At 37.4% G+C, this 68347-nt stretch overlaps 1 protein-coding gene and 1 pseudogene across 2 annotated transcripts; both read right to left on the bottom strand.

The window, feature by feature from the left end:
- Window positions 1–34675: 34675 nt before the first annotated feature.
- Window positions 34676–39662, bottom strand: LOC113288810 (annotated as a pseudogene).
- A 1244-nt stretch (window positions 39663–40906) lies between these two features.
- LOC113288809 (tRNA-dihydrouridine(47) synthase [NAD(P)(+)]-like) lies at window positions 40907–45616 on the bottom strand. Of its 2 annotated transcripts, none has more exons than XM_026537933.1 (10): window positions 45258–45616; window positions 45055–45165; window positions 44735–44971; window positions 44187–44484; window positions 43842–44086; window positions 42554–42826; window positions 42093–42374; window positions 41878–41998; window positions 41473–41642; window positions 40907–41355 (listed from the first exon to the last, which is right to left on the bottom strand). In XM_026537933.1, exons 1-10 carry the CDS (start codon window positions 45537–45539, stop codon window positions 41257–41259), a joined length of 2118 nt encoding a protein of 705 aa, XP_026393718.1. In that variant the 5' UTR covers window positions 45540–45616; the 3' UTR covers window positions 40907–41256. The 2 variants fall into 2 exon arrangements, with proteins under 2 accessions (XP_026393718.1, XP_026393717.1); XM_026537932.1 differs by having other exon boundaries at window positions 43842–44092; window positions 45258–45614.
- Window positions 45617–68347: the final 22731 nt, after the last annotated feature.

The following is a 68347-nucleotide window of genomic DNA, read 5'->3' as shown; positions in this document are numbered from 1 at the left end:
TAATTTTTTGTTTCCTTTTGTATATGTATCAAAAGTGTTACCATGTTAAAAAAAAAAAAGAAGAAAAAAAAATAATAAAAAAAAAAATGATGTATATGTTCAGAAAAATATCAAAAAAAAATAAAAAAAAAATCAAGTATTTATCAATTCCATCCTCTCTTGTTCCAAAAATAAAAGAGAGTAGTCAATGTAAATAAGAGTCATGTAAAGAGTCATCTTTTATGTTTTTGTGTAATAAGCAAGGAAGGGTGTATGCCGTTGATGTACACTGCGAGTAATTGTGAAATACCTCCAACTCATTCACAATTCTCGTAAAGTCCGGACAACTAGCTAGATTTCGACCTCGGTTCTTAGCCTGAGAAACTATCTCTTGGTGATTAGTAGTCATAACGTCCGATCTTTCTTTACACATGTGTAGATACACTTTACACTCTTATCACATGTTTTTATTTGTTATCAGTGCTAGGATTCTGCCTTTGATAGCTAGATTGACATCTCCATTTTGTTGTGAGCTTCTACTGTCTTGCACATGTCACATTTCATGGAATCTGAGCTTATATTTTGTCCTAGAACTTTGGAGGTACGTTCTAAGCAAACCTTCACGAGACTTCAACTCGTCCACTAGGGACACTTAGTGGTTTAAAAGGCTTATTGCATTCGCTAAATGCAATCGAGAGACCAGCGACAGTGGTATAGGTAGGATTTCCTTAGTTTTGTTTTACTTGAGGATAAGTAAAATTCAGGTTTTGGGGTATTTGATGAGTGCCAAATATTGTATATATTTGCACCTTTTTATTGGCATTTAACTCATCATTTGTGCACTAACGCTCCATTTTATCCCATATTATGTGTTTTCGTTGTTTTCAAGAATAAATATTTTTCTTAATTAATTTTGCATTTTTAGGTACTAAATAAAGCTTGGTTAACTCATGGAGCGAAAAGAGCAAAGAAACGGCAAAGACTCCCGCAGAAAGGCAGCGAAGAATGATGTTTGAAAGAGCCGGATCAACTAGAAGTGAGCTTGAAGAGGAAGAATTGTCCTTAAAGAAGATATGGGCTTGGCATACCCAAGGCCCAAAACCCTTACCCAAATCCATTTCCAATATCCACCCATTTCCATGAGAGCCGTCAGATTGGATCCCTCACATCATCCAACGGTCGCCTCATCACCGAGCATCAAATCTTGAAGCTCCTGTCAAACAATATAGTACCTAACTCCAATCTAAGCCGTCAGAATTGTTGTATCACGCATCCAACGGTCGCTGCAAGCCTGTTCCATCTTAGCCGTTCGATTCAATCCAGATGTGATCATCCAACGTATCCTCTTCGCTGGACATCAAATTTGCTAGAACCGCTCAACACTACAACATCTAACACCTATACCCGCAAAACAAACATCCCCTTCCTCAAACCCCATCGAACCCATCTTCCTCCCTCACCCTCTGCAACACCACCACTCCCTGCCACCGCCATTCCCTGTCATAGCCGCCTTCAACAAACTTCCATAACCACCCTACTTCACCAAACAACAAATCCCCTCACTACCCCATCATCCTATGATAACCTATTAGTCTATTTCACCAATTTCACCATCCTTATCACTGTTAGGGTTTGAAATTGGTGAACTAGGTTGATGGGCAGAGGAAGCTAGGTTGAGCGTAGCAGCATGAGGGAGAGGAAGAGGAGCAGCTGCAGTCGGCATGGGAAAGATTTGACCCATCAAATTAGGTAATTGTGTAACCCTAATTCAACTGCCCTGTTTTGAATTTGGGGGAAATGTCTGTAACCCTAATTCTGTAGATTGTAACTATAAATTGAGTGTGTGGGTGTGAGTATAATTCATGCCCGGATTAGCCGGTGCACCAAGCTGTAGTAGTATATTGTGTTCATCATGTTCTAATTACTTTTGCTAGGGTTGAGATGAAACCATTAATTTACTGCTAAGTTTGATTCATGTTTCTGATATTGTTCTTGTTGTGCTTTACTTGTTTAGGATAAATATAATCTGAGCTCTTCATCATTTTACTTTCACAGTGTATGTCATGCATCCATTGTAATTAGAATATTTCTGTGATGAATGTGCTGCAATTCATGCTTCATTGTCTATTATTGATCCCTTGACTAATTGTGCCCTGAAAAGACAGTTAGTGCTTTGGAAAGATACCCTAATTGTGATTAGAATATCCATCTTAGGAAAGGTTTAATTATCTAAGTTATCAAATTGATCTGTGATTAGTTGTACTGTGAGAAGGCAGCTAATACTAGGGATTAGTTAGTTGGCTTAGTTGATATTAATCCATCCATTGAGACCCTGGATAAACGGCAGACTTGCATCTTGTCCGGTGTCCATAAAAAGGGACAAGAACATTATTGAAACTGAACTGACTTAGCTGAGATTATGTGGTGGATTCGACTGCCCTAGTCCCTTTTAATATGCATTCTTGTTTTCTATTTTGTGTTACATAACCAACATCTATCCGTATCGGCAAACAAAACCCCCTATTTGTGTTACTTCTTGTTCTGAAATCAGTTGTGGTGAGACCATAGATTCAACTACACACACCAAGTCCCTGAGGACAAACCCCTTCTTACCTCACTCTCTACAACTGACCCTGTATACTTGCAGGTCTAAGTTGTAGGTTCTTTTAAAACCACACCACCTGTCAGTCTTACATGAGTTACCCCCATCTCTATTATCAAGCGGAGGGCATGTACGACTGCCTCGTATTCGACGATGTTGTTAGTATGCTCTTTGAATTCTAACCTGAGTGCCTGTACGATCCTTTCTCCAGTTGGGGTGGTGATGACAATGCCTATTCCTGCCCCTTCCTTATTTTTGGAACCATCAACGAAGACTTCCCATTGTCTTTGACTCGCGGGTTCGAGGACATCAACTGGATCCTTGCTTTCCTCGTCGGCTTCTGGTATTCCCCTAATCTCTTCATCGTTGTCCAGGGGGAGGTCTGCTAAGAAATCCGCCAATACTTGGGATTTTTGGGAATGTTGAATTTCATGAATGATGTTGAATTGGTACAGGTGGGTGTTCCACTTGGCTATTCTACCTACTTTTCCCGCGCTTTTGAGGACTGCTTCCAGTGGTGCTTTGCATGGGACGCGGATGAAGTGAGTTAGGAAATAGGTTCTCAGCTTTTGAGTAGCTCAAACTAATGCCAGGATGAGTTGTTCGATCTTCGTGTAATTCCTTTCCGCAGAATTGAGGGTCTTGCTGACATAATAGATAGGTTGTTCTATCTTCGTATTGGTTTTGACCAACACTGCACTAACTGCGTCTTCCGTCGCTGCTATGTACAATGCCAAAACCTCATCAGGATCAGGCTTCTGCAGTATTGGAATTGAAGCCAGGTATTCCTTGATTCTTTGGAAGGCTTCTTCGCATTCTGCGGTCCATTCAAACTTACTCCCTTTTTTGAGAATATTGAAAAAATGTTTGCATTTGTCCGAGGATCGGGCAATAAATCTGCCCAAGGCTGCTAAGGACCCATCGATCTTTTGCACTTCTTTTAAATTCTTCGGAGATGGAATTTCCACTATGGCCTGAATCTTCGTGGGCTCTACCTCAATACCTCTTTTTGTTACCAGATATCCGAGGAATTTCCCTGAGGTGACACCAAAGGTGCATTTTTCTGGATTTACTTTCATGTGATGTTTCCTCATTGCTTCGAAAATATCTCTCAGGTTCTGGTGGTGATCTTTGCGCAGCCTACTTTTGACGAGCATGTCGTCAACGTAGATTTCTAGGGTACTACCAATCCATGGCCTGAAGATAGCATCGACCATTCTTTGGTAAGTTTCCCCTGCGTTTCGAAGTCCAAAGAGCATTCTAGTGTAGCAATAAGGTCATGCGGGGTGTAGAATGTTGTGTGTAGTTGATCTTCTTCTGCCGGGGCTACTTGATTGTAACCAGAATATCAGTCCATGAATGACAGCTCTTCATACCCTTCCACTGCTTCAACCAGTTGATTTATGCTCGGTAGGGGATAGCTGTCTTTTGGACATGCCTTGTTGAGGTTAGTAAAGTCGATGCATATCCTAACCCCTCCATTTTTCTTAGGAACGACGACCATGTTGGAGATCCATGTAGGGTATTTGACTTCCTTGATGAAGCCTGCTTCTAGTAGTTTCTGAAGTTCTTTTTCTACTGCCTTGTGATACTCTGGTGCAACTTTTCTTATTTTCTGCCTGAAAGGTGGCGTGCCTGGTTTGATGCGCAGCTCGTGTTGGATTACTTTTGGATCAATCCTCGGCATGTCTCCTAACTTTCAGGCGAATACATCCGCGTATTCTTTAAGTAATTTGGTTAAGGAATCTTCTCTTTCTTCGTCCATTATGGTCCCTACTTTGATCATCTTCGGGTTTTCTTCCGTTCCTATGTTGATTTCTTTTACGGGCTCCACTGGTGTGAACACCGGATTCGGGTCCCCAAGGACTGGGACGTTCTTTAATTGTTATTTGTTATGTTTCTGTCCTTCGTTGGCTGCTGAAGTACTTGCCTCTGTGTTAAGGACATTATCATCTTTTGTCAAGCCCTTCCCTGCGGTTTCCTTGAGGAACAGGTCTATGGCCTTTTCTTTCGCAGCTTCTTTATTTTTGATCCTTCGGGTTTTTCGCTGCTCTTCCTGTTCGTCGTTGATACGATCCTGAGTGGCCTGTCACTCTTTTGCAGAGGCCCGATCTCCCTTGATTTCCATTACTCCCTCGGGTGTAGGGAACCTGAGATATTGGTAGTAAGTTGCTGCCACTCCCTTGAGTTTATGTACTCACTTTCGTCCAACAATGGCGTTATAGAGGGATGGGGAGTCTACCACGCTGAATCGTGTTTCTACTTTCATGGGCCCGGCGTTCACCTGCAACACGATGTCTCCCAATGGCTTTGTGGGCGCTCCGTTGAACCCGTAGATGGTGTAATAAGAGGTCATCATCTGTTCATCATGGAGCTTCATCCGTTTGAAGGCGTCGTAGAATAGAACGTTCACTGAGCTTCCCCCGTCGATGAGGATCTTTTTGAGGTTACATCCGGTCACTGGTAGTGTGAGGACCAAAGGATCGTTATGGTCTTCCATATCTTCTTCGATATCTTCAGTATCGAAGATGATAGGTGCGTCCATCCACTCTTCGTGCTCGTCCACCTCTACGCCATCAATCTTATATAATTCGCAGTGGTCTTCGAATTGCTTCTGTAGCCTCTTTCCTATCTGCGTTGTAAGTGAGGGCCATGCGGCTTCGGAACACGAGATGGTGTTGATTGTGCGGTTTCCCTCTGGAAGTTGTACTTGCTTGGTTCGTTTGGATCTGTCCTCGGTGACTTCCTTTCGTATGTATTGCTTGAGTTCGCCAGCATCAATCAATTTTGGATCATTATTTTGAGGATTTTGCATTTCTCGGTCTAGTGTCCATTGAAGCAATGATACTCACAGTAATCTTTAGACTTCTCGGTCCTTGGGGGAAGTTTTCCCTTAGACCACGACCACTCCAAATTTTCCCTTCCTTTGATCTCTCGCAAAATCCGAGCGTAGCTAGCATTGAGCTTCGTGTAAACCTGATCTTCGAATTTTCGATCGTCTCTTCGACGTTCATCTCTTCGTTCCTTCCTATCTTCGTGCGGTCGTTCCACTGAGTTATTTCTTTTGACCCCGCTGGTTTGTTCTGCGGAATTGGTACGGTGAGACCTCTGCGTTTGTGCCCTCGGGTTCTCACGCTGGATTTCTTCAAGACGAGCATACTTCTCAATAATTATTCGAAGATCTCCTTCTGTCTTAGGTACGCTTCCGTGGATCTCAACAAATAATGGACTCATTCGGTCTAATCCCCACTTGTAGCAGTTGATGCTCGCTACGGGATCCACACTCCCTATGGCTTGGCAGATATTGTGCCATCTGTTGGTGTATTCCCTCGTGTTCTCCTTGTAACCAATTGCCAGAGAAAATTTTTTATCCATTCCGGTGTTGACAGCTTTATTGTACATGTAGGTTCTCAATAATTTCTCTGCGAGTTGATCGTAGGAGTTGATGGAATCAGGTGGCAGGTTGTCAAACCAAGACAAAGCCGATCCCTTCATACTTGATGGGAAATACCTACAGAGGACGGCGTCGTTTTGACTCTATCGGGCTAAGATACGATTATAATACCGGATATGTGTCGCGGGATCACTGGATCCGTCATAGCATTCAAAAGTTGGGACATGGCACTTTAACGGAATGGGGGTATTTGCCAAGCAATGAGTTAGGGGCGTGGAATTAGCCTCTTTCATCACCTCTTCAAGCCTTCCTCCGCCTTTTCTGGCTTTTAACTGCCTGATCTCAGCCATCATCTCATCACGCAGCTCTTCCATTGCGCGGTAATGTCCCACGTTCTCATGCTCAGTTGAGCGTTTCTTTCTTCGAACTTCACTGTCATAATAGTCTAAGTCTTCGGCGGCATATTCCGGATCGGATGCACTGCTTCCCCTAGCGGCGTTTGCTAGGATGATTCTTCGGTCTCGATTAGGCTCTGGTGCCTTAGAATTTGCTTCGTCCAGTTGTTGGCTAGTCTTCGTGCTTTGGGAAATCGTGTCTTTTAAGTCTTGGTTCTCTCTGGCCAGAAGAGCTACGACATCTGCGTAGACCTGCTGGCTCTTTTTCAATTCTTCGAGCTCTACCATCAGTCGGTGGGACTGGTTTGATCCCTGATTGGGAGTCCCGGCTTGTACCCCTACGGCCATAGTTCCACCTTCGTCTACTGTGTGTATTAAAGGTGGTAGAGGATCAGCTTCAATTGTTGTTATCTCCAAGTTTGGTCCCCTCGGTTGAGCTTCCACCCGTGGTACTAAAACCACTGGTATGGTTTGATTCTGACCGTTGGTTGACGGCATTCCGAAGACTGGTGGATGTGCGGGCTGATATGTCATAGATTCTGCCACCCCTTCTCTTTGTTGATTGATTTGGTTTGAAACCAAAGTCTTGTTAGCTTCTGTATCCTGGGGGGCCACAACAGTTGTGTTGTTCTTTGTGGCTGCGTTTCGAAGGCTTGCTGTTTTGAGAGCCGCGGCTGCAATGGAGTTAGTGTTCATAGGCGAGGTGATTTCCTCAGCATCCTGCCTTTGAGTAGTTTTAGCTTTGTCTCCTTTCTGCTTGCTTCGGGTCATGACCGGGGTAATCCTCGGTGTCTCCTCTGATGAGGCTTTGGTTTTTCCTGCCTCTATTATCTTTCCATTTTTAGTCCTTTTCTGCATAGAGGAATAAATAAAGAGAACCAAAGATATCCACGAGGATCGGGTTAGTGCCATTCGTATCCGCAAAAATTTGTGGAATAAAAGGAAATGAGCTGCCCAAGGGCCTTAATAAAAGAGAAACATAAAGACTCCATCGGTCTAGTTTTCGCAATACAAATCCTCTAATAAACAATCATGGACCTTGTTTTCAGACTACTTTTGAAAAGGAAAACTCTTGAAAAGGAAGATCCGTAGCGAGAACTCATGAATCTGGATTATTAAGTCTTAGTTTTAAAAGAAAAACGCCTCACGTGCAAATCTGTGATAGATAGCCGTGGATTTGTCTGCTTTGAAATGGTGTTTGTGAAAATGAAGACCATGAACCCAGAATAAAAAAGGTTTTGAAAGCACGCTGAATCCAGAATAGGGCACAACCATGATGCGCGTTTAAGGTGAAATCACAAGATAAGATAAATCTTTTACCGGGACAAAGTCCCTGTTTCTAGCGCCAGATTGTGAACACATAAATCACGAAGCCATCCATGTGTTCACAAACAATTTTCACGTACATTCTAATTCTAAAATTGTACGTCGTATGTGTAAAGCGGATGATTATATCGATTCATCGACTCAAAGCCTTCGATTTTGTCATTGTCTAGTCGAATATTATCATAAATAATGTTCGTATAAAGGAATAAATAGAGAATCAAGTATAAATGTAAAGCACATGGAGTTCAACGCTGAATGTAAAGTGCTGAAATGTAAATAAGACAAAGATTTACGTGGTTCGGCACTAAGGCCTACATCCACGGGGCTGGTGTTTCACTATGTATTGAATGATTACAAAGATAGTCGAATGACTTTAGAGTATACATAGGTCTGCGGAAGTAGGGGGATTACTTACTCTTCTTATTTCTCTCTCCTATCTTCTCCTATAATTGCTCTAGATTGGTCGACCCCTTCTCTCTTAGTGGAGAGGGGTATTTATAGGGTTGGAACGTGGGTCCCACTTCTGAGGTGCCGTTGTGATCTTATCTTATTGTGCTTTGTTCCCATTACGCAGAGGTCTTCGGCATATGCTGCGGCTTAAGATTGAATACGAAGGGTTATCCTCACCCCTTCCACGAGCTGATTGACACGTGTATATCTCTTTGGTATTTAATGCGGGTAGATAGGTGTTTGCTCGTGTCAGACAAGTGTCTCTTTGTCTGGTCACATCTGTGTCAGTCAAACTTCCTCTCAGCCGTTGATCTGGGATCTTCCTCGGGATTGGGTGTATTAACACCCAAGGGGTATTATCTGGTGCTCCTCTAAGCCATCATACCTCTGTGATCCTCTGTCCCTGACCGTCAGATCTGCTGACCGGTGGCATCTTCTGATGAGATGCTTGTTATCATGTTTTGATATCTTGTTTTGCATGCCTTCCACGTGTCTCTTTCTGTACACGTGATGGATGATGAAAGGTGTACATACAACAATAAATTGTTTTCACTGGAAGTATCATTAATCCCAGTAGTATCGAGATGACTCTGGATTACAAAGAAAGGGAAGCAAACTTCTTTCGTTTTATTTATCTTATTTTCAGATTAAAAACTTTAAAAATTAACATTAATCAATTTTATATTTTAAAAAGCTGACTAGGATATGAACAAATTCTCTTGGTGAATCTCTGGAATAAGAGGTTGGCGAAGAGGATGTCTTCCTCAAAGTATGCCATATCATCTAGAGGTAGGTCAAAGAGGTTAGGGTTGGAGATTCTTTTTTGTAAAAATGGTAGTGTATCCTACGTGGATAAGGATTTTTTTATCTACACAAGATCCATTGGAGAAGCTCTTATAGGTGAGGAAATTACATTGTCCCACACTGTTAATGCAAGCTTCGTTATAGAGCAATCATCCGCAGCTTGATTTTCCAGACTGTCCGCTGCTTGATTTGCTTCTCTGTAGACGTGCCTAATAGTATATTGTTGAATTTGGATAAACCTATACTTGATTTCTGCAATCTGATTAGAAATATACCATGGAACGTCAGCTTCCGAGGTTAGAAATCTCGACAAGTTCTTTGAGTTTGTTTCAAATTGAACTTTTGGTGATCCTCGTTCCGTCGTCGTTCTAGAAGCGATGAGTGTGGCCCAAGTTTCCGCTTTAAGTACAGTGGTGATACCCAGGGATTGTGTTATTGTTAAGATTGTGTCGGCCCCCTCGTTTCGGCATATAATACCAGCTCCGCTATTCCGGCATCTAACCGATTGAATGATGTTGTCAAATTAATACTCTTTAAAAAAAAATGTCCACATAATTGATTTTTTTTTTTAATAATCAAGATAAATACAGAAGCTTACTACATCCTGTGATCGCTACTAAGGGCAGACACAAGTCGGACTGGTGGGACTGACCATGCCATATGACTTACATTTTTTACAACCCACTGGGCAACTTCATGTGCAATTATGTTACAAGTACGACAAGCATACATAAATAAGATAGACTGGAACTCGAATTTAGGATTATATCCTGGTAATGAGATCCGCCAAGAAAATCTTCTTATTAATTTTCTCAATAATCATTGTTTTATCACTCTCTACAATGATCTGATCGAGCTTTTTCTCTTTCGCAACTTTCAGGGAATCTCTAATAACATAGGTTTCTGCTTCTTCTGCCGAACAACATATAAGGTTAGTTGATTCAACATATATGAAACTATGAATTGAATTTCTATTTATAAAACCTTTTTTCTCATTCAGAGAGTTATGAAAACAAGCCATGTCAATATTAAATTTAACCCAATATCTAGGTGGAGACACCCAGGGAGAAATAGTTTGATTCAGATGTATTGCAGAGGTACAAGTGAGGATTGAGTGTTTTTATGCAGTCATCAACATGGATTTCCCCCTTGCAATAATATTCACTAGTTCTTCAAGTTTATCAGTATACACAATTGCATTTCGAATTGTCCAGATTGATCATAGAAGGAAAGCTAATAATGGGAAAAGCTCTGTTCTAATTGAATGATTTTGATAAGGGTGTCATTGCATCCAGTATCTACGTACTTGACTGATTTTGTATTTTGGAATGCTTAAAAGGGTTCATACTCATGTAAGACCTTTGCAGGTGATCCAAGCATGCATAATTGATTCGGTTTCATTCTACACCGTGGGCATGTATAGTCCGAGATATGTGTTAGAGCAATGCTCGGCCGAACTCGCAAGCGTTGCTATCTCGAGCTTGTTTGTCAAGTTTAGTGATCTAATCTATAAGTCTTGATTTCTAGTCTACTTATAGCTAAGTCTCGGATTAGGATAAAAAGTGTAGTTGAGCATTAGACTTCACGGCGTTCATCGATTGAAGAAAAAGAACTACTAAGAGGAGCTTGTGGAACTTCATCAACAAAAGGTATGTGGAGACTTGAACTCATTTATCACTCAAAAGTCTATCTACTCTATCTCCTATTTGAGACAAAAGTCGTATAGCTACATAGACTTCGATTATACACATTTGATATTTCGAGCTGAGTTTAACTCGCTTACATGTTTCTCTAAATATGTGTTAGTAAGCTTTCGCTTTAACCAAGTTCATCTTATATTCTTGACGAAAGTCAAAATATGATCATGTGAAAATCGCCTTGTAACATCTTACATGATTTGTGTGAGACAATCATTTTATGTAGACTCAGAATGTTTCGTATTGATCATTCGATCACTTGAAAATTGCTTTTAAGCTAATAGTTTGTGTGAGGCAGCTATTGTCATATTCTAAGAATGTTTCAATGATTGATATGGGAGTTTAGAACAAATAACCATGATTGGATATAGCACAGTATGCGTACTTGTATGCTAACTGTTGCAAGTTATTCCAAGTCCGGGAACCATAGTATGCATACCCGTATGCGTACTGGTTGGTTAACGAAAGCCGAGAACTTAGTATGCATACGGGTATCCGTAGTGGCGTGAGTTTCAAGTTCCGGAATTTCAACTGAGTTTGGAAGGTATGCGTACCGGTTCGCATACTGGCGAACCCAAACTCGGTTCGGCTACTTAGATATGGGTACCCGTTCGCATACTTGAGTAGGTTATGTTCTAAAATCGGTTTGTTCATGAACTAATACATTTATATAATAAGGAACGCAATCTTTTGCAAATCGGGGCTATAATGTTCATAAATTGATTCGAGTGAATCAAATCGATTTTGCTTCAATTGTGTCTTGTATACTTCTATGAGAACATAAACAATTGAACAACTCTAGAACTAGTTTCATTTGAGTCATTTGAACTAGTTATGGTTAAGATGAATAAGGTTGATATTAAAGTGTTCATATGGCTAACTTCAGTTAACTATTGTTGAGCCAACAAAGGTTTACACGTTTAGGTACGGTTACTCATATCTAAATGAAGTCACTTTTTGTTTGTGTATAACGAGCTAAGTTCAATCTAACAATTTAAAGATAATAGCTTGAGTCTTATCAGGTTTTCATCTAACGGTGAATATTGAATGCTTTGTTACCAAGGTAACATTGATTGCAAACGCTGATTTGAAGACTATATAAGGGAGAACTCTAGCAACTGGGAATCCCAATCCCCACACCTTCTGTGTGATACTAGTTGCGACTAGAGTCGATTCTCGTTTAACCTTAGGTTTTCCAAAACCCAATAGGTTAACGACTTAAAGTCTTCATTGGGATTGTGAAGCCATACCCAACTATTTTCTCTGTAGTTGCGTGTTCTGATCTTGCTGTTTTCTATCGTGATTGAGTACTATCTTCTCTGAGATTTGCACGAGATTTAATCTCCGACAGGCAAGATAAAAAGTAGTCACAAACATCTTCGTCTCATCGTTTTTGATTCCACAATATCTTGTTTCGCTACCATACGATTAATATTATTGTGAGGTGATTGATATTTCTAAGGTGTTCTTCGGGAATATAAGTCTGGTATATCAATTTTTTCATGTTCATCTTGATTTATCAAAAGACGGAATAAAACTCAAGATATATCTGTGGGAGACATATTTATCTATTCAATAGACTTTTCTGTGTGAGACAGATTGGTTTATCAAGTCTTCGACTTTGGTTCATATCAACTCTTAGTTGTGGAAATCAAGTGCGCAGAATCCGACGTGGTTCTATAGGCGTAAGGAACACGACTGTACCTTGATCAGTGTGATATTGGTTAGGGCTCAACTACATTCCAGTCTGAAGTTAACTTGGAGTAGGCTAGTGTCTGTAGCGGCTTAATACAGTATGGTGTTCAAATCTGGACTAGGTCCCAGGGTTTTTTTGCATTTTCGTTTTCCTCGTTAAAAAATTTCTGGTGTTTGTGTTATTTCTTTTCCGCATTTTATTTTCTATATAATTGAAAATATCACAGGTTGTGCGTAAGTTCAATCAATTATGAATCCAATCTTTGGTTGTTGATTAAATTGATTGACACTTGGATATTGGTTTTTGACACCGTTAAAGTTATTTCTTATATTCAATCGGGTTCGCAAATTCCTATTTGTTTGATTACAGATTGAGTTGAGAAATAGAGATATAACTCTTTGATATACTTTTCTTAAGATTGAGTCTGACTGTCTAGTTGATTCTCTTGAAAGTATATTGGAGTTAGTCCATACATATTGCTAAGCGAAATATTGGGTGTGGTTGTTAGACCCCCGCTATTTCAGGCATGGTTGCTCATTGTATACCAATTTTTTGGGGGTTTACCATAATACATATAAAACAGAGTATACCTCTCATTGAACTTGTACACCTCCAAGCAAATTAGCACCCATATTAGCAACATTGTGATCAAGAGCCAAATTATTTCGGAACTTATTTGCTTTCCTCGTAGCAATCACGTAATATTCATTCTTATTTAAAGAGGGAGGATCGTTGATAGCGTCATCAGTTGAAAAGATCTAATGAGCAACTATAACTGCTGGATCGACATATACACACGGTACATATTTAATAAATTCTACTAATATTATGTGGGTATTTTGAGAGACTCATTACCCGATTTAATAAAAAATCTTTCCGACTCCAATCCCCGTCCTCTCTCCCTCATGTAACATGTTTCTTTATTTCACCTTCTTTATCTCCATCTCTATTATCCTCTTGAGTGGCAAAGCAAGAAAGATTGATCATGGAGTTCAAGAATGAAAACAATGAACTAATTTTGAATGGTAAACAAAGTTATAATTATTATCAATAGCTATGGTTAATTTACTTGAACTTGTGAAGTAAAGGGGTTCACCGAGAATTCATGGGATGTGTAACATGTGTTTGTTTTATTTATCTACACGAAGTTCAACTAAATCTTCCATCACTTTAGATTTTCAATACAATGATTTTTTTCTTCTTGTAAACATATATGAAACTTTTGAAACCCTAGATATTATGTAAGCTTCCCAAGTATCTATTGTTGGTCAATATGTTCATTTATTTCAATTACTTCAATAATCGATTAAAGACTTATTTGATTAATAAATATTTCCTTATTTCCATTAATTACAAGTTCTCATTCTTTAATTTATATAGTGTATAAACTTGATTTTTTTCATTTTATTTTGTTTGATAAACTTGATAAAAAAAATATTTCAAAGTATAAAGTTATTTTCATAGATCATCAGTTATTAATGTATTTTTGTAGAAAAATGAGAAATGTTAGTGTTAGGCTTCTAAAAAACAATGCCTCTAGGTATGAAATATAAAGATCTGAGGATAAAAAGATAAAGATAAAAGATTACTTCGAGGGACCTTTACACCAGACTGAGATTTATATGTCATATAGCCACAAGCCCAACATAATAAGAGAATTCCTAACATATAGGTGCACTAATAACTACTTATTCCTAAGCGCTATTGTTTATTCAAAGTATTACTAACAAATAAGACTAGTTCAACTGAAATAATGAAATCAGAGAAATGGTACTTGACTGTATCGTAACAGCTCCCTCCACCTTAAAAAACATCATTGTCCTCAAGGGTTATTTCATTCTTCTTCCCATGTAGCTTCACTTGGTGGTAGACCCTGCCAATGAATTAGGACCTATTGTTTGTTCTTATTAGTGCATCGATCAAGAATTGCTTGAAGCAGAGGCATAATTATCTCATCATCCAACTGGATATGGGTAAGTCAGATTGAAAACTAACGTTAATGCCAATCTTTTTCTTGAGGATATATTGAACATGAAAAACGGGATGACCTCGTGAGCTAACTGAAAACTCGAGCTTGTAAGCAACAACGCCAATACATTATAAAACCTTGAATGGACCATAATATCTTGATGAGAATTTAACTTCCTTCTTCAAAGAAACAGAAAGTAGTTTGTATGGCTGCAACTTTAAATAAACCATACCACCTACAGAAAACCCCCTCTCTGTGTGCGTGGAATCATAAAATTTCTTCATCCTGGATTAAGCTTCCTTGATGATTTTTTTTATTTATCAAATCATCAAATCTCTAGCCATGAACTCTTGTTCTACAAGCTTCACTTTTGTCGTTCCTGAATATATGTCAGAAGAGAAGGTGGTTGGCGACCATAAACTACTCCAAATGGTGGACGACGAATTTTAGTACGCCAGCTTGTGTTATCACATTACTATGCCCATTTTAACCACTTTGTGCACTGTTTGGGTTGAGAACTAGTAAAACAACGCAAATACATTTTCAGTGTGCGATTAACTACTTCAATTTTCCAGTTCGTCTGTGGATGATAGGTTGAACTGAAGTTGAATGCGGTATCATTTAGCTGAAATAATTATTTTCAAAAATCACTTGTGAAGGCTGGGTCTTTATCGCATACAACTGACCATGGCATTCCATGCAAACAAAATATATCATGGAAGAAAACTCTAGATATCCCAACAGTTGGATATGGATGAGATATGGTAGTAAAATGTGCATACTTTGACAACTGATCAACTACAACAAAAATAGTAGTCTTACTTCTCGATGCAGGCAATCCATCAATTAAGTCCATAGATATGTCCTACCATATTTGACAAGGAATAGGCTTAGGTTGCAGAAGTCCAGCAGGTGCTAGTTGCTCCATTTTATGATGTTGACAAGTATCAAAGTTCTTTATAAACTCTATGATCCTTTTCCTCATTCCCGTCCAATGGAAATTTGAGTGAATTCTATGAAAAGTCTTGACGAAACCTTCATGAATACTGCCATGAAACTGATCTACTGTATCCATAATGAGTGGTGAGTTTTCTGCTAAATAAATTTTATAAATGTTATTCACTAGATTCTAAGACCCTGTAGCTTCACCTTCCTGAAATAATTAAATAATATTTTTAGGGAAGGATCTGACCTGGTTTCATCTTTCAAAACCTCGATCCAATTCGGTGGAGGAAAGGATATGGCATATGTTCCTCCTTTTTTTAGTTGACTCATCCTAAAAAGTGCATCAGCAACAATGTTTTCTTTCCCCTTTTTGTATACATTGGAAAAATCATATCTCATTAACCTGTATAACCACTTTTGTTGAGCTGGTGTAGTAATATTTTTGGATCAAGATGCTTTAGACTTTGTTGATCAGTCATTGCAGCGAAATGTCTTCCCATTAGATAAGGTCGTCACTTTTGAACTGCCAACACCAAAGCCAAAATTTCATTTTAATATGTTGACAACAACAATTTTTTTCCTTGTAAAGCATGACTGCAGACATCTATGGGCCTGCCTCGCCTCAAAATAGTTTCATCTCCTGACCCCGAAGCATCACATTCCACAACAAATATTTTTGAGAAGTCCGGAAGCGTTAGAACTGGTGCACATGTCATCGCCTTCTTAAATTGTTTGAGCGGATCTTTATTTAATAGACTCCATTGGAAAAAGTCTTTCTTTAACATCTTTCCAAGGCAACATCAATTTTACCATAATTCTGGAACTTACGGTAATTTTCGGTTAAACCCAAGAACCCTCGTAATACTTTAAGTGATTGCGGCTTCGGCCCTTGTTACTTTGCTTCATTTTTTTTCTAGATCTTATGCTACCCCGACACTTGATATTACATGGACTAGGTATTGAACTTCCTCTTGACCAAATTCATATTTCTCATACTTGACATAATGTTGATGTGATTTTTTTATAGAAATTACAATTTCTAAATTAGTCAAATGCCCATCCATGACTTACTGTATACAGTAAAAACTCCATATATTAATAGGCGTGGGAATTCACAAAATTATTAAATACGAAGTTTATTAATGTAGGAAGGAATACCAAAAAATGATTTTTTTGCTAATTCAAAGTATGTAAATGAAATTGGATAACGTATATGCATATTTGTAATTCCAATACACAAATACATGTATCTATTTATGAACTTATCATACCATTAAGAATTTTTTGATATTTTTTATGGCCAATTCAATGTATATAAAAGAAATTTTGAGACGAATTATAGAGAATGTTTTAGAACCATCAAAGATATCCATTCTTAAATGGAATTGTAAATGCAGTAGCTTCATGATCAGTGGATGTGAAGCCACACAAAATTAAAAATTGCTTTAAATACTACAAAATTCGAACTACTAATGTCGACGAGTCGTCAATTGTAAATGAAATACATGAGGGGAACCAAAGAATAATTAAGGAATTGAGTAATCAAATTGAACAGGTTTACTACACTATTTTAATGATTATGGATGTCTTCCTTAATCATCCAAATGAGCAATAATTCATATATGCTTTAGGCGAAGAAGAAATCATCTATGGAATTAGACAAGAAGTAGAGGGAGATAATCCTGATAATGATAGTACGGAGATACCAAAATTTTCATATCGAAAATATTTAACATGCTCGAAAAGTTGGAAATGTTTTGACTTCAATAAGAATGTTCTCATAGTAATGAGGCCTTAAACATCCACAAATTAAAAGATTCGATAACAATTCAAAAAGTTACATCATTTTTCTGAAACAATTATAGATAAGTTTTTCATCTTATCTTAGATTATGATGCAACGAGATGTATAAGTTTCCAATATAATATGGATTACATTAATATATGGAGTTAAATTTCTTATAATGGGACTAGAAAAATTTATTAATATTAATATGTGGAGGTTATTATTATATATAACTGGCCCAAATTGGGACTATAATTTTTTATTAGTATATAGATTTTATTAATATATGGAGTTTTTATTGTATTAATATGTCATTGAAAAAGACTAAAATAAATGTTCTTAGATAAGCCTTGAATACCTCATTCATAAGTGTTTGGAGTGTTGAACGTGCATTTGTGAGGCCGAAAGGCATCACCAAAAATTCATAATGAATTTCATGAGTTCTAATAACCAATCTTTTCGATGTCATTAGGATGCATCCTCACTTGATGATAACCGGAACGCATATTCAACTTAGTAAGAAATTGAGCCCCATTTAATTCGTCTAAAAGCTTGTTAATCACCGGTATAGGAAATTTATCCTTTAATGTGATTTGATTTAGAGCCATGTAGTCGATACACATACACCAAAAACCATCATGTTTCTTAACTTAGACCACATGTGATGAATGTAGACTATTTCTTAAGCGTATAACACCTGAAGACAACATCTCATGCGCCAATTTTTCTATTTCAGCCTTCTGGAAATAAGGATAACAATACGGCTTCATAGAGACAGGTCCTTGTCTATGGCACGATAGGATTTTATGATCTTGATTATGTTTAGGAGGAAATCCTCGAGGTTCAGCTGGCACCATTTGATGCTTAGCAAGGATCCCTTGTACCCGTGCGTTCAATTAATGTGAATAATTAGTTGGCGCGGCTGTTGATGAATATAATTGCAAAAATAAGCCATCCTTCTTCTTCCTTGCTACATGTTGAATTTTTGCATCATTAACAATGACATTTTCTGTATCGACAAGCCTTGCAGAAGTACCTCATTTCCTTCCACGGTAATTCTCATGTGCAATTTAGAAAAATCACATATGGTAGGACCTAATGTACTCAACCACTGAGTTACCAAGACAACGTCACAACCTTCCAAAGGTAACACATAAAACTCAACTAGCATAGGTACTCCTTGTAAGCTTATTCGGGTTTGAAAACACGTATAGGAACTGATTAGTTTCTCACCGGATGCGACCATCACTTCCAATCAACCATCTGAACCTGGATGCAATCCCACCTTCCTTATTACCCTTTCACTTATGAAGTTGTGAGTAATTCCTTAATCTATAAGCACCTTTAAAGCCTTGTTACCGATACTTCTTTGCACTCACATGGTCTGAGATGCACGAGTTCTAGCAATTACGAACAAAGATACTTCAGGCGTCTCGTCATTTTAGTCGAAAACATCATCAGCTTCGACCTCTATCTCAACATCTCATCACTGTCTAGAATACAAGCTTGAATCATAAATAAATAACTTATTGCAGCGATGACCAGGCCCAAATTTATCATTACACCTGAAGCAAAGTCCTTTTCTTCTTCGCTCATTAAGCTCATTGGTAGTCATTCTCTTCATAAGGGTGTTGACTGAATTTTGGGTGTTAACTGTAGTATCTTGGGTGGTGGAATGACGAGGTACTTGATTAATTTTAGAAGAACTAGGTGCAATCTTTCTGTATGATTCATTTCTAGCCTCATATAGACGTGCTAGTCCTATGGCTAATGCGAACGTGGTAGGTTTGTTCACCTGCACATCTTATGTTAAGAAACAGATCACTTGTAAACATACTAACTTGCTGACTTTGTGGTATTGGTCCAGCCTTAGCCAACAATTTGTCGAACTTGACTCGAAAGTCCTGTATGGTAGTAATCTGGCTTATATTTGATAACTCCCTAACGAAATCCATGTACTGATTGGGGAAAAATATTGTATACAAATTTTCCTAATATTCATCCCAAGAATTCTAAATCATCTCTTGTTTCAATAATTGGTACCACAACTGTGCATTTTCTTCGAGATAGAAACCTACCAAAGGAACTTGATATACTAATGGATTTTCATGAAGTTTAAACCATTGTTCCGCCTTACAAATATAGATTGTTGGATCTTCTCCAATTACAAAACGAGGAAAATCTAGTTTCACGCGTGCAGGTTTAAGAGATCCAGACACAAAAGTTTACCTTTACCATTTGGTCGAGCACATGGCGTGCGTTATTCATTTGTAGCACCCTCGGCAATATGATTAGCTTGTAGTTACACAAACTTTTGAATTTTTCGATCAACACCATCAACTTATTTGCAATTAATTTTTTTTCCTTTTCCCATAGAAGCCTCGTATGATATATCACGCTCCTTTGATGATGATTTCTTAGATTCATCACCTAGAAACATGCCTGGCTTTGTTATATCAAATGTTAAGTTTCTAAGAAACAATGCTTGTAGGTATAAAATATAAAGATATGAGAATAAAAAGAGAAAGATAAAAGAGTACTTCGAGGGACTCTTACCTCCAATAAACACAGAGTGTTTCAATATGATTTTATTGATGATTCAATTGACACCAAACAAAGACTTATATATTATACAACCACAGTCACAGTCCCAACAAAATAGAAGAATTCCTTACATATATGTACACTACTAACTACTTACTCCTAAGCACTACCGTTTATTCAAAACATTACTAACAAACACGACTAGTTCAACTGAAATAATGCAATCATAGAAACAATACTTGATTGTAAGAAAGGAAATTTATTAAGAATAAAGAATATACATAGAATAGAAGTAGAAACTCCCAAAATGTAAATGTTAATTACAAAACGAGTTGTACTTAAGCCCCCTAATGACAATGCTAATTACAGTAATTGTAAAAAACTACCAAAATAACGACACCAAAATAGATTGGTCCTCTAATTTTAAAAACATGCGAATGCAAAAATCCAAGCCCAACGCGGATCGTTGGAAAAACCCAGATACAAAACCTTGTTTGAATCCCTAACCTCAAAAGAGATAGTTGAATGACCAGCACAAAACTGCCGTCATTTTCACCACCACTGACTGGCAGCAACAGTCGTCCAACATTCTTTAGCAACTAAAAACCACCTTAACCCATGGTAATGTGGTTGTTGTTGTGGTAGTAGATTCCAATAGATATTGAAGTATAACCTTGGTGGATATCTTTGTTGATAACCTAAATCCAAACCCTGGTGGTAGTTAAGAATCTTCTTAATGAGTATGTCTATCAGGAAAACTCATCTTGATTTCTACAATCACCTCTTCTTACGCAGGTAGCTAGGAGAAGATCCTTTGAAAAATGACACCACCCATCATCTTCAAGCTTTAGTAGCAAGAGATTCAACCCAAAACCAAAAGAAAAAAACACAAGAGATTCAAAACGCTAGATATCTTTACAACCCTTAACTAAAAATCAAAACGGTACTTGATTGTATCATAACAGTTAAGACATAAAGAAAATGTGAGAATCTCGTAGGAAAGAGTAGAAACAGAATGAGCAGTAGTCTCGCAGAAAAGAAAGAAGTTAAAAAAAGAATATGAGTTGCAGGTCACTGATAATACCCAAACTAAATAGAGGCGTTAAAAAAGAGGTTTAAAAAAAAAGGCGTTATTTTTATAAAGGTGGTAGGCTGATGCTCATCAAGAGTATGCTCTGTAGCCTCCGAATTTATTATTTGTCATTATTCCAAATAGCTGCTTCAGTGGAGAAGCAAATGGAAAAAAGATTATGAGATGTTTCTTATGAGGTTCTTGTACTTCTGTTAAAAATAAAAGTTGGGTTGGTTGGAAGACTACTAGATTACCTAAAGTGAGAGGAGGTGTTGGCATAAAAACACTGAGATTGCTTAATGAATATTTATATACTAAATGGATTTGGAGATATGAAAATAAGAAGAAAGTTCTAAGGAGGTCAACTATTAACCAGAAATTTGGTGGTAATCCAGATGCTTTACTTCCGAATGACCCTTCAAAACCAATTGGTAAAAGCTTATGGGCAGGTATTCTCAAATCTAAAGATATGATACAACATAATTCTACTTTCCAAATTCAAAGTGGTAATAGGGTTTGTTTTGGATGGATCAATGGATGGGTGACTTTCCTCTTTCAAAGATGTTTCCTTCTCTATATATATTTTCTAGAAACAATCATGATGCCATGATTATTTTCACTAATAACATTGTTGCTTGGGTTTTGAACTTTACTAGAAATCTGAAAGAGGATGAGATGGGAATGGTTGCTGAGCTACTTCATCTTATAAACAACCCAATGCCGCTTTTTATGGGTGATGATCCTCTTTCTTGGAATGCTGGTAATTCTTTCATTGTGAGGTCATCTTATAATGCCATTGAATTTGAAAGTTTTCTTAGATTTCCTTACAAAAATGTTTGGAATCATATGGTGTCTCAAAAAGTTACATTTTTCACTTGGACCTTGTGTCACATGACTGCTCCAACTTTAGATAAATTAAGGAATTTAATTGTCATTATCAGTTACATTTTATGTAAAAAAGCTGTTGAATCCAATTGACATCTTTTATGGCATTTTTTTCTATCTAGTTTCAGATTAGTTTGCAATCTGGTGGACAGTTTGGAATGAGAGAAATAGAAATCTTTTCCAGAATATATATAAATCTCACAAGCTTATGGTGGATGAAGTAAAATGCCTTTTGTACAAGTGGTCTTTAATTAGGCTCTAATATTTTTGGATCCTTAGTTTTTGACATGGTTTTGTACAATTGGGATGCTGTATTAGGAATTGATTAGAGTTGATTGTTGCTTCCTTAGAGCGACTGCAATGGTACGACTAAACTCAAAGATCAAAGACTAAAAAAAAAGACTAAATATGAGTTTAATTTGTATTGTGACGTTATGGGGAGAAGACCAAATTTGGTCGCGCGTAAAACAGTTTTACGCATGAAGACGGGCGGAAGTATTAGTTACGTTTCATTTCTGGGCGGAATTATAAATTACGTTTCAAACGGGCGTAAATATAAATCACGTTTGTTATCAAGCGTAAATAAAAATTACGTTTGGTAAGGGGCGGAATCTTAAATTCCGCCCGTTGATCAGACGGATTCCAAATGACCGCTCGAAGAAACGTAAATATAAATTCCGTCCGAGTTAAACACGGTCACACAGCACGTGAGAGATCAGACGGGCGGAATTTTTGTGTCCGCGTGATGAGTTGTACGGACGGACTTTTTCTGTCCGCGTGATGAATTTGTCAGGCGTAAAAAATTATTACGCCTGAGACGGGCGTAACCAAAATTTCCGTTTCATTAGGGTTTAGGGTTATGGCGTACTATCCTGTCCGTCCGATCAAATCGGGCGTAATCTTAATGAACCGCACCTTCCACCAATACTGCCTCTCCTTCCCAACCACAACCCATCTCTTCTACACGAGGCTTCTTCTTCTCAGTTCATTTTCTTCCACAGTTCATATTCTTACACAGTTCATATTCTTGTTTGCTTCACGGCTCCTCTTCAGTTCATATTCTTCTTCTCCATTCCCATCTACCAACCGTACAGATACCCTAAAAACTCCACAAAAACCCTAAAAACTCCATTATAAGGTATGTATTTTCTACTTTCTTTATTCAATTTGTGTAATAATAATATCATGTATTGTATTTTTTGTTCGAATTTATTTCAATTTGTGTAATAATATGCGCAGGTAATGTATTTTTTGTTCGAATTTATTTAGGGTTTTTACGTTGAAAATTGAATCATACTTTATTACTAATTGGATATTCATATTGGGTTAATCAAATCTTATTAAAATTGGGTTAATCGTAATTTAATTTAATTTTTTGTTTTATTTAATAGTTATAAATATTAATAATTGGATAATTATTTTTTATTAATTTAGTTACGTGATTTAATCGGAAATCTGGTGTCCGCCCCAGACAGGCGGAAATTTGGTGTCCGCCTGGCAACGTGCGGAATTCTTCTGTCCGTCTCATCAGGCGTAAATTTATGTTACGCCCGCAACAAACGTAAATTTAAATTCCTCCCCACCAACATACGTAAATTTGGTTTACGCCCGTTAACAAGCGTAAATTTATGTTACGCCCAGCATCAAACGTACTTTAAGTTTACGCCCGACTATATCAGAATTTGGGATTTGGTCGCGACCATATTTGGTCTGGAATTTGATCTTTGGTCCAAATTTGATCTTTACTCCGTCCCACTGTGTTAGGATCTCATCCCATAAATTTGGTTATACTCGCCCACTGTGGATGCTCTTAGAGCGACTGCAATGGTACGACTAAACTCAAAGATCAAAGACTAAAAAAAAAGACTAAATATGAGTTTAATTTGTATTGTGACGTTACGGGGAGAAGACCAAATTTGGTCGCGCGTAAAACAGTTTTACGCATGAAGACGGGCGGAAGTATTAGTTACGTTTCATTTCTGGGCGGAATTATAAATTACGTTTCAAACGGGCGTAAATATAAATCACGTTTGTTATCAAGCGTAAATAAAAATTACGTTTGGTAAGGGGCGGAATCTTAAATTCCGCCCGTTGATCAGACGGATTCCAAATGACCGCTCGAAGAAACGTAAATATAAATTCCGTCCGAGTTAAACACGGTCACACAGCACGTGTGAGATCAGACGGGCGGAATTTTTGTGTCCGCGTGATGAGTTGCACGGACGGACTTTTTCTGTCCGCGTGATGAATTTGTTAGGCGTAAAAAATTATTACGCCTGAGACGGGCGTAACCAAAATTTCCGTTTCATTAGGGTTTAGGGTTATGGAGTAATCTCCTGTCCGTCCGATCAAATCGGGCGTAATCTTAATGAACCGCACCTTCCACCAATACTGCCTCTCCTTCCCAACCACAACCCATCTCTTCTACACGAGGCTTCTTCTTCTCATTTCATTTTCTTCCACAGTTCACAGTTCATATTCTTGTTTGCTTCACGGCTCCTCTTCGGTTCATATTCTTCTTCTCCATTCCCATCTACCAACCGTACAGATACCCTAAAAACTCCACAAAAACCCTAAAAACTCCATTATAAGGTATGTATTTTCTACTTTCTTGCTGTGTAATAATTATTCCCATCAATTCCTCTTGGCTGTTGGATTTCTCTCGCCCGGTTTTCTTCAATCGTTTAGCTGCTTTTTTTCCCATCTGACGAAGGTATGTATTCTCTATGTCTCCTTTATCTGTGTCGTTACCGGACTCGACTTGAGTGCCATCTTCCTCGGTATTCACGCTACTATCCAAATCGTGCGTCGTATCAAAAACAAAAGTCGATCGACGATTATATTTTATATTTTCTATGGCAATTGGGTAGCACTCTTCGTGCCTAAATTTTCTTCCATGATTGCATTCCTTAAACCGTTTGTTTACTTCTTCGAGCTGTTAATGTTTTTAAAAACAATTAGGTTCATGGGCATCTCAATATTAGAAAATAATTGTTTCAAAACAAAGAGAATACTCACGGTCATTTCCGGACCCCATCCCGTATGATATTCACCTTCCACTTCCGCATGTTTTGCCGAAAACAACGCTACTTCTTTACTTATTCCCTGAAATCGTTTTTGCCAGGAACTCCAAGACCGCTCTGGTTTATCCGGTAAATGAGCTTCAATATCATCCTTGATACGAGTCCACAACGCAATCTCTGATTGATCGGCTCCAACGCCGGGATCTTGAGATATAGATAAATGAATTTTACACATCGTGACATCTTCGATTGTCGTAAAATTTGGACCTCTTGCTATTCGTGGTGTTGACATTAAAAACGATTCGATGAAAATTTTCAAAATGATTTGAAATATGGAAAACTATTTTTTCTTCCTGATACTATTTTTTTCTTGAAGAATACAAATGAATGATATGAAAATGTGAAAGGAATTCATCTGGTATATTTGGGTATAAAATAAACCCGTTATTAACATTCAATTTCAAACGTTCGAAAGATATAAATATCTTACCAACGGTCAAAAATCTGCTACGCAATCCAACGCCAACGTTCGAAAAATTTATCATTCTAACGTTCGAAAATTTCATTTCATGTTTCATAATTTTTGTCAGGCGTAAAAAAAAAGTCCGTTTGGGAGGGGCGGAATTTTCGTGTCCGCCCCAGACAGGCGGAAATTTCGTGTCCGCCCTAGACAGGCGGAAATCTGGTGTCCGCCCCAGACAGGCGTAAATCTGGTGTCCGCCTGGCAACGTGCGGAATTTTTCTGTCCGTCTCATCAGGCGTAAATTTATGTTACGCCCGCAACAAACGTAAATTTAAATTCCGTCCCACCAACATACGTAAATTTGGTTTACGCCCGTTAACAAGCGTAAATTTATGTTACGCCCAGCATCAAACGTACTTTAAGTTTACGCCCGACTATATCAGAATTTGGGATTTGGTCGCGACCATATTTGGTCTGGAATTTGATCTTTGGTCCAAATTTGATCTTTACTCCGTCCCACTGTGTTAGGATCTCATCCCATAAATTTGGTTATACTCGCCCACTGTGGATGCTCTTAGTTTTTGTTTCTGTACGGATTTAATTATGTTGGCCTATTTTTTTTTGTTTTTGGCTACTTCTAATGTAGCATCCCTGTAACTTCCTTTTCATGTTAGCCACTGCTTTGTGGCCTTTGCCTACTGTTTCCACCTTTAATATATTTTCATTTTCTGAGTAAAAAAAAAGACTTAAATTGGTTAAATCTAGATGTTGATGGTGGTTTTAGTTCAGGGATAAAAGTATAAAAATTTCATATTTGTATGCCTGTTTTATGCAAAGAACTAGAGTTGTTAAGAAGTCGATGAGTGTTTATACCTCTCTGCTTACATATGTACTGTGTAATTCAGTATTTATGAAATTTATTAGAATAATATCGGTGCATGTTGTAACAATCCAAAATATTCTATGAATTTTATTTTAAGCTCCTGGTCGCATTATTCATTAGTGCAGATCCCGCTGAGTATCTATCCTCTGCTATGTTCCCGGCTTAACTCTTAACATTGACATGATATGAAAATTAATGCTCACTCTCAGCTGAGTAGCATGAATTTCCCGAAGTGTCAAGATTAAGATGCGCATGAAAATACTCATTCGGAGGCACGCCGAGCTGCGCTGCTCTCCAGGATAAAAGTTAGTGATTTTGTATCAACGTGCAAAATTCACCAAAAAATTGATTAATTTTGTATCAATTCACGAAATTCAATTTTTGACCTAATTTTGCCAATTTACAAAAATTAGGTCTTTTTGCCTCAAAATGGAGCCTGCACGATGTCTCGATCCCTGTTGGTCGAGACTAAACCTAGGCAAGTTAGGAAACCGGCCCTTGAGCTAGTAGAAATACAATCCTACCAAAAATTGGAAAACCAGGAAGAAAAAGGGAATCCGTGACCAATTTTAGCAGTAGCAAAAGAGGCACGCCCACGCCACTTAGCCGGTCGGTTTTCCCTGGCTGGCGCTTTCTGAAAAAGCGTGGGTCTAACAACCACACCCAATATTTCATTCGACAATCTGAATGGACTAACTCCAATAAGCTTTCAAGAAAATCAACTAGACAGTCAGACTCAATCTTTATAAAAGTACATCAAAGAGTTATATCTCAATTTCTCAATTCAATACGCAATCAAACAAATAGGAATTTGCGATCCCGATTGAATAAGAGAAATAACTTGGATGGTATCACAAACCAATATCCAAGTGTCAATCAATTCAATCAACAACCCCAAATGTCGTATTCAAGAACTGATTGAACTTAATGCACAACCTGTGATATTTCTATCATATAACAAAATATAATGCGGAAAAGAAATAATACATACACCAGAAATTTTGTTAACGAGGAAACCGCAAATGCAGAAAAACCCCGAGACCTAGTCCAGCTTTGAACATCACACTGTATTAAACCGCTACAAACACTAGCCTACTACCAATGAACTTCGGACTGGAATGTACTTGAACCCTAACCAATCTCACACTGATCAAGGTATAGTTGCGCTCCTTACGTCTCTGAACCCCAGTGGGATTCTACGCACTTGATTCCCTTAGCTGATCTCACCCACAACTAAGAGTTGCTACGACCTAAAGTCGAAGACTTGGTAAACCAATCTGTCTCACACAGAAAAGTCTATTGATATAAATAAATCTATCTCTCACAGAACTACCTATGAGTTTTGTTCCGTCTTATGATAAATCAAGGTGCACAGGAACCAATTGATAAACCAGACTTATATTCCCGAAGAACAGCCAAGTATTATCAATCACCTCACAATATCTTAATCGTGCGAAAGCGAAACAAGATATTGTGGAATCACAAATGACGAGATGAAGATGTTTGTGACTTCTTTTAATCTTACCTATCGGAGATAAATCTCAAGAAAATCTTAGAAAAGATAATGCTCAACCACGATAGTATAAGTAAGACCAGAACACACAACTACAGAGAAAATAGTTGGGACTGGCTTCACAATCCCAATGAAGTCTTTAAGTTGTTAACCCACAAGGTTTTGGAATAAACCTAAGGTTAAAGGAGAATCGACTCTAGTCGCAACCAGTATCACACATGAGGTGTGGGGATTAGGTTTCCCAGTTGCTAGAGTTCTCTCTTATATAGTCTTCAAATCAGGGTTTGATAGATTTGAAACAAAGCAATCAATATTCACCATTAGATGAAACCTGATCTAAGAGCCAAGCTAAGTTTGCTTGAAAGAAAAGCAATATCTCTCCACCATTAGATGGTCTTAGCTTGTTATACACAAATTAAATGTACCTTCATTTAGATATGAATAACCGTACCTAAACGTGTACACTAGGTTGGCTCAATAATAGTTAACCTAAGTTATCTGTATGAACAATTTCATATCAACCTTATTCATCTTAACCACAACTAGTTCAAATGACTCAAATGAAACTAGTTATAGACTTGTTCAATTGTTTATATTCTCATATAAGTATACAAGACACAACTGAAACAAAATCGGTTTGGTTCACTCGAATCAATTCATGAACATTATACCCACGGTTTGCAAAAGATTGCATTCCTTATTATATAAATGTATTAGTTCATGACAAAACCGATTCTAGAACTTAACCCACTCAAGTATGCAAACGGGTACACATAATTAAGTAACCGAACTTGGATTGTATCCGACAATACACGAACGGGTACGCATATTATCACACATCTCAGTTGAATTCAGTACGGGTACGCATACAATAGTTCTCGGACTTCAACTGAGTTCGCCAGTACACGTACGGGTACGTATACCAAGGCTCCCAGACTTACCTCACCTCGCCAGTACGCATACGGGTATGCATACTATACCGGTCTTGGATCAACATATATGTAAGTACGCATACTATGTCTATAATCCAATTATGGTTAAGTGTTCTAAACTCTATTTAAATCACTGAAACATTCTTAGAGGATGACAATAGTTGTTTTCACAAACTATTAGCAGCAAAGCTATTTACAAGTGATTGACATAATCAATATGAAACATTCTGGGTCTACATCAAATGAGATGTTCCAAGGAAATTTTCATACGATCATCTTTTGACTTTCTTCAAGAATATACGATGAACTTGGTTAAAGCAAAAGCTTACCAACATATATTTCGATAAATATCTAAGCGAGTTAATCTCGGCTCGAAATATCAAATGTGTATAATCGAATACTTTATATCTATACGACTTTTGTCTCAATATAGGAGATAGAGTAGAAATAGACTTTCCGAGTGATAGATGAGTTTAAGTCTCCACATACCTTTTGTTGATGAAGTTCCACAAACTCTCCTTAGTTGTTATTTTTTTTCAATTGATGAACGCCGTAAAGTCTAAAGCTCAACTACATAATCTATCCTAGTCCGAAACATAGCTATAAGTAGAATAGAAATCAAGACTTATAGTTTTGATCACTATACAAAGGTTTTCCCAATCAGAATTTAGGTTTTGAAGCCTAGATTCTTTTTCACAGGTATTCCCTTCAAATACGGTCTCTAAGATATCCCAAGCATCTTTAGACTTCGTGCAAGTAGTCACATGATGCTGGAGATACGGGGTAATAGCATGGATGATAGCATTTAACCCGTCAGAATTTTGTTTTGCAGCAAGAACTTCTAAAGGATCATACTCATTAATATCCTTTGGAGTAGTTACACCATTCACCGTAACTAAGGGAGGATCGTAGCCACTAACAACCCGAACCCATGATTGAAAATCACGCGCTTGAAGAAAGGCACGCATAACAATTTTGCACCACAAGTAATTTGAGCCATCGAAGACTGGTGGTACGTTTATAGAGATAACACTTCTGTCCATAGAGTCATATTGTTGCAAACACAGACTTATGATGTCTTAAACGTGTTTTCCTGCTCCGATACCAATTGAAAAGGCGGGGGTCTAACTACTACACCCAATATTTCGTCGGCAATCTATATGGACCAACTCCAATATACTTTCAAGGGAATCAACTAGACAGTCAGACTCAATCTTTAGAAAAGTATATCAAAGAGTTATATCTCAATTCAATACGCAATCAAACAAATAGGAATTTTCTAGCCTGATTGAATAAGAGAAATAACTTGGACGGTATCACAAACCAATATCCAAGTGTCAATCAATTCAATCAACAACCCAAAGGCTGGACTCAAGAAATGATTGAATTTAACGCACAACTTGTGATATTTCTATTATATAATAAAATATAATGCGGAAAAGAAATAACACATACACCAAAAAAATTGTTAACGAGGAAACCGCAAATGTAGAAAAACCCCGGGACCTAGTCTAGCTTTGAACACCACATTGTATTAAGCTGCTACAGACACTAGCCTACTACCAATGAACTTCGGCTGGAATGTAGTTGAGCCCTAACCAATCTCACACTGATCAAAGTAAAATTGCGCTCCTTACGTCTCTAAACCCCAGCAGGATTCTACGCACTTGATTCCCTTAGCTGATCTCACTCACGACTAAGAATTGCTACGACCCAAAGTCGAAGACTTGATAAACCAATCTGTCTCACACAGAAAAGTCTATTGATATAGATAAATCTGTCGCCCACAGAGATACCCATGAGTTTTGTTCCGTCTTATAATAAATCAAGGTGCACATGAACCAATTGGTAAACCGGACTTATATTTCCGAAGAACAGCCAAATATTATCAATCACCTCACAATAATCTTAATCGTATGGAAGCGAAAAAAGATATCGTGGAATCACAAACGATGAGACGAAGATGTTTATGACTTATTTTAATCTTACTTATTGGAGATAAATCTCAAGAAAATCTTAGAAAAGATAATACTCAATCACGATAGTATAAGTAAGATCAGAACACGCAACTACAGAGAAAATAGTTGGCTCTGGCTTCACAATCCCAATGAAGTATTTAAGTCATTAACCTACGGGGTTTTGAAATAAACCTAAGTTTAAAGGAGAGTCGATTCTATTCGCAACTAGTATCACACATGAGGTGTGGGGATTAGGTTTCCCAGTTGCTAGAGTTATCCTTTATATAGTCTTCAGAACAGGGTTTGATAGCTTTGAAAAAAAGCAATCAATATTCACCGTTAGATGAAACCTGATCTAAGAGACAAGCTAAGTTTACTTGAACACAAAGCAATATTTCTCCACCGTTAGATAGTCTTAGCTTGTTACACACAAATGAAATGTACCTTCATTCAGATATGGATAACCGTACCTAAACGTGTACACTAGGTTGGCTCAACAATAGTTAACCGAAGTTAGCCATATGAACAATTCCATATCAACCTTATTCATCTTAAACACAACTAGTTCAAATGACTCAAATAAAACTAGTTATAGAGTTGTTCAATTGTTTATATTATCATAAAAGTATATAAGACACAATTTAAGCAAAATTGGTTTGATTCACTCGAATCAATTCATGAACATTATAGCCACGGTTTGCAAAAGATTGCATTCCTTATTATATAAATGTATTAGTTCATGGCATAACCGATTCTAAAACTTAACCCACTCAAGTATGCAAACGGGTACGCATACTTAAGTAGCCGGACTTGGACTGTGTCTGACAGTACGCGAACGGGTACGCATACTATCACACATCCAAAACATCAGTTGAATTCAGTACGCGTACGGGTACGCATATAATAATTCCCGGACTTCAACTGAGTTCGCCAGTACACATACCAAGGCTCCCGAACTTTACCTAACCTCTCCAGTACGCGTACGGGTATGCATACTGTACCGGTCTTGGATCAACATATATGCAAGTACGCATATTATGTCTACAGTCCAATTATGGTTAAGTGTTCTAAACTCTATTTCAATCACTGAAACATTCTTAGAGGATGACAATAGTTGTTTTCACAAACTATTAGCATCAAAGCTATTTTCAAGTGATTGATATAATCAATATGAAACATTGCGATTCTACATCAAATGAGATGTTCCAAGGCGATTTTCATATGATCATCTTTTGACATTCGTCAATAATATAAGATGAACTTGGTTAAAGCGAAAGCTTACCAACACATATTTCGAGAAATATGTAAAAGCGAGTTAAACTCAGCTCGAAATATCAAATGTGTATAACCGAATACTTTATAGCTATACGACTTTTGTCTTAATATATGAGATAGAGTTGAAATAGACTTTCTGAGTGATAGATGAGTTTCGGTCTCCACATACCTTTTGTGGATGAAGTTCCACAAGCTCTCGCTCCTTAGTAGTTCTTCGTCTTCAATTGATGAACGCCGTGAAGTCTCCACATACCTATAGTTTTCATCACTAAACTTGAAAAACAAGCTTGAGATAGCAACGCTTGCGAGTTTGAACAAGCAGTGCTCTAACACTTTCCATCACTGAACGTCCTTGCTCCAATTTGTTCTTCGCCGACCCCTCTTTCCAACCAACCAATCACATCGCTCATAGCCTACCGGCTTCACTCCAAATCGTTGGTCAAAGTAGGCTAGTTGAGCAGCTTTTTATAAAGGAAATTGAATTTGGACTGTCCATGGTAGTCTAAAACGATCACGGCCGTACGACTTGGCCGGTCTATTTGGCAAGCCTGGCCCCTTCCTGGCGCGACCAAACAAGTTCCATGATGTTCATGGACGGGCCCTTTATTATCTCAGCCAATCAGAACTCTCCTAACCCGCAGGAAGTGTTCACAATTACTAAGCCAAGGCAAGCCAGTCGAGCGGCCTCGAAAGGGTCTTAATTAGGTCAAGACTGTCCATGACAGTCTTAAATTGATCACAACTGCTCAACTTAGCCGGCTGAATTAGATGGTTTAGATTCAATCCTGGGCGACCAATGAGGTGTCATTATGCTCACCGACGACCCATCTTTGGCCTTGACTAATCACGTATCTCCTAGCCCGCAAGTACCGCTCTGAATCATGGGCCAAAGTATAGGCCGATCACGTTGCTTCTAAAATTTTAAATAAATTTAACGAAACCAACAACTGCCGCAAATCATCGCAACCTCTCAAGTTAACCGGCTGATTTGACCGCCCTATATTTAATTTGAGCTAATCAATGAGGTGCTATGATGACTATGTTCGTCCCTCTCCTATGAGGACCGGTCACCCCGTGCTCAACCTACACCAAATAGATCCTGGAAGCTAGTCAAAGATATCCGGTCATGCTCCTTATAAGATCGTGAAATCCGCGACTGGTCTGGGCATACTAGAACAAGATACTTTACATGCATCGATTATGCTGAAGATGCTTGCTTAATAACGATGCTTTACATGCATCGATTACAGACGATATTTTCTAAATATCGATTTTACAAATATTACCTAAAAGCACCATATGTTATTTTCTGAGCGCCGGCTCACAACAAATCTTATTCATACGGCTTGACTTACTCAAGGGCCTCATCCAGGTAAATTAAATTATATGAGTAAGCTTTTACCTGGGATCCTTAGTAATATAAATCATGTGAGTCATGACTAAGTCCTATTTCCTACAAATACTCGAGACATCAAACATGTCACAACTGGGGGATGTACATCAGGGTATTGATCTGGCGGTTTACAGCGTGCGGCGTGCAACAAAACACGGTTTTCATCACTCACCCATGATCTCCACTACTTCACAACTCCCATTTCCAACGAGATCAGTATGTTCGACTATGACTTGTATAAATAGATTTTCAATCTATTTCAACCAGAACATCAATTATCAACGCAAGTATTCAGAAACCATCCAGGATTCATAGCTTACACTTTGCAAGCAAATTCTACATTCTGATACAAGTCATAAAACTACACTTCACATAATTCATCATTCTGATCTCAACACTTTCTATGCTTCCCTCCATAAGATCAACCGTTCCCCTTCATTTTGTGACCAAAGCAAGACTGGAACGACCATTTCTTGGTTTAGGCCAGGATTGTACAGATTGATCTCTCGAATCTAAAGTACTCATGTGCAGTACATTTGTTTAGGGTTTAGATTTGATTCTCACCGGGATACCCAATTTACCATTTTCTCCAGGATCGATTCTTACTCTACTACACTAAAACAGTTAAATATCACAATCCAATGGCCTTAAAACTTTGGTAGATAGTGTGAAAATGAGGACCGTCAACGGATCCGTCCTCTTCTTTGAAAGAAAGAAAATCGATTTTAAAATCATACATCTTAGAGCAAACTCAATCGAATTTGTCCACTGCCAATTTAAATATGACAAATTAGATGATGAGGGAGATACGTTGACACTTCTGTTCTCACACTATCTCGCACTAGACATATTTTTTGTCAATAAAAACCAAATGGTATCGGACTTAAAGTTAATATTTTGGGGATATGTTCCTTTTGCAAAACTCTATATACCTACCAAAGACGAGTGCACTCCGAGACGCATAACACTACCATCTAATATTTTGAAAATTAGTCGTTGAAGATCAACGATTTTTAACCATTAAAATTAATAGATGCTGAGGTTTGGTATTTCGGAATACACTCATTTTTTTGTAGGAACGTAGAGCTTCACAAGAGGAGCATATCCTCGAAATATTAGCTTCAAATCCGTAAATGTTTGATTTTTATTCACAATAAATATTTCTAAAGTGTGAGATAATGTGAGAATAAACATGCCTAAGGATCCTTCCTCGTTATGATTGATTAAATATGTTTAGATGAATATGAGAACAACTGTGGTGAACGATGGACTATCTAATGAGTGGAGCCATCAAGTTTTTTTCCGCATAGATTTTGAAGATAAAAGATCATTGAAACTTGCATTCTACTGATGAGTCACTTAATCAGGCTCAAGTTTTTGACCATAAACAAAAAATAACTGGATGAAAATAACTGTATGCCTTTACATAGCTCTGACCGGCTTGTAGCATTATGGGCACATCAAATGATTTTCAAGTCAGTTTACCTGCCATGGCATCATGTTGCTCAACAGGCGTGGTTACTGATTACTGAGTAGTGTGCACAATAAAATATCATATCACTGTCCTGTCCTGTCCCAATCTGTCACTACACACTTTCCTACCGGAGTTGCTAGCTGCTCACTGTTTCCAAGTTAAAACTGAAACAAGCCAAAATTCATTAGAAAAAGTTAAGATTTCATTGATAATGGAAGACATAATATTCTGGAATTAATTGAAGTTTTGAAAACAAAATTACAACTGCTACCAGAGTTCCCCAGCCCCAACCCATGATTGAAACATTCTCAGATAATCAGGTTAGATTTAAGATGACCTAAGATTATCTTGTTAAAGAGAATGCTTCACAGCACCAAAACATAACAAATTGGAGAGGCAAGGAAATTAAACCCTGCTTAATAAATGAAGCCAAAGACTAATATAATAGTACAATTTGTTATTGTTTTTTGCTTCTCTTTTTAGGTTAAAATCCAAAGAAGATGGAAAATTTTGGGCTGGGCAGGAGAGGAGTAGGAGCCCTCATGACTTTCTTGGCCTGCCTCTCTTTCCACCAGTTCCTCCCCCGCACAGCTGGGTGCTTTTCTTTTCTGCAGAAGGAGGCCGTCCACGCCCACGTCCGGTGCCTTTTCCAGCCACGGGCTTCTTTGCACCATTACCTCTTCCTCCTCTACCACCACCACGTTTCTTTTCTTCTACATGACCATTCTCATCATCATCTGATTCATTTTCGCTGCCACCATCATCACTCTCATCATCTTCATTTTCAGAATCTGACGAATCTTTAGACTTCTTCCTTTTATTGGATGAAACTTTAGCACCACCTTTCTTTGGTGCAGGACTTTTAGCCTTGGGTTCTGCAGTCCCTGGAGAGGGAAAGAATCAACATTAACACAAAACATGACAAAAACAGCATGACTCAATAGAATGTAAAGACTTGCAACAAACCTAAACTAAACTTACCTTCTTCAGAAGCTTTGCCATCATAAACATCAAGCTGCAGTCAGGAAAGAAAATTTAGTTACTCGCATCGGCTGTATATTTGATTTGTTATAAGGATCAACAATGCTTACCTGATCAAGCTTATCACCAACATTTGTTCTATCAACAATCACCATTGAATAAGCTGAACCACAGGCGACACTATAAAAGTAATTATACAGCCAGATCAAGGATTAGTCTTTTTTATTTGCTGGATACATCTTAAAATTTATGCAGCACATATAACACAAACAAAGAACAAAGAGCTGCCAAATTCATACCTCATTACATGCATGCCCTCAAGGCTATCAACTTTTTTGGGATTTGCTGAAGACCTACAATACAATGAGCAAACAAATCAACTATGTTAAACCACGACATCAAGAAAAGTGTAATTTTATGATGTCACCAGCCAACAGGAACATACAGAGAGTACTGAAAACCAAAACTTACTTTGGTCCCTTAGGACCGTATCCAAGCTCTCCGTTCTGAGAATGACCCCAACTTATACACGACTGATCAGCACCAACAAAATTGTGCGTGGCGCCTGAATCCATGCAACGGATATTCCAGCCGCTGATAGTGAGAAGACATGAAAATGCAGCTAATTATAGAGCTGGTGAATACATATACATGATTTATGTTGCGGCTTTTTAACATCATACGAAAACAATCAGCAAGAATAATCCTAGAATTAGTGAAACCAATTAGAAAGAAAAATTCAGTTGTAACAGCCAACAGAGGCAACCAGCTAGGCGTGTATACATATAAATATACACCAATTTTTAAAAACTAGGTTACAACTAAGTACCAAGTAACAATTAGAGTTTAAAGTTTAAACACTCTCGGAAAAAACAAGTAAGTCCTATCATCAAACCTTAAATCCATAAGAGGCTTCGCATACATCCAATCATCACCTGTACTCTTAATTTTTCCCCACATGTACATTTGCCCTCCACCTGGTAAACGCTCAACTCATTAATACGGCCTATACAAAAAATACACACTTTTTCTAACTGATCACGGTCTATAAGAGTGTATGGAGTGATAGACGCAGAAACTACATGAATAAAATTTCATTACAAATCAAGAAAACTTAAGGGAACAATGTAATTCACATCGTCTCTCAAGACAGTTCTGACTATGACATAGTACATATGTTGCCACCTCTCTCATTTTAGAAACCTTGTCAGGGTATCTTGTTCCTATATGGAAAGATATGATTTATGCCCTGCTTAGCGATGTCAAGAAAACTTAAGAGAACAGTGTAATTCACTTCGTCTCTCAAAACAGTTCTGACTACGACAGAGATGGATATGTTGTCGTTCTGTCTCTCATTTTAGAAACCTTGTCAGGGTATCTTCTCCCTATATGGTAGATACGATTTATGCGCTGCTAAGCTATGTCTAGCGCAAATGGTTGTACAACGAATAAGGCCCAGCGTACTGTATACAAAAATGATTCACTAGGAAAAACGAATAATAGAAAATGTTCCATAAACATCTATAATTTAGACTGAAATTTTTTTTTACCAGCAGTGACAGCACAGTTAAGTGCACCAGCAGCCACAACTGCATTGGGAGGTAGAATATTCTGCCTTTGGAAGACGTCCACAACACGAGGAGTCCATTCATTTCTGCTCTCTATGCCCCAGCCTGTGCACCACAAACTCAAACAGTTACAACTCAGAAAGTTAGACAAAGGTCGGACTTAAAAGCACAAAATGCATCTTTAAATGTTACTCCAGTCAAGGATATGATGGCGGAGATCCAATCATGTAACTGAAATATGAAATGAGTCAAACCTTCCATAGCCACCATAACCCCACCTGAATATACAACAGAGAGAGAGAAAGAGAGATAAATATGTAATGCCAACAACAAATGAAAACAATAGTTGACTCTCTAAAAAGCACAGCTAAAAAAAAAGTAGAGCAGTGAAGGAATACTAACGTGTAAACAAAACCCTTAGAATCCACAGCAACTGGAAGCACAAATAAATAAAAATGAATCAATTAAAATTATACTAATACAATGTGAAGAATGGAGGTAAGGCATGCATGAAGGGAGGAAGTTATGCAAAACCTGTATGGTTTGTTCCACATGCAACTTTGACAACAGTTTTCCCTGCAAAAGCAGCTATTGCTTTTGGACGAGGTTGGGCTTCATAAGCATGCTTCACAGAGCTATCTTTCGTATTGTACTGCAAGTAAAGCAACCAATCTGTTAGAATTCCTAAAGAAAACATAACTTAAAAGAATGAGGTGTGAATTGTTTCTTAGACATACCTCATTGTCTGTCCCATGTCCTAACTGACCATACTGTGGAAGACCTGCAGTTCTGAGAAACAGAAACAGTAACGCATATCCACAAGTAAACAACAAAATTTTGAAACATGGAATCCATCTAAAACAGAAAGATGACAAGAAGTGTTCCAATGCATAGTTAAGACTGCCTGAGAATCAAGTAAAGTACAACTATAGTAAACCTACAATATGGACGATCCCTCCACAGATGACAGCCACACAGTAAAATCACCTCCACAGACAACATTTGTGACTTCAGAAACTTGACTAGAAACTGGAGATTGCTCGAACTCTGCAGAAATTAATTAGAGATATGTGAGTTAATCAGCATCTGACACTGTTAAAGAAAGAATGTTAAACAAATGATACAATAATCACAAACCAACGAGACCTGCGATCAAAAAGCTTGATGATCAACTCAAAACTAGAAAGCACTTAGATAAAAACTTTAGAACTACGGAGATAATGTGTTTGACAGGGATGCACATGCTAACAATTTGGAGCGCCAATTCCAGGAGTGCTCTCCACATAATCATACTTAATTTTGGTGAGCAAGATAAATCTTTCTTTTTTTTTGTAATCCTTACAATGAACTTAACATTTCATATGTACAACTCAGTCACTACTTACACAATTTCCGACAGAATTTAAGAACTTTAGAGAAATGACTCTATAAATAGATGTGGGTGCTAGCCACTGTAGCCGCATAGCAACTAACTCAGCATATCTATAACTTTATGGGATTCCGTCAAAGAACATCATCATCAAACCGTCGAACAACTTGACTTACCATTCTTTGCTGAACCTGTTCCACATTGTCCATGTTTATTCCAGCCAAAGGCAAAGGATTTTCCGTCATTGGTCACCACCACTGTATGAGCTCTACCAGCGCCTGCTTTCATTATTTTGTGCCTGCAGCCAATGATAACCTTACATTAGTACACCACTTGACCATCAGTAGTAATTCCCACAACGCGAAGTTGTGTTTAAACAGCTCAATGAAAATGTTACATCCATATACCATATTCGAGGCAGAGGTTAGTAATAACCAACAAACCTATGGTAAGATGTCAAAAAAGTCATTGCACATAGATCCATAGACAATATGGCAACATCTAGGATGCCCCAGAGTAGTTGAATCTATGAACGTCCAAAAAAAAGTTGGTTCATATTCCCATTACCCAAAGCAGATAACCAAAAGTTCTAGCATAGAAAAGGCAAATAAATTAACTCAATATTAGAGGACCCTCCAAGCTTCACATTGTAAACACCTTTAACCTTAAAAAACCAGACATCATAATTCAAATTTCTGCACATTAAAAAAAAAAACAAAACACAGAAAAGTAAAAGCAATATCACAATCAGAAGGGTAAACTTACTTTGATAGTCCAGATACAACAGTCGGCCTATCACGCTGAATCATATCACCATGTCCCAATTGTCCCTTCTGCACAACCAAATCAAATCCAATAAGCAATTTAAACCAAACCAAATATAAGTTTTCAAAAATCAACTATCATTTTTCATTAATACCTCATTTCTTCCCCAGGTATAAACACGACCTTCAACATCCAATGCAACACAATGGCAAGATACTATAAAACACCTCAATTAAATATTTAAATCAGTAAAATGAAATTTTTAAAAAAAAAAAAAAGTAATCAATAAACAAAACACATATTCAGTAGAAACTTACCGCAACCAGCAGCAACAAAACGAATGTTAACACCAATAAGAGGTCTTAATCGAGTAGGAGAAATCAAATTTCCATCAGTAGGTCCTTTACGACCTAACGTATCCCAATTGGTTCCACCACAAAACAATAACTCTCCACCTTTTTCAACATCTTCTTCGATTATCTTTTCTTCTACTTTATTATCAGCTTCAGCGAAAACCGACATTTCTAGTAAAAAATATATCGGTACAATTCAAAAAAAGAATCAGAAGATGAGAAAATGGTAGAATGGTAACGGCTAGTTTTATTGAGGTTCTCTAGTTTAAAAAGGGCGGGAAATAGGTAGGGTTTTAATGGATTTGATGCTGGAAATAAGTTTAAACCCTAGATCTGAGAAGAAGATGAAGCAGAGCCCGAAATAAGAAAAAATGACTTTAAAAAGATATTTAAAGAAGGAATTGTGAAGGCGTGAGACTTGGTTTTTCTCTTTTTTTTTTTTTGAGAAAGAGTGGGAGAAAAAAGGGTGATTTAATTTTTATTTATCGTGGAGAATGTAAATAAAAATAAAATTTAGATTTTAGAGAGGAGAATGTTTAGATTTTTATTTTATTTTTATTTATTAAGTGTTTATCCATAATAATCTGTTTAATTTAACTTTTGAAAAAAGATTTTGGGTTTCCCGCCGGTTTGATCCAGATAATTAAAGGTAAATTTGTGAAACCCTAATTTAGTTTACTTCTTTTGTGGGGTGTGGCCTAATGGCCTTGGATGCATGGAGTGATGGGAGGAATGATAAGAATTACAAAAGGGAAAATGCGTGTATATGCTTTCCAAGGTTCAACCGAAATGTTTTATTGACATTTTTGGTAGTAGTTGATTTGATAGCCTTGGTTCATCTACCACCATTGACTTGCCTTTTATTACATGCATTTCAAAAAAAAAAAATGTGATACATTCATATTTTTTTTCAGGCAAAAATGAAAATGCAAAAATACCATTTTTTTCTGAAACGGACCGAGTAGTAATCATCAATAGCATGATTTCATTACATCTAGATTCTTGATTATGTGTACATGCACAGCCGACAGAGATTTTAATAATGCCACTGCCATGCAGCGCCATTGTTAACAAGTTTATGAAGATTGTTATCGCTTGTCACGTACAAACTAGATCGCTGCTAACACTTCTTTCCCATGGGTAATCCTGGTTTTGACCAGTAAAGTCAAAACTTAAGTCTAGATGGTCAGTACCTACCTTCTATGACCTATCCTGAACTTTTCTCTTTCATGTTTTTGTTGTGATGGGTTTATAGCACTGACAATAAGTGACAACTCCATAATCAGTGAATGTTAATGCCACACACATGAAGATAAAGAGTACAAAAGAGAAATCACATGGAACCTATGGTAGTGTTTTAACTACATGTCAAATTCATGAATCTCAACGGACTATTTCCAAAATCCCAACCACTTTGGTAAATAGTGGCTTCTATTTGTCTGACAGTCAAAATATTTAGTAAACTAGCAGTAATATTTGATCTATTCTCATGAACTGCAGCCTAAAAAGAGAGATCTTCACCTCTAAACAATGCCGTCCAAGTGGACATTACTTAAACTGTTCTATCCGTCATCTTCTGTTACGGCAACCTATTAGCTACAATTTACAAGCAAAATGTAATGTGTTTGATGGTGGATGAAAAACAAGATGTTTCTATCTGATATGTGGATTAAATTCTGCAACCACGTATAAGAGTTGCATGGGAAAGCATTCCATCACCATGACTCCTCCATATGTGAGGACCAATACAATTAAAAAAAAAATTAACCGTTTTCTGCTTTGTCATATGCGTTGGATTTGTGTTTTGGTGCAAAATGGAAGCCGGCTGGAACTTTGCCGAGCAACATCTCAGAGATCCTTATCTGCATGCACAGGTAATTGAAAACAGATACAAAAAGGTGTAAATGAAGAGCACTTTGAATTTTATAAGTACTTTTAGCTTAAAGTTTGAAGCAAAAAAATAAAAGACAAACACATACCCAGTCAGCAGCAGACTCAGAAGCCATTAGTGTCTCGAGATCATCACGACCATAGAAGCTTGGTGAACGCCAGTTCAGCTTTGAAGGGACAACATCTAATAGACCCACGGGGATATATCTATACAGATAGCTGAGCCATTCCAGCAGGAAATACCTAGTTGTCTCCACTCCTGCAGACATGAAATGAAATTCAGTATACCTTGAGGCACGAGTCATAATTGCATTTACAGTAGAAAGAAGAAAAAGTATTAGATACAAATACTGGGAACTGCATAAACTTTTATCTTCATTTTCAATTGTGGGCATGCTCCTGATCATCATTATCCCCATAATTCTGTGAGCCGCTCAAGACTGAATATATGGAAACATTTGGTGGATACATTTCAATAGAAGGTTAGGGCATACCTTTGGTATCAGAACCCCAGTGTTGGAGACCACAACGGACGTAATCCTTGTAAATACCCAATCTTTCACTGGAGCTGATGTCCCAGTGCCTTTGTTCTTTGATTTCAGTAAATAACCAAGGCTGCACATATGACATAACAAGCTATTTAATCACTGACCACTAGGCTGACGCGAAAATGATCTCCTAGAACCATAGATTAATTTTCAAGTCAAACCTTGATTAGTGATCCTCGAGCAATCATGCAAGCTGAAATCTTAGGGCAGTCAGATAAGTGCTTATTCCAATCCACATATGAAAAAATATCTCCATTTCCAAGGACTTGCAACGAATCTGGAGCCTTTCTAGCACACTGGTATATGTAATCCCAATCAGCAAGTTTGCTGTACCGTTGCTGGCGTGATCGACCATGTATAGTTAGAGCAGTTGCTCCCCAACTCCCAATATCTGAAATTAATGAATCAATTCTATTTTTCCCTTCAAAATATGCTGTTCGCACCTGTGCCAAGTAAAACACAATATAACAAATCACAATATAAAAGCAGGGTAAAAAGCATAAAATAGATTCTTGAAGCATAAACTTAGTGCAGCATAGCAATTTTTGTTTATAGATAAATGTTAGGTAATCCAGATGTTTTGCAGATTATACCATTCAAAACTGTTTTTTGCAGTCTATACCTTCACGGTTATTGGTGTATCCACAGTGGCAGAAGCTGCCTTTATAATGCCCTTCATCCTCACAGGCTTAGTAAGAAGACACGAACCAGCACCTTTATCAACAACAAGATCAATTGGGCAACCCATATTTATATCAATGAAATCAACCGTACATTCACGGTCTATCAGTTCAACTGTGCGTGCTATAGTGTCTGGAAAAGATCCGCATATTTGTACACCAAACAGATCCTCGGATGAATGTCGCCGCAGCAGTGCCCATTCTGAAGCCTGTCCCTATTTGTCATAAGAAAGTTGCAGCAAGGAAAGTCAAAAAGGCTATTAAAAAGTTCGAATCCTTATGTCCCAGTCTGTTTTATCATCACCATGCCAAAATGATTGACCAAGAACAATTTACTACTAACCGCAGAAAAAAAAATTAACTTGCTAGTTCTCAAGCCCCCTCCCCCCACTTTCATAATAAAAATGCAGTAAGATCGACTTCTTTTTTTAAGGAAAAGGAAGAGACTTGCAATAATTCAGTATGAGATTCAGGAAAAAGCTACAATGGTTTAATAGATTAACTTTGTGCTGCGTAATCAGGTTGATGTCTTTTGCATGTTCCGTTGTTCTTTAAGGGTCCAAAATCAAACTGGAACAGAACTAGAGACATGTACCTCTACCGTGAGTGATCCTGCTTCATGCTTGTAGAAATTTAGGTCATTTACATTTCTTTGAGTTAAGGACAGGCTTCCTTTTAACTTTGATCTGTCGAATTTGATTTGTGGGAGTTGAGGCAAGTGATCTATGTTGCTTTTTTATGATTTGGTAACAAATCATGATTAGTTTAAGCTAAACCTTTAGTGGTAATCCTAGTTAAGTGTTTTATCTGTTTATGAGCTTACTATGGTTACTGCCACATCAGGTTTAAAGTAGCTTAAAGACAGCACCATGGGGTGGACACGAGACAAGCATGACATGGACTCTCTTTTAATCTATTGAATAAAAGATAGTTTTATTAGTGCATGAGGAAATAGAGAAGACCTAGTCTAAACCTAGTAGCCTTAGTAATATGTTTTTATCTTTACACTATGTTACTACAAACCATTTTTACCATGTACGATCTTGATTAAATTTAGTGTATGTTTACCCTGGTAGCAATTCTCAGCATACGATAAGGTGCATAATCATATTTTAGTCTAAGGTAAGATATTCAGGGACTGAATTTCAGACAATTAAAACATCAGAAAGGTGAAAGTGACCATCTAACATGTCAAAAGTTAAGAGACTTAGAGGAGCCCAATATACATACCTGCAAGAGATTTGTACACATAGCCATTTCCCCACAAGTTATATCAGCTCCTAAATTCTTGCATACCCTTCTAAACGGAAGATTTCCAACAGTGGTCAGAGGTGCAAGATAAAGCTTTCCACTAAAATCAATAAGCTTCTTTTCACGGGGGTGTAGTTTCAGGCAAGCATCAGCCTCTGAGGAGATATCATCTGTTTGTGAAGCTTCTACTTCAGTACGCATCTCAAGATCATTTTTCATGGAACCTGTGCCTACAACAAGATAGCCAAAAAAAATAAGCTCAGAAGAACAATGACAGCAAAGCAAAGACAACTAAAGACAAGCAGATCAAATTTAAATACCCACCATTATCCATATCGTCAGAGCAAGGCTCTCCGTTAGAATGTTTTGCCATCTTGATGGGTCGAGGGCCATCGGTTGAAAGAGAAATCTTTACATTCCCCTCTTCCAACTTCACCTCCTCAGTGCACTCTGTCTTATTAGTGGATGCCCCATTTTCGCCAGAATCATTTTCAAAAGCAGTGCTAGACCCGTTTACAATACCTTGATCAGCTTCCACCATTTCAACCTCCCCTTCAACTTCCACCTTTTCCACCTCTCCTCCCTCTCCTTTAGCTTTACCCTTTTTCAACTTATAATTGTCCTGCAAAGAACTACGAAGTTAACAACAAAACTAAATGCAAACCACTGATGACATAGTTGTATTCTGGTTGAAGGACAATAGAATTTACAATAGCTACAAAACACAATTGAGAATAAATACCTCAGCCATGAAAAATAAAACTCTGAATCATTTTAACATATAATGCGGCACATCGGATTCAGATAACCAGATAACAAAGAAATAAGACTCATAATGTTAACCAGATTGTGTAGTCAAAATATGTTCATACCAAGATACCAAGAGCTTTGAGTTGAGCATCAGCCTTAGGGAAAGTCATAACATTCTTCCACAAAAGCTTCTGTACAGCTTTCTTTAGCTCATTTGTTTCATATCTTTCATTCCCCATACCGACAATCTCCATAGCATTCTCATCTTTATGAGTACCCGAGTATCGACAAGCTAATCCATAAGGACATGGCCCTTCAAGACTGAGAAATGGACAATTTCCCTCTAAATCTACCGGTTTCTGCATTTGCAAAAAACATGATCCAATAGAACTTTCTAAATCACATAACACATAGCAACAAGAACTTCAAAGTACAACAATACCTGAGCCTTATAAGCATCAACGTCGTGGCTGAAACGGCAATCAGTTCCATAAGTACATGAGCTAACACACCCAGTTTTCGCTACCTTGGGACATATACCAGTTTTTTTCTCCTGGAAACAATCAAACAAAAATATGAATAAACCCTGCAACTATTTTATCATCAATAGACTACTAAAATTAGTAAAAAAAAACAAACAATTACCTCTTGACGTTCTCTCTTTAATTGTCTCTTGGATTTCGTATTCTTAGAATACTTAGAATGATACCCATCGGATTCATTAGTTTCTGAAGAAACCCCGTCTTCACCTTTAACATTAGGGCAAGGTCTGGTATGTTGAGGAGGACGTAAAAACTCTTTTTTCACTGGAGCTATCGATTTTGCTATGAGTTCTTCTGGAGTTAGAACAACATTAGCTACTGGATTTGAGATTACTGTTGGTGTTTCTACTGCTTCGACCTCCTCAATAGTCGAAGCTCCATCCATGGCGTGCGGAAGTAATGGGGTTTTGGAGTGGTGTGTAAAAAAATGTAGATAGTAGTAGGAGTTTACAATTTAGGGCTTTTGCAAATGGAAGCCCGTATATTTGGCTTATGCGGGTTTTTTAAGCTGTGAGCGTAACATGCCGAGAGTTGCGCAAAGTTACACTAGCCTTGTGCAGTTGTGCTTGTGTAGACGAAGCAGAAGCAGAAGCAGAAGCAGAAGCAGTTAAATTGGTCTAACATTCTTAGAAAAGTTCCTAGTTTTTCATGTTCCTTTCCTCAATTTTCACGTATTCCAAATTGTTGCACATTTTCCTTTGTTAATTTTTTGTTTTGTTTTGTTGCACATTCTTTCGATTAAAACATGCAAAAGAATATTACTTCACTGATGTCACACACTATCTAATTCAATAATTACGCATACAATGCACCACCACACCGTAGTTAGAACATGTTTTGATAAGAAACACTACAAGGCATTGCTACAACGTGTTATCATCTTTAGAGACATCATCGCATTGTTGACTGTTCACCGGAGTATCGAGTACGCCTTACGAAAATTAAGAAGGAAAACAATATCGAACGTAACAGAAGAGCAACAAAACAACCCACCGAAAAAGTGCATCAGGTCTGAAGAGATGTACACAACAATCTTGCCAACATAACCACCTACAAGGAAGTGTTCTCAATACACCTAGACAAAGACAACCTTTAACATTGATATGAAAATCAAAAGCAGACATTCTTAACAATCCCACGGATGACGTGTACCTAAACATGAACCAAGTGCTGAATGTGACAAGGAGATCGCCGCTTGATTGTTGGTTTCAAATGAGCCGAGGCTAGCTTTCACTGTATCCACCTTCACAATCAATTTATCCTTTTCTACCTTAGCAGCATCGTATGCACGTCTCACTTCTTCCATCATGGAGCGAAGTAAATAGATCTTGTTCTCACTACCTCTTACTTCTGCTTCCAGATTCCGGCTTATCGCCTTTAGTTGTCCAACGTCACGAATTTGAGACTCAAAAAGGCGAAGTTGATCATCCAACCATGACATGTGACAATCCATAGCATAAGCGGTACTAACTTTTGTACACCATCATTGTAAGTCGGTAGAGGTAACATCATGACTAAGGAGTTCGCTTATTCGCTGAATCGTCTCCAAAAGTTCGGTGATCATAGTTGATTGTATGTACATCGAAATTTGGAAAAATTACTTTATAGAAATTATTCCTTAATAAGAGACTACATTAATTACTTCAATAGTTTCATATTTAGTGTCGCTTATCAAAAGTGGTATGTTAGACCCCTCGATTTCGCTTAGACTCTTATAAGTTATATCGAGTTCTTATGAACTTGTATGGTCTTTTTAAAATACTTGTTGTATTTTTCGTACCTTTGTCATTTTTATGACATAAAGGGAGAGAAATATATGGAGTATAAAGTGGTTTACAATCATTCGAGAAAGGATGTATATGTGTTAGAGCATTGCTCGATCGACCTCGCATGCGTTTCTATCTCAAGCGTGTTTGTCGATGTTAGTGATCAAAAGAATAAGTCTTGATTTCTAGTCTATTATAGCTAAGTCTCGGACTAGGATAAAAAGTGTAGTTGAGCTCAAGGACTTCATGGCGATTCATCATATAAGAAGAAGAACTACTCAAGGAACCGGTGGAACTTCTCGACAAAAAGGTATGTGAAGACTTGAACTTATCTATCACTCAAAATTCTATCTACTCTATCTCCTACTTCTTGAGACAAAAAGTCGTATGCTATATATACAAACTTTATTATAAACATTTGGTATTTCGAGCCGAGTATACCTCGCCTATCTATATCTCAAAATATGTGTTAGTAAGCTTTTCGCTTCGATCAAGTTTATCTTTACCTAGTATGTTTCAATCATCTTGAAAATTGCTTTGACGAAAAATGGTGTGACAACTATATAACGTCCTCTAAGAATGTTTCAATGATTGGAATGAGAGTTTAGATTACATAACCATAGTGGACATAAGTATGTTGTGGAAACACATATGTGCATAAGTCCCATGCTAGAAATCGTCTAGTAGCCAAGTCCGCGAACTCAGTTCGCGAACTGCCGAATTTCTCAAACCCGAGAATTTCTGCTGAGTTATCAAACTATGTTGCGTGAGCCAAGTCCGCGAACCAGCGAAGCTCTCGAACCCGAGAATTTCTGTTGGAGTTTGAAAACTCTTTCCAGTATTCAAGTCCGCGAACCTAGTCTGCGAACTTGTATAGGTTATATATCTGAAAATGATTTCTGAACTTAACTCATAAAGACTAAGGAATGCTTTTGCAAAACGTGGCTATAAAGTTCATGAACCGATTCATGTGAATCGAATCATCTTTGTTTCAATTGTGTCTTGTGTAGTACATGAGATTTCCTTACAATTGAACAACTCTCTAACTAGTTCATCTTGAAGTCATTTGAACTGGTTATGGTAAAGAAGAACATGGTTGATATGAAATGGTCATACGTCTAACCATTGGGTTAGCTGTTGTTAAACCAACAATGTACACATTTGGGTACGGTTACACAAACCTAGAAGCGTACATGTCAAATGTGTATAACAAGCTAAATTTTTGATCTAACGGTTGAGAAATATTAGCTTGAATCTAAATCAGGTTTTCATCTAACGGTGGATATTGTAACAAAGGCAAAACCCTGATTTGAAAGACTATATAAAGGAGACATCTAGCCTTGTGAAAAACTAATCCCCATACCTTACGTGTGATACTATTTTGCATGCTAGAGTCGTTTCTCCTTTAACCTTTGGTTTTCTTCTTCTAAAACCAGGTTAACGACTTAAAGACTTCATTGGGATTGTGAAGCCAGATCGATACTACTTTTATCGTAGTTGTGTGATCTGATCTTGCATCTTCTATCGTACGAGTACAATCATATTGATTATCTTGAGATCGTGAGAGTTCTCCGATTGGCAAGATATAAAAAGTAATCACAAACATCTTCGTCTCATCGTTTGTGATTCCACAACATCTTGTTTCGCTACCATACGATTAAGGTTGTTGTGAGGTAATTGATTTATCTAGGCTGTTCTTCGGGAATATAGGACCGGATAATCAATTGGTTTTTGTTCACCTTGATTTTTATCAAAAGACGAAACAAAACCTTTAGGGTTTATCTGTGGGAGACAGATTGATCCTTTGATAGACTTGTCTGCGTGAGACAGATTTGTTTATTGTCAAAGCCTGTGATTTTTGATCGTAGCAACTCTTAGTTGTGGGTGAGATCAGCTAAGGGAATAAAGTGCGCAGTATCCTGCTGGGATTAGAGGCGTAGGGGTGCAACTGTACCTTGGATCGGTGGGAGACTGATTGGGGTTCAACTACAGTCCATTCCGAAGTTAGCTTGGAGTATGCTAGTGTTTGTAGCGGCTTAATATAATGTGTATTCAATCTGGACTAGGTCCCGGGGTTTTTCTGTATTTGCGGTTTCCTCGTTAACAAAACTTCTGGTGTCTGGGTTATTTCTTTTCCGCATTATATTTGTTATATAATTGAAATGATACAGGTTATGCGTTAAGATCATCAATTGGAAATCCAACCTTTGGTTGTTGATTGATATTGATTTATCCTTGGACCTTGGTCTTTGGCACCGTCCAAGTTATTCCTTGTGTTTGATTAAAGACTCGCTATTGTTTTAGCTTGAGTAAATCAAAACAAGTGGGAGATATTAACTCCTTGAGATACTTTAATCTAGATTGAGCCTGACTGTCTAGTTGATTCTCTAGCAAAGTATTTCGGAGTTAGTCCATACAGATTGCTAATCGAATTATTGGGTGGTGTTGTTAGACCCCCGTTTTTTCAGTTGGTATCAGAGCAGGCAAACACGTTTAAGACCTTGTAAGTCTGTGTTTGTAAGCGATCTAACTCTATAGACAGAGGTGTTATCTCTATTAACGTACCACCAGTCTTCGATGGCTCTAATTACTTATGGTGGAAAATTGCTATGCGAGCTTTTTTTCAAGAACGTGATTTCCAATCATGGGTATATGTTGTTAATGGCTATGATGCTCCCGTTGTGGCAGTTGGTGATGTAAACGTTCCCAAACCAATTGGTGGATATAGCCCTACTGAGATACTTGTTGCTAAGCAAAATTCCGACGGTTTGAATGTCATCATACATGACATTACCCCAAACCTTCAGCACCATGTGTGTAACTACACTCGGTCTAAAGATGCTTGGGATATCTTAGAAACCGTATTTGAAGGAAACTCCAGTGAAAAGGAAGCTAAGATTCAAAACCTTAATTCTGATTGGGAGAACCTTCATATGGCAGATGAAGATTCATTTGATGAGTTTAATCACAAAAGTGTCTGAAATTGTTAATGCATCTTTTGCATTGGGTAAGACTATTCCTAAAAAGGACATTGTGATGAAAATTCTCAGATCGCTACCATATAGATATGAGTCTAAGAAGCATGCCATCATTGAGGGAAATAACCTCGATAATCTTTCCAGAAATTCCTTGGTTGGAAAGCTAAATATCTTTGACCATGAGCATACATCCAAAATCGGGAAGGATGTTGCCTTTAAAGCACAGAAGAACACTAAATTACTTGATAAGTGTTTATGTCTCGCAGGATGATCAGTCTGAGGATGATTTTTCGGATGAATATCTTGACAAATCAGTCTCATTGATCACAAGACAATTTAGGGATCTTCTTTTGAATAGAAGTAAACGATTTTCAAGAGACAAACCTAGGTCATCAGACAAACCTCATACTCGCGTCCCTCCTAAAAACAAGGATGCTGATGAAGCTGATGACGAGGATATGCCTCAGTGCTTTAAGTGTAAAGGTTTTGGTCATTTTGCAAATGAATGCCCTAATCGGAGAAAATACACTGGGAACAAAGGTCTTGCTGTAACACTTGATGAGATGTCTGATATCTATGAATCTGATGAAGATAGGAAATCAAGTGTCGGTCTTCTATGTGAGAACATTGATTTTGATAATTGTAGCAATACATATATCAACCTTGATGGTTTTGGTGAAGATGAAAATCCAATCAAGCTGGAAGAATCAATTGACTCATCCCTTGGAAATTCTGATTGTAATGTTTCCGGATCTACTATGTGTCTAGCTGCGTTCACACCACAAATGCCTGAATATTGTCCAAGATTGATGTGCTCGTTCTGCTCTCAAAAGGGTCATGAACTATGAAGATGTTACAAGTACAAACATCAAGTGAGGCACGCCAAAAAACTTCAGCGAAGAGCAAATCGGTTGGCAAGGAAGCTTAAACTTGCTCAGAAGACTGCTGAGGTATGTAGGATTTTATCTTCGTCTAAGAAGTTGGTTTCCAAGGATAAAATAATACCATTATAGAAGAAGGTATGGTCAAGTCGCTTTGATAGACAGAAGCCGTAGGATTCCTCTCAAGAGGAAAATGGTGGACAAATTGTTGTTCACCACAACATAAATTAATTGTGTTGATTGGTAAATCTTGTCTCATATGCCTGATCGAAAGATACAAGGTTGTGAACGTACAGGCTTTAGGAAAAGATTTTTCTTAGGTATGTTCTTTTTCTGTCTATCAAATAAAAGAAAGGGGTTATTATCGACAATTCTACTCTTTATAGGGTTTAGAGTTGAACGTACACGACCCTGTTTAAAGGTTTCGAACCCTACATTCCTTTTTCCTCTCTGATATCCTTTTTATCTTAAGACTGCTTTGAGATTGTGAAGTCCACTCACAAAAATCAGTTGGTTGTAATTGTTCTCTATAGCATCATGTCTATGGATGGAAAAGATGTCAATATGATTGTTAAGCCATCAATCAAGGAAAAAGTAAAATCTCCAGTAACTCCTTCGTTGAAAAGAAAGAGGAAGAATACAAGAAAGCCGAGGGCTATCCCTTCTAACTCTCAGAAGTTTTCCGATGTTCTTGATGAGTTAAAGGAAGTAAGAAAAGAGATTAGTAAAATAAAGGCTTGTGTTTTAAGATCTTTGGAAATTCAGAAGGCCCTGGTTCGACATCATTAGCCAAGACGGTTTGTTGGTATTGACTCCTTCCTCCACAAACCCTTTTTTCAAATGGCTGTTGACGACAAGGAGTTCGGGAACGATAAGGAATTTCTCAAAGATATTGTTTCCTAGTATGTCTTCTTTTTAGATTAGTTGGAAGAATAACTAGTGCTTTGAATAACGATGATTGTGACTACACATAGCTATTATTTTCATCTTCTTGTATTATTTTTTAGGTTTATAGGTTTTAAATTCTAAAAATATTTGGAGGATGGTGGTTTCCAATATTTATGGTTTGTTATATTGCAATTTTTTATGGGATATGTATTGTTTGCGTCCGTGAACTTGAAGGTCCCATATGTTGTCAAAAGTAAAGTCGTTCATAAATTGGTATTCGTATTGATGAAAGGACGAATAGACTTTTGATAAATACAAAAGTTAAGCCTATATTGTCAATTTATTTGATGGAAGATAGGTTAAAATCTTTTGTGTTCAAGGATTATGTCTATTATTATTGTTATGCAAATAGTGATGGAAGATAGAATGAATCCTTGTGTATTCTGCAGTATTGATCATCCCTGATCCATATTTTATGTATTAGTGTGAGGCTCCGTAATGTATCCTACGTTGAGCACGATACGACTAAGTTGATTATCCTTGATTAGCTTGGTTGGTTGTTCCGTAAGATGTGTTATGTTGAGCATTTGTGAACAAAATTAATTATCTTTGATTATTTAGTTATTGCTCCTTAAGTTCCTTTATGTCGAGCAAAACAAATGACAATTAAATTGATTATGTTCGTGATTAGTTTGGTTGGTTGTATTCCAATTAGATTAATTATGGGTTCTCTTGTAATCAATCTAGTTGAGTATTCATATATTCCATAAGTTTCCTTGTGTTGAGTATATGAATGACTATCCTAATCATTTTCTAATGGTTATGTTAGTCATATATTCCGTAAGTTTACTTATGTTGAGCATAATCAATTAAGTTGAGCAATTTTTGCGTTTAGTTTGATTGAGTATTCCGATTAAATTAATCATGGGTTTACTTGTGATTAATTTGATTGAGTTTTTAGATATAGAAAATCATTCTTGTGGTTTTTGGTATCCAATAAAAATCCTTCTTTTCTTTCGAAATTAAGGTCGCTCTTGTTGTTCCCTTGGGAATGACATCAAATGGGGGAGAGTTCTTTTGAACTTGTGCTTAATGGTCATATCTTGAGGGGTGTGCGGCTATGGAATTTTAGAGGGGTTATCTTGCATCTTTAAACTCCTTGATGAATGCATTTAGCTTCGGCTTTATGATTGCATCTAAATTAGTTGGTATGTACTTTTTTTTTAGTCATGAAATGTCTCTTGTGGAAATTTCATTATGATCCCGTTCTTGTACCTTTGCCAATTTTATTGATAAAAAATGGGAGAATTAATATGTAGTTCATACTACAAATACATGTGGTTTTCGGATCATTGTGTAAGGGGGAGTGGTTTCCATGATTGAGATGGAGTATTGACTAAGGGGGAGTGATACATATCACCATAGTATTATTGTTGAAGTTGTGATGCAATTGGTCTTTGACACTGTGTAATAATACTATGACACTGTATAATGATGATTGAGAATCTCGAATTCTCTCATTGTTATAGCTGTGGATCTCAACAACGGTGATGTTAAACTTACAACCTTTGGGATCATTGGAGTACTTGGAAGGACGAAGATTTCGAGGAATGTTGAAGATTAAACTATGGAATAGGAGACACTAAAGTTCTTTATCTTTTTTGTATTCCATATGTATTGATAGTTTTGTCACTAAAATTGGCAAAGGGGGAGATTGTTAGAGCATTGCTCGGTCGACCTCGCATGCATTGCTATCTCAAGCATGTTTGTCGATGTTAGTGATCAAAACTATAAGTCTTGATTTCTAGTCTATTATAGCTAAGTCTCGGACTAGGATGGAAAGTGTAGTCGAGCTCAAGGAATTCATCGCGATTCATCATACAAGAAGAAGAACTACTAAAGGAACCGGTGGAACTTCTCGACAAAAAGGTATGTGAAGACTTGAACTTATCTATCACTCAAAAGTCTATCTACTCTATCTCCTACTTCTTGAGACAAAACGTCGTATACTATATATATAGACTTTATTATACACATTTGGTATTTCGAGCCGAGTATACCTCGCCTATCTATATCTCGAAATATGTGTTAGTAAGCTTTTTGCTTCGATCAAGTATATCTTTACCTAGTATGTTTCAATCATCTTGAAAATTACTTTGACGAAAAATGGTGTAACAACTATGAAACGTCCTCTAAGAATGTTTCAATGATTTGAATGAGAGTTTAGATTACATAACCATAGTGGAAATAAGTATGTTGTGGAAATACACATGTGCATAAGTCCCATGCTGGAAATCGGCTAGTAGCCAAGTCCGCGAAATCAGTCCGCGAACTGCCGAATTTCTCAAACCCGAGAATTTCTGCTGAGTTATCAAACTATGTTGCGTGAGCCAAGTCCGCGAACCCAGCCCGTGAACCAGCGAAGCTCTCGAACCCGAGAATTTCTGCTGGAGTTTGAAAAACTCTTTCCAGTATTCAAGTCCGCGAACCTAGTCTGCGAACTTGTATAGGTTATATATCTGAAGATGATTTCTGAACTTAACTCATAAAAACTAAGGAATGCTTTTGCAAACCGTGGCTATAAAGTTCATGAACCGATTCATGTGAATCGAATCATCTTTGTTTCAATTGTGTCTTGTGTAGTACATGAGATTTCCTTGCAATTTAAAAACTCTCTAACTAGTTCATCTTGAAGTCATTTGAATTAGTTATAGTAAAGAAGAACATGGTTGATATGAAATGCTCATACGGATAACCATTGGGTTAACTGTTGTTAAACCAACAATGTACACGTTTGCGTACGGTTACACAAACCTACAAGCGTACATGTCAAGTGTGTATAACAAGCTAAGTTTTTGATCTAACGGTTGAGAAATATTAGCTTGAATCTAAATCAGGTTTCATCTAACGGTGGATATTGATTGCTTTGTAACAAAGGCAAAACCCTGATTTGAAAGACTATATAAATGAGACATCTATCCTTGTGCAAAACTAATCCTCACACCTTACGTGTGATACTAGTTTGCATGCTAGAGTCGTTTCTCCTTTAACCTTTGGTTTTCTTCTTCTAAAACCAGGTTAACGACTTAAAGACTTCATTGGGATTGTGAAGCCAGACCGATACTACTTTTATCGTAGTTGTGTGATCTGATCTTGCGTCTTCCATCGTACGAGTACAATCATATTGATTGGCTTGAGATCGTGAGAGTTCTCCGATAGGAAATATATAAAAAGTAATCACAAACATCTTCGTCTCATCGTTTGTGATTCCACAACATCTTGTTTCGCTACCATACGATTAAGGTTGTTGTGAGGTGATTGATTTATCTAGGCTGTTCGTCGGGAATATAAGACCGGATAATCAATTAGTTTCTGTTCACCTTGATTTTTATCAAAAGACGAAACAAAACTTGTAGGGTTTATCTGTGCGAGGCAGATTGATCCTTTGATAGCTTGTCTGTGTGAGACAAATTTGTTTATTGTCAAAGCCTGCGATTTTGGATCGTAGCAACTCTTAGTTGTGGGTGAGATCAGCTAAGGGAATTAAGTGCGCAGTATCCTGCTGGGATCAGAGGCGTAGGGGTGCAACTGTACCTTGGATCGGTGGGAGACTGATTGGGGTTCAACTATAGTCTAGTCCGAAGTTAGTTTGGAGTATGCTAGTGTTTGTAGCGGCTTAATACCGTGTGTATTCAATCTGGACTAGGTCCCGGGGTTTTTCTGCATTTGCGGTTTCCTCGTTAACAAAACTTCTGGTGTTTTTGTTATTTCTTTTCTACATTATATTTGTTATATAATTGAAATAATACAGGTTGTGCGTTAAGATCATCAATTGGAAATCCAACCTTTAGTTGTTGATTGATATTGATTGATCCTTAGATATTGGTCTTTGGCACCGTCCAAGTTATTCCTTGTGTTTGATTAAAGACCCGCTATTGTTTTAGCTTGAGTAAATCAAAACAAGTGGGAGATATTAACTCCTTGAGATACTTTAATCTAGATTGAGTCTGACTATCTAGTTGATTCTCTAGCAAAGTATTTCGGAGTTAGTCCATACAGATTGCTAATCGAATTATTGGGTGGTGTTGTTAGACCCCCGTTTTTTCAATATGCTGGAAAGTATATATATAAACATAAAAGTATAAAACATTGATAATGGGATAGAAACATATCATGTTGTGTAGTATTACATACTACAGAATTGAATAGAAATTATGTTCGGATTATATGCCTAGCTCACCTATAGGGGGAGTATATCCGTTGTTATTCAAATGCTTCAACGATGACATTTATCTTTGGATATTTGCAGGAATTTGTGTTGTTGAAACTTAGAATCAAGCATATGAAGATAGGGATAAGAAATTGTTATGTAACATAATATCTTTGTCTTTTAAAATTCTTGTGTTCACGATATATAAAGAGTTTTATTACTTAAATTGACAAAGGGGGATATTATTAGAGCATTGCTCGATTGAACCCACCAACCGTTGGTATGTCAAGTTTGGTTGTCATATTTTGTTCCAAAAACTCGAAGATGCTTGATTTGATTACTAGAGGAAACTTTGTGGGGTTATACTAGGAACATTGAATTGTTGAGGCTTGCTCTTGTTATTATTCATGAAGAACCTAAAGACGTGCATCAATGAATACATCATCATGTAGTTCGAGATTAGTAACAATAAACTTGACTTGTTCCATTTTTGTCTTTGTTCTTTCAAGTCAATTTTTTATTAAAAAAATAATTTACAAAGTAAAGTTTGTTTACAATGACATCAGTATCGGTGACTTGGTTACTGTACTATGATCAAAATGTCAAGAAACGATATACTGGTTGTTTTATACAACTTGAGTATATAGAGTTATGAAGTATAATTTATCTATGGACTTCGTAGAATCAACATATGGTAATTTATTATTATTTAGTGTGGTAAAATTTTGGTTGAATCCACACCTTGGAATTGTGTTTAATTACATAATTTAAGGAAGTAAACTCTCGAGACTTGTTTCGTGGATAAATAGGTGATCCAAAGGATATACACTTGGCCTATCTGTATTAAATGACATCTACTAGGATCGATCCTTAAGATAAGGATCTCTACTAGAACTGATCCTAAGGATTTCTTACAAGGGACGACCTTGGTCTAACCAAAATTTTATTTCCAGATATGTCTACTATCTTAGGGTTTCTGTAGACATCGAGATGTAGTTTGGTTAGGAAAGTTTACAAAATATCGACATAGTGATTGAAGTATGCTACCTAATATTAGTTGTCAACTAAGAGCGATTTCGGTTTATGAGTTGGAATATAGTTGGTATATGTTAAATCCGGAAATAATATTCTTTGGATATCTTTGGGAAATTTCGGAAATGAATATGCCTTGTCATCCAAACTAGCCCTGGTCATAACATTATAAATAATGAAGATTGTATTCTTATAAACCTTTGTGTGGGAAGATAACTCGTTGATAGAAGATAGTAATCTAATGTTTCCTCATTTAAAGTCCTTTTGGGATCAAGAAAATTTTTAGTAGTACCGTTGGTGAAAAACTAATTCATATTGTTATCTTAGTTTATCGATTATTGATTTGATTTTTTTTTTATTATTAATTATTTAATATTTAGAATAATAATAATAAGAGTTTACAGGTCGGTGGAAGGCATCCTGGTGACAAGCTGGGCGCCAACTCCTTTTTGAATCGCCACGCCTATTCTATGAAAAAGGACACTGCCTATTTTATGATTGGCATAATAGCTTAGAAGGCAGTTCTTTAATCTGTTCAAAAAAGCAATTGTATCGTCCCCCAATTCCCCAAGAGTTGAGAATGCCAGCACGCCAAATCCATATCCATGGGAGGAGCATTTATCAAGGTACTTATGTAACTTGCGGGTAGTAGCCATGGTGATAGCGTGACCAGGAGTAAAACTGCGTGTACAAGTGCTGGTAAAGGGAGAGACGCCAGTGACATCAAAGCAAACATCCTTCCCATTCTCCCAGTTAAGAACGAGAATATCCGCCGGTTTAAGATATTTGGCTGAGTTGGAACGAAGGCCAAGGGAAGCTTCTTTTCTGGCCGGAACCCCAACTTTGTAGCAGATGTATACAAAAACGTCTCGAACTCCATCGTGCCGATACTTATTCCCCACGTCCTTAGCACAATGTACAGCAAGGTCGCCGAAGATATCCATGGGTTTGTCGCAGCAAGCACAGAAGGTGTTGTCGACGAAGATGGGGATGCCAAGCCTGTATTGGAGTACTGCGCGGAACTGCTTAGGCCCCATGCATTGACCAAGCCCATGAGTAGGGATTGCTTTGAGGAAGTCTATAGCATGAGGGATCCGGTTGCTGTGCCAAAGGAATAAGTCACGCTCTGTAAAAGAATAAGTTGTTGGTAAAGATTTCGTAATAACATCAAAGTAATTTGCAGCCAGTTTGCGCATAAACTGTGGGGTTGCGTCATTGATGTTATAATCGGAAAGGGAGACACCAACAGCTGTTTTATAGGATATCAGCGAATGCTGATAGTTAGCACATGAATCCAGGGCATCATGACAGGCCAAAATGAATCTTTGAAGCTGCCACGTCTGGGTGCATGAGGCGAGGTAGTAGTAGAGTCCTGTGTCGGCCATTGTAAGGATTCTGAGGCCACCATGTTTCATTGGCAGAGTCGCAAGGCGTTTCTGTATAAGGCCGAAGCCGGAACCATCGCCAACAACTATCCTACGCAAGTTCCGCAGGAGATGCAGATCAAAGTTGGAAGCAGCCGGTTGTATGGCTTGTGTTCAAGTGGTTCGCAAAGTGAAATATAACTTTGAAACCCCACTGCAGTGCCGTAGCAGGAGTAGTTCGGCTTGTGGGTCGTGCAACTGTTGGATTTTGTCCATCAATTGCACAGTTTTATCAACATTCTGTTGGACTATATCTTGACGAAATTTCAGATCAAGGTTGACTGAACCTCCTAGCAGTTTAACCCCTGAAGTTTGTACGCCAATTTGGGCAGGGAATACATTAGGATCGTTTCTTCTAGTATCGTATGATTGACTAAAACTTGATTATTCCATGGTTCTTCTCTTTTGATATAAGGCCACTCAAATTTGTTTGAGGATTGACTGTTACAGATTTATTGATTCAAGATATGTAGATAATACCTTTGATCAATCAATGTTAACAGACTTTGTTCTGCGTTTATTGATAATTAGTATGAAGTTGTTTGTTGTGCAGCGGTTACTTTGAAGATTTAGGATTCAAGAATATAAGATTTTCGTTTTGATGTTATGATCTTTGTGATACTTCATGCACACTTAATTCTATGGGACCCAAACAAGCAGTTTATCTTAATAAAAATCATACTTGTTAAAAGATCGAACAAACTTTCGATTTGATTTTCCTTGTAGAGTTTCTTGGATATAGCTTGTTCATCGAGATAGATTATTTCTATGATCTTTGTCTTGGTTTGATCTTTGACCAAAGGAGTTTATATTGATTAAGCGGAAGATCCCTTATACTCAATTTTACTTTTGATCTTCTTGATTTAGGAGATTGATAAGTGCGGTGGTTACTGAAACAGGTTAATCATTTAATGTTTCAAGTTACGATCCAAAAGAGTTGAGAACAGAAGTCTTCAGCGGGTGAAGAAACTTAAGATAACGAACTCTATCTTAGGATTCATATGCATATGAAAGATTGATTTTAGGACCGAGGTTACTAAATGAACTGAGTAAGTAGGATTAGTTTACTTGGTCTCAACTATACAAAGTCGCGGTAGTCATTTTGTAAATTAAGTGGATTAATTCTAATAACATTCAAAACTGAACTAGGTTATGGTTTTTATTTGCCAAGAAGTTTTCGTCGTTAACAAAATCTTGTATGTTGCGTGATTTGCTTTACCTCTATATTATAATTGTTATACACTACACCGAATTTGGGGTTTAGCAACTCAGATTCGCAACAGTTTAGCAGATGTTGCTAATTTCAGTTGCAAAAATTTCGCAACAGTTTACAAAACTCGCAACTGTTCAACCTGTTACAATTCGCAACTAAATCAGGTTATACGCGTGCGACTCGTGAGTGTGGCGGCACACACATTTAAGCTGACTCGATTTCAGCCCATTCAGATGTTAAACTGACTCGGGTTAGCCTATTATTATCATCGAACTCTATTCTATACCATTCTCTTCTCTCTTTCTCTCTCGTTCTCAATCTCTCGATCCTTGTCTGTCGATTCTCTTCCACCATATCTGAAATTCGAAGATTTCTGAGATCTCAATCCCAAATTAAGGCAACCTATTTATTTTTCGCCTTAGGGTATTGAGGTTTACATATAGAAGTTGTTTTAGGGTTCACCATCCGGTGTCTCGATCTCAACAGCTCCATAAGGAAAAACAGTACGGACCAAAAAAGGACAAGTCCACCGAGAGCGTAACTTCCCTGGGAATAAATGCAAACGAGTATCATATAGAAGAACTTTTTGACCTGGAGAAAATGACTTTCTTAAAATATTTCTATCATGCACAGGTTTCATTTTGTTCTTATACTCCTTAGCACTATCATATGCATCTCTACGACTCTCTTCCAACTCATTGAGATGGAGTTTCCTATGGGCTCCTGCCTTGTCAAGTGAAAATTTTAGCTGCTTAACAGCCCAATATACTCTATGTTCTAACTCAACGTGTAAGTGACATGCCTTGCCATATACAAGTCGATAAGGTGATATTTTAATGGGGGTCTTAAACGTAGTACGGTAAGCCCATAAGGCATCAGTAAGCCTAGACGACCAGTCTTTCTGATTAGGATTAACTGTTTTCTCTAATATATGTTTTATCTCCTTATTGGAAACCTCTACTTGACCACTAGTCTGTGGATGATACGGGGTATCTACCTTATGTGTAATGCCATATTTCTTCATCAAAAGCCTAAAAGGTCCATTACAAAAGTGCGACCCTCCATCACTAATTACAGCTCGCGGTGTACCAAAACGTGTAAGTATATTATCTTTAAAGAACTCAATCACAACCCTATGGTCATTGGTTTTACATGCGACCGCCTCAATCCACTTAGAGACATAGTCTACAACGACAAGGATGTATAAGTTACCAAAATAATTAGGAAACAGACCCATAAAGTCAATATCCCACACATCAAATACCTCAACAACTAAAATAGGGTTCAAGGGCATCATGTTCCTACGGTAAATGGTTCCTAAATTCTGGCAACGTTCACAAGTAACACAGTAACTGTGGGAGTCTTTAAACAACGAAGGCCAATAGAATCCATACTGCAATATCTTAGCAGCAGTCTTCTTAGCACTAAAGTGACCGCCACAAGAATGATCATGACAAAAGGAAATAATAATGGACTGGTCACTCTCAGGTATACATCTCCTAGTAATCTGGTATGGACAATACTTAAACAAATAAGGATCATCCCGAAAGAAGTGCTTAACCTCGGCTAAAAACCTAGAATGATCTTGTTTACCCCAACGTTGGGGCATTCCACCATTAACAAGATAGTTCACTATATTCGCATACCAAGGTAATTGAGTAACAAAGAACAATTGTTCATCAGGAAAGCTATCCCTTATAGGAAGGGAATCATCAGGGGAATCAATAACTAGCCTAGACAAGTGGTCTGCTACTACATTTTTGGCACCCTTTTTGTCTCTAATGTCTGGAGAAAACTCTTGAAACAAAAGGATCCACCTAATCAATCTAGGTTTAGTATCATTCTTAGACAGAAGATATTTCAAAGCAGCATGATCAGTATATATTACGACCTTCGAACCTAAGAGATAGGGTCTAAACTTGTCTAAGGCAAACACAATGGCTAATAGTTCCTTCTCTGTAGTGGTATAGTTCAACTGGGCATCATTCAAAGTTTTGCTAGCATAATAAATCACATGAAGTAATTTGTTTTCTCGCTGACCTAGCACAACACCAATAGCATAATCTGAAGCATCACACATGATCACAAAGGGTAGGGTCCAGTTAGGTGCCTGGACTATGTGGGCGGTAGTGAGTAAAGTCTTAAGCTTCTCAAAATCCTCTAAACAAGCATCATCAAAGACAAAATTAACATCTTTTGCAAGAAAATTGCAAAGAGGTCTAGAAATCAAGCTAAAATCCTTAATGAATTGACGATAAAAACATGCATGCCCTAAGAATGACCTAACATCTCTTACGGTTTTTGGGACCTGTAAAGTCTTGATAAGGTCAACTTTGGCTTTATCTACCTCTATACCCTTAGAAGATACGATATGCCCTAGAAAAATTCCTGAACGAACCATGAAATGGCATTTTCCCAATTAAACACTAGATTCTTTTCCTTACACCTAGTCACACTAATGACAAATGATGAAAGCACTCATCAAAAGACGAACCAAACACTGAAAAATCATCCATAAATACCTCTAAAAACTTTTCTACCATATCTGAAAATATACTCATCATGCAACGCTGAAAAGTCGCAGGGGCGTTACATAGCCTGAAAGGTATGCGTCTATACGCAAAGGTGCCAAAGGGACAGGTAAAAGTAGTTTTTTCTTGGTCTTCTGGGGCAATAACGATCTGATTATAGCCTGACTAGCCATCTAAGAAGCAGTAATGACTATGTCCAGCTAATATCTCTAGCATCTGGTCGATGAAGGGAAGGGGAAAGTGGTCCTTCCTAGTGACCTTTTTCAACTTCCTATAGTCAATACAAACACACCAACCCCTGGTCACTCGGGTTGGGATTAACTCATTGTTATCATTCTGGACTACAGTAATACCTGATTTCTTGGGAACAACCTGAACGGGGCTGACCCACTTACTGTCTGAAATGGGGTAGATAATGCCTACATCTAACAACTTAAGAACCTCGGTTCGAACTACTTCTTTCATATTAGGGTTCAGTCTACGTTGCATCTCTCTAGAAGGTTTGGTGTCACTCTCTAAATAGATCTGATGCATACAAACAGTGGGATTTATACCCTTAATGTCTGCTATGGTCCACCATAAAGCTTCCTTGTTATTTTGAAGGACGGTTACTAGCCTACTTTCCTGATCACTATCCAAGTCGGATGCTACAATTACAGGTAAAGTTTCAGATGGTCCTAAGAAAACATACTTCAAGGTATCTGGTAGTTGTTTAAGGTCCAACTTTGGAGGCTCTTCTAACGAAGGAACTAGGGTAGACTTAGAAACTGGTAGTGGTTCGAACTTAGGTTTCCATCCATTAGTGTCCAACAAAGGGGTTGAATCTAACAAAGCATTCACCTCATTAATCACATTATCATCATCAAAATCAATCCCGAAGTGAGCTAGGCATTTCTCTAATGGATCTTCTAAAAAAGTATTTGGTAATGACTCCTCGATTAATGTTCCTATCATGTTCACCTCTTCTACGCTCGAGTCATCTAGTTCAGAGGGTAGCTTACTAATATTAAAAATGTTCAGCTCAATAGTCATATTACCAAAAGACAAATTCATAATACCATTTCGACAGTTAATGATCGCATTGGATGTAGCTAAAAATGGGCGACCTAAAACCACTGGTATTTGGTTCTCTGGGTCAGGGACATGTTGGGTATCTAGGATAACAAAAGCCACCGGATAAATAAACTTGTCGACCTCAATAAGAACATCCTCGATCACACCACGAGGAATTCTAACGGACCCATCAACTAACTGAAGTGTTATCTGGGTAGGTTTCATCTCACCAAGTCCTAGCTTAAGGTACACATGGTAAAGGATTAAGTTCACACTGGATCCTAAGTCAAGCAAAGCTTTCTCAACACGGTATTTACCTATTGTGCAATAAATGGTAGGGGACGTTGGTTTTTATACTTAGGAGTAGTGGTATTCTGAATAATGGAACTCACGTGACTAGCTAGAAAGGCTTTCTTCTAGACACTAAGCTTTCGCTTTCGCGTACACATATCCTTAAGGAACTTGGCATAATCGGGAATCTTCTTAGTTGCATCTAATAATGGAAGGTTGATAGTAACCTGCTTAAAAACCTCCAATATATCATTGAAAGTGGACTCCCTCTTAGTTGGAACTAGCAGCTATGGGAATGGGGCTCTGGAAAGAAAGATGGACTTCTCGGAAACATCATTGGACTCTTTAGAGACTCTATCAGTCTCTTCAGTTTCTGATTCAGAAGGGTGAACTACAACATGTTCACTATCATGCATGGTTACCTTGTTGTCTACCACTCTACCACTCCTAAGGGTTTTAATAACATTCACATGTTCCGATGGTCTACCACCTACTTCATGAACTCCTCTAGGATTGGGTTGTGTCTGACTAGGAAACTTGCCTTTTTCTCTCAAAGTATCATTTATCTGACTAACCTGGTTTTTTAACTCGGAAATGTCCTGGGAGTTAGCATAACCTATATTTTTACTTTCTTCTATCCCTTGCGCAACCATGTGGTTGATCTTTTCAGAGCTTTTAACAAACGAGGTGAGAGTTTCTTTTAAACTCGTGATTTTTTTATCTGAAGGGTTCTGAGTTTGTGCTAGTCCTGAAGGATTCTTACTGTAGCCAAAACCTGGGGGAACCTGAGAGTTACTAGACTGACCTTGATTATAGCCCTTGGACCAGGAAATGTTTGGGTGGTTTCTCCAACCAGGGTTATAGGTTTCTGAATATGGGTCAAACTTCTGTCGATTTTCAAATCTAGTGTTATTATAAAGAGCATTGGCTTGCTCTTCAACAATCTGGCCTTCCCAAAAAAGGCTCAATTCTACCACTACTACCACTAGAAAGGCCTAATTCTAAGGCTTCTAACCTTTTAGCTATGGCTGCTATATTTAAGATCCTTCTACCCTATTGACATTTCCTCTACTTAGAAGAATTGTTTTCTGGGGTTCCCTACTATTTTCCCATTGTTGGGTCTTATCGGCGATTTCATTCAAAAATTTCATCGCCTCATCAACAATTTTTTTCTCAAACCCACAAGTGCATAAAGACTCAACCATGGTTGTTGTTGAATAATCTAAACCCTCGTAGAGGATCTGAACTAGCCTAACCTTCTCTAAACCATGATGAGGACATTGAGCTACTAAGTCATTGAACCTTTCTAAATACCTATATAAAGATTCTCCCTCTTGTTGAGCAAAAGTACAGATTTGTGTCCTAATAGACGATGTTTTGTGCCTTGGGAAAAACTTTTGTATAAAGGCAGATGTAAGTTGGTCATATGTTTCAATTGAAATTAATGTTTAGGATGTTGATATGATATGGGTTTGAATTGAATCAAGGTTAAGGTGTTAAAAGTGATAGTTAGATTTCTGGATTTTGTAAATTGAAGATGCTGGTGAAGGTGTCGTCATGAAGCTAATGAAGAACCAGGGTTTGGTATTGCTATTAAGAAGGTAATTGTTCTTATTAGTAAATCTGTTCAAGTTCATTTTAAGTTTATAAGTTTCTTAATGAATTGGAATTGTTGAGTATGTGCTTGAGCTGTACTTTGTTTTGGTTTATGCTAAATCACAGGGAGAAGAGATAGATGAATGTTAAATTGATTACAGATGGTAGTTTTGGGATGAATGGTATTTGTAATAGACGAACTGAACTGTTGTGGTTGAATTAGACTGAGATGAAAATATGTAAGTTGCAGATTAGCGATGTTGGTATCCTGATATGGTGGTTGTATGTGTATGTATCTTATCTAGGGTGTAATGATTGTTGCAGGACATGAGTGTGCCTTGGTTATGTCTGAAGTTGTAGGTGATGCAGAATTAGTTGTAGAGAATTGTAAATGTGATTACTCGATATGTATATGTATATCTGAATTGATATTTCTGAGCAGAAGATGAGTTACAGGGAGGTAGGTTGAACGCTGTTGGTGGTAATGGATATATGGGTGGAGTTATAGCTGAATGTCAGGTTTTGGGAGTTGTAAATGAAATCAAATTGGTAGTGCTGTTGGAATGAGAAGTGTGATGGTTTGGTACTGCTAATGAAGGGGATATGGTTGTGAGTTGAATTGGTGGTTTAGATGACTTGTATTGATGAAGCTGAAGTTGGGCTTAGTTTATTAGTGATTATAGAATTGTAGATTGTATTCCCGTGAAAGCTTGGAAGCTTGCAACTAATGCAATTGCAGGTAATCAAAGTTGTTGTTGTAAATGATTTATGAAGTTTAAGTTAAGGTTATGTATTGTTGTGTTGATTGATTGTTAGAACTGATTTGAGATAAATATTGATATTGTTAGAAAAGGGATGGAATGGAGTCTGTAGTAGAGATTTGGTCTGTCTGACTGAGCTTATTCAGTCTGAGTCAGATTAGTTCTCGTCTGACTCATTATCTGACTGAGTTGAATCGTATTGACCCAATGAGTTACCTGAGTTGACCCAGATGACCGATTTAGACTTGACCATTGACCCCGGTCTTTGACTCCATGGACTGTTAGTTGACCCCTTTGACTGTTATTGACCGTTTAGACTCTGGTGGACTGGGCTTTAGAGTAATGGATTTGTTTAGTGGACTTGGGCTTAGGAATAGTTACCCTATGTTGGTGAATTGGACCTTTTGGGTTCGAATTATCCTTAGGTTCCTTCTACAAAGTTGTAGATAGTCATAAGACTTATTTAAATGAGCTTAAAACTATTAGATAGACTTGTATGATTCTTGTACGAGCCGTTCTGCCAGATTCTTAGAGTGTTTGTGTGATTAACAGTTAGATATTAACAACGATCGGTTGAAAGGATGAACCAATGGATCGTGAATCTCGAGGTAGGATGGCTTGTCATCAAAAGAGATGGGGATACAGTTGACTCTTTTGTAACCATGTTGTTTCTTTTACAAAAGTTTATGCTTAACAAACTCATGCATTGTCTAGTGTGCATTCCATGTTTTGTTTAAATTGCATTATTATACTCCTATTGATTTTGTTAATCTTTCCATGGTTTGGAAATGACTTGTAATGTTTGTCGTCATATGAATTGTTATGGGAAATACGAATTTCCATTTGTGGTATATAGGATACGGTCCTTCATATTTATATCTACGTGAATTCAGCTTTTATGCTTATATCGGTCGACAGTTTGCGAGTTCGGAATTGTCGACATCCATATTTACGATTAGGTGTGGATTTGCGAGTTCGGAATTGCACAACCATAGTATACATTGTTTGAAGAAGGAGTTTGTCCATATACATGTTTGTTTACTTCTACGAGGATATGCTCTTTCGCATTTATACCTACATGAATTCATCTTTTATGCTTATATCGGTCGACAGTTAGCGAGTTCAGAATTGTCGACATCCATATTTACGATTAGGTATGGATTTGCAAGTTCGGAATTGCACAACCATAGCATAAATTGTTTGAAGAAAGAGCTTGTCCATATTCGTGTTTGTGTATCTCATTAACTTGGTCACTATTTAATGTCTGGTAAAACATTATTGTTTTTATTAATCTTGTTTATGATTACTTAGAAGTTAAATATTAATTATTCCCACTTTTAGTTTTCAGAGACAGATCAGAGTTGCGCAGCGAAAGCCACAAGTGTTGACTCCGTTAATTAGTTAACTTCTGCTATGTTATTATGTTGTTTATTGTATCCGTAAACCAATTGACTATTGTATATGTATCATTTGGGATAAGTTCATGTATATATATTCTGAGTGGGGTTAGTTTTGGGATAAATTTTGTAGCAGATTTCTTAATTGAATGTTTAAGTATTTAAATTAGATTCGTAGTGCCTCTTTATTTAGTTAATCTCTTGGATTAGTCAGCTGCTAGCTTAGGGGGCGTTACAGTGTTGGTATCAGAGCTCACTATTAGATCTTATATGAGTGACAATAGGAATAGCCAGTGCCAGTTAGTGAACTAGATTAGTTTAGAACTGGGTTGGGTTGTGAGATAAATCTTAACCACTAAAAACTATTTACAATTAAAGGAATTATTTGATTGATTGATTTGTTTGTTTGTAATGAAGTAAAAGTTGTAGGGTACATCAATAGATTTAGGTGATATGGATTTGAGGATAATTGATCTAAATATTATGAACACGTAGACAATCTAATACTATAAAAAAAATAGTGAGATTAGTATTATTTATAAATCTTGGAAGTCACGTATAAACTTATTAAGCACCTTGACTTATACGTAGGGTCAATAATTTATAATCACATAAATGTTAATAATATTTTTGGGACTCAATAATATTTGTAAGAATAGTTAGAATAATAGTTCGACCATCCATGTTAATAAGAAAATATTATAATAGTAATTACAGATGATAATCAAAGTAATAATAATTTTAATAAAGTAGTTAGAATTTATCAATTAGTATCATATTGAGCTTAACTTAATTAAAATGTCAATGGGGGTACTTAACGATAAAGAAAAATAATGATTATGATTAAATCGCTGCGGAAAATTATGGTCAAGTTTTATAAATTAAACTAATGCAAATGAGGAATAGCTGTTTTGTATTTGAACTAGACGGTTAAGATAATACTTAAAATGTATAAATAAAAAGACACTTGTTAGAATTCTTGTATCGAAATTATCTTTAGTCTAACAAAATGATCCAGTAAACCTTTATAATGAAACAAATATACATGAAGTAGTAATAATAGTATTCGGATGTTTAGTGTTATAATATAATTAAAAGAAAATAAATTTGTATATTAGTAGGATGCTCTACCTTGATAGCAAAATCTAAAGATTATTAGGATATATTACAAT

The sequence above is a fragment of the Papaver somniferum genome, chromosome 6 (assembly GCF_003573695.1).
Source record: "Papaver somniferum cultivar HN1 chromosome 6, ASM357369v1, whole genome shotgun sequence".
In the NCBI taxonomy this organism is placed as follows: Eukaryota; Viridiplantae; Streptophyta; class Magnoliopsida; order Ranunculales; family Papaveraceae; genus Papaver; species Papaver somniferum.
Note: the sequence above shows the minus strand (reverse complement) of the source record. Positions and strands in the feature narration are given on the sequence as shown.

Bases quoted from the DNA above. Each gene is read 5' to 3' on its own strand.
- LOC113288809 (XM_026537932.1), bottom strand. From the start codon at position 45,539: ATGGATGGAGCTTCGACTATTGAGGAGGTCGAAGCAGTAGAAACACCA. The intron at 44,093-44,186 runs GTGGGTATTTAA...ATCTTGTTGTAG, and splicing joins CTCTGACGATATGGATAATG to GCACAGGTTCCATGAAAAAT. The intron at 41,643-41,877 runs GTATGCCCTAAC...TCATGTCTGCAG, and splicing joins CTGGGGTTCTGATACCAAAG to GAGTGGAGACAACTAGGTAT.